The 72,089-nt window shown below is 35.3% G+C and overlaps 2 protein-coding genes across 2 annotated transcripts; both read right to left on the bottom strand.

Annotated features, from left to right (window-relative positions):
* Positions 1-25,951: 25,951 nt before the first annotated feature.
* On the bottom strand, positions 25,952-26,920 carry LOC145112899 (uncharacterized). The gene is made up of 2 exons (XM_079049015.1): positions 26,468-26,920; positions 25,952-26,161 (listed from the first exon to the last, which is right to left on the bottom strand). Exons 1-2 carry the CDS (start codon positions 26,918-26,920, stop codon positions 25,952-25,954), a joined length of 663 nt encoding a protein of 220 aa, XP_078905141.1.
* A 17,398-nt stretch (positions 26,921-44,318) lies between these two features.
* LOC145115459 (axial regulator YABBY 5-like) lies at positions 44,319-48,816 on the bottom strand. Its single transcript, XM_079051754.1, has 7 exons — positions 48,473-48,816; positions 47,325-47,486; positions 45,554-45,674; positions 45,298-45,346; positions 45,074-45,149; positions 44,758-44,829; positions 44,319-44,570 (listed from the first exon to the last, which is right to left on the bottom strand). The coding sequence occupies exons 1-7, from the start codon at positions 48,557-48,559 to the stop codon at positions 44,508-44,510; spliced, it is 630 nt and encodes a 209-aa protein (XP_078907880.1). The 5' UTR covers positions 48,560-48,816; the 3' UTR covers positions 44,319-44,507.
* Between the last annotated feature and the right edge of the window lie 23,273 nt (positions 48,817-72,089).

Below are 72,089 nucleotides of genomic sequence, written 5' to 3'. Positions count from 1 at the left end.
AATCAACATTTAAAGCACAAATTGTTAAATAAACACATAGATGCATGCAAATATATCCAAAGTTTAAACAAAACGTGACTTGTATCCCCCCCCCCCCCAAAGGATGAAAAACACGAAAATAGTGGGGGTATGAAGCTCGCCTTGAAGATTTCGAGTGGTAGAAGAAGAAGAAGAAGAAGAAGTTTTTGGACCTAGCTTTGTGTAGTTTTGAAGACCACTCGAAAATGGATGGAGTTCTAAGAGTCATACACACGAAAATGGTGGGTGAATGGAATGATCTTCAGCACAAATATGTAACAAAACTCTTTGAATTTCATAAAGAACTTACCAAGTTTGTGAGTTTTGAAGAAGAATCCTTGAAGATAGCATACACAGACACACGAATTTTTGAGATAAAATGAAGGAGACTTGAGAGCAAATGGAGTGAAATATGATTCTTGGTAAGGGTATGGGGGAGGGGTGGTCGGCCGATGTATAAGAGGGAGATAGAGAGAGAGAGAGAGAGAGAGAGAGAGAGAGATATAAAGGGAAAGGAAAAGTTTGACTTTTCTAGAGTTTGATGGGATATGCATGTATACATGGGGTCAAAAGGCCTTGTTGCATGGGAGGCAAACATGAGGTGGCACACCCTTTTTTTTCCATTCCCTTTTCCTTTTTTTTAACACATGCTCTAGCCGAAACCCTTTAGGGTTTTCGGCCTTAAGGGCTCCTCAAATGGTTTTCGGGTTTCATTTGCTCCATTAGAAAGGTTTTCGGCCCAATGGAAGGCCCAAAAGGAGTTTTCAGTTTTGACTTGGCCCATTAAGGGGGTTTTCGGTCCATTAAAGCCCAAAGGTAGGAGTTTTCGGCCCAATAAGGCCTAAGGAAGGGTTTTCGACCCAATGAAGGAGTTATCGGCCCAATAAGGCCTAAAGAAGGAGTTTTTGGTCCAATAGGGTGTTGGGCCAAGAATTCTTAGGCTAAGGCCCAAAATTGATTGGAATTAGCTATTGGATCGAGTTTTTGGGCTTGTGTGAGGCTTGATTCACAATGTATGCACGTATGAATTTAAATAACATTGTAGTTTGAATTTCACTAATTGGGTGTTGCAAGGTTACATGGAGGAAATTGTTTCGTACAAGAATCAAAATCTCAACCCTAATCAAAATCTCCTGATTGGGCTATGTCTCCACTTTCATTTGAATCATATGCACTTGTTACATCTGAGTGGATTGATGGGGTTCTTTTGGGTGATCCAGGGGGATCGAACATCATTTAGAGTCTTTTGAGATACTTTAGTGTCTATTTTGGTTTGCTTTTTGGTCATGTAGGCTGGGATTTTCAGTTTTATTGTCTTGAAAATATTTTGAGATCCAGACTCTTTGGGTGCCTCGGTACCCTTTTTCACAATCTTCTTGGCGGTGGACATCTTCTTCGCAACAATCTTAATTCTTTTGGACTTGTTTTTAGTGATAAGCTTGTTTCTCTATGCAATGGGACTTGGTGGGGGTAGAATGATATGGTGTTATATCGTCTGTATCCTTAATATGTTCTCTAACATCATGATCAAATACGCCTATCTTTGCTAAAATGTAATTGGGATGTTTCCTGATTGGTCCAAAGATACTTTGCTCTTTAGGAAGAGAATGCCTTTTAAGATCTCTGGTTACGAAGAGGCTGATGTCATTGTAACACTAACTCTAGCCTCATTGTGAAGATCTCTGATGCATAAAGACCAAAACCTCACAAAGGTTACTTCGATGATGCATTCTCGTGGAGTCTTCCTCCCATTGTACTGAGTAAATTCATCCCATGGTATAGTTCCAAAATCATCTGATTCTCTTGTGGAGAAGCTCCATAGAATGTCGAAATATTTCTTGCTCATTTGATTTGCGCCCTCGCTTCTTCTTAAGAGACACCTGATGATGTAGTGGCAGAGGAATTTCCACACATCTAGAAGTTTTCCCATTTTAAAATATGTAATTCCTTCTAGTTTAGACTGGTAACCCATCTTGGAAAGAACCCTACAAATTTCTTCATTGGAGGGGTTCTTGAATACCGTGTTTGTCGGGCTTCTCATATTAATGGCGTTGAAGAACTTGTTCTTGGTGAGAATTGCAGTTGAATCGTTCGCCAATGGAAAGCTAACTTGTTCTGGATCTTCTTTAGGTCGTAAGGCGGAGAAGGCACATTTGAAAAGAACATTGAATGAAATAACTTCTGTTGATGCATCAAAAGAACCATACAATGGATGTTTTGGTACAAATCGAAGCATAATCTTTTTTGCAGCATCATATTTGTCACAATCATTGAAGATTGCACGATATTTCTTGACGTGGTTGTTGGACACATGTGTTTTGCATTGGAAGTGGAACCATAAACCTTTGTTTGTTTCTTTAAAAGACATGGTTTCGCCATTTTTGCCGAAAAAGAATTTACAGAACGTACTCAGAAAGAGTTTTTTCAAAGAAAGTAAATAGTGATGAAGAGAAAGTGGAAAAACGATGGTGAGCATGTGACAGAGATTTATAGAATGTTGAAGTCAATTGAAATGGATCTAACGATAACGAAAGCTATCATGAAAGTACACACTTTGAACGGAAGGCTTCAATGGGCGACAACCAAGGGCCATCAAACCACATAGTGAATGTGACTATGGAGGAATGGTAATTTAGAAATATCATATGATATTATGATTTTAGTTAATTTTTTCAATACTAAATTCATTTAATCTTAACGAATACATAAGTTTCGATATACGAGTAAATTTTTATAGTTTTAGACAAATGTATATATAGTTTTAAAATTAATAAGGATATTGATGTAATATTGAATTTTTTTTTATGAATTAAAGGTTCTTTTATATATATATATATATATATATATATATATATATATATATATATATATATATATATATATATATATATATATATATATATATCAACCCAAAAATTGGTAGGAACCACAATGACTATTCTCCACCAATCATTTCGTCAAGGCACAAACGTTAAACCCATTTACTTGGTCGTGACGCGTTCGCACGCGACACACGTCCATGGAACGTAATACAGTCTCGAGGGAATAATCATGTGCAACTAACGTCCATAGAACGTCATTTAAATGAGTTTTTATTTATTTATTTTTTTTCAGTTTTTGTCTTTTTTTATTTTTTAAAATTAAAAAAAAAAACTTTTTAGGTAATAGTATATTTTGTTTTTAAGCTGTTTTTTCCTTCTTTTATTTTATTTTATTTTTTTATTTTTTTTAATTAAATGTTATTAAAAAAAACCTTTTTTGATCAAAATATACTCGGTTTTTCAGTTTTTCTTTTATTTTTCGTTTTTTTTTTTTTGAATTAAATATCGGTTCGAGTTTGTGATGTTTAACTATTATAAAAAGTTTCGAATCATAGCGAAATTATGCGTCATACATTTTTTGATCATATTAATTTTGGATCTTAAAAATTTGGATCATATCATTTTGAATCATAAACTTTTGGATGATATCATTTTAAATCATAATAATTTGGATTATATCATTTACGAATAATATGATTTTGGATCATAATATATTGAATTAAATAAAGTTTTTGTCCAATACAACATTTGGATCAATATATTTTTTTGAATCTTTTAATTTTGAATCATAAAATATATAATAATTAGGAATCATAAAATATTTTAATCAATATATTTTTAGATCATAACAAGTTAATGATCATAAACATGTTGAATAATATATTTGAATCATAAATACTTTGAATTATCTCTATTTGAATCATATTATGTTCAACAATATTTTCAAAGATTTTTAATATTTTAAAATCAAGTTTGGTATATAAAACACCTTATTTTTAAAAAAAATCCTTTTTACAGAGTCATTAGAATAGTGGGTAGAAATATTCCTTAAATTTTTATAATTTTTGGACTAATTTTTTTCTGAGTTTTCTTATAAATATAAAAAATTTAAAAACTAATTTTCTTTCAAAATTTTAAAATTTCGGTGACATTACTTATTTTGTAGAGAATTAAATTTTAGAAACTTTAGTGTTATCATAATTTTTTTATATAAAAAAAAATTATGGTCGAAAAACTAACTAAGTAGAAATAATAAATAACTATCCAAGAGAGAGAAAGCTTTTGGCCTATGCGTTTCTCTTTTTACATTTGTAACCCTTAATTTTTTTCCCTTTGACAGAAAATCTGATTTTTAGTACATTATTTCAAATATTGTCATTTCTGAAATTAGTATAAAATAGAAAAATTAGATTAATCGTAAGCACTCAATTTTGCAAGTTAAAGGTCCATATTTGTTCTCGTGGTTCCTATAAACTTTTGGGTTCCTACATGATCATATATATATATATATATATATATATATATATATATATATAGAGAGAGAGAGAGAGAGAGAGAGAGAGAGAGATATGAGGCTTCAACTGAGAAAAAAAATGTTGATAATGGGAGAATCATTCTCAGTCAATCATTTAATTAACATCTAAGCATAAAAGACACGGTGACAAACTTGTAAATATGATGTAAGATTAAATCTTCAATGGCAGATACTGTGTCATATTTATATTTGAATATACTATGTAATATTAATGAATGAATATAATGTGCAATGTTCAAATGTCAGTATAATATGTAATATTCACACGTGAATCTACCATATAATATTCATATGTGAATATACCATGAAATATTCACATGCGAATATACCATTTAATATCACATATGAATATATCATGTAATATTTACATGTGAATATACCATGTATTATCACATGTAAATATACTATGTGTATCACATATGAATGTACATTATAACCAATATATATTATACAATATTCACATATAATTATACCTTCATGTGTGAATATACCATGTATTAACTAACATGTGATAAAATCGCTATTATTATGAACTAACAATATATGTTTATTAACATTTTTTATGTGTATTCACATGTTTGTCATGAATGATTATAACTCAACAAATGAATAACATTTCAATCAATGGATGATTCACAATGATTGATGATTGATTGGTGTAAATAAGAAGATATCATTGATGAAGACAATATATTTTTATATTCATGTGTAAATGTTATACAATTTAATATATTTGTCATTTTGATCGTGATAAATTTAAATGCGAATGGTATTCATTGACCAATACAATGTTGTTTGTCTTAGTATAATGTTGAATTTACATGTAAAATAATATAGTTACAATATACAAAAAAATTATTCACAAACCAATTGTTAGAGTGTATTATTTATTTTTATATATAAAAGTTGTATTCACAAATGAATAAATCAAATGTATAGTTTATTCACATAAATAAAAATAACAGATTATAATGATGTTTTTACTAGTAGGATTGAAGTTAGTAACATCATAAGTAAATATTTCGTAATGATTTCTAAACTTTATTTTTATATGAATAAAATAACATGCCATGATGGTGTGATCACTAGTAGGAATGAAAATTTAGTGACATCATCAAAAAGTTATGTTGCAATGAAGTTTAGTGTCAGAATTGGACGAAATTCGAATGGTTGATGTAAAGTTGTGCGATTTACAAAACTCATCGCTTTGCCTTGATGTACGGTGTTTTTCGGCCATTCATGATTGTTCAAGGCCTAAAAAAATGATGCTTTTCTATTTTTATAATTTTCCAAAAAAAAATATCATCATTTATTCACAAATGAATATAACATTAATAAAAAAAATACTCTTATATGATTATTTTATTAACCATAAAAAGCTTAGTTGATGTGATTAAATATACATTCTTATCAAATATTTTTTTATATTTAATTTTATATGATTCATACTTCTCGGTTTTATTGACAGTTTTATTCATTTGTGAATAATGCATATATATTCACATTTGATTATTATATATATTCATTTGTGAATATTACAAATATTTACATGTGCATGTAATTCTTATATGTTATTCATATATTAATTACAAACTTGATTAGGATCTCAAAACGACGTATTTTTATTTTTTTGATTTTCCCAAAAATACGTTATCATTTATGAATATTAGTTGTATTCATTTGTGAATATTACGTACATTCACATGTAAATATAGTTTTTATAAATTATTCAAACATGAATTACATACTTGCGATGTGTTTTTAAAATACATACATTGATTCTCGTGTAAATGCATATTCATTTGTGAATATTACGTGATATACTTATTTATACATTTCATCGAACATTTGGCGTGCAAACTACTACAAAATTGCTTAAATAACCCGGTTAAATGCACCATATAACCCGGTTTTCAACTGGGACTCATCTTAGGCGAGTCTTATGTGGAAATTCAAAAAGAACCCGGTTATAAACCGGGTCCTATAAGGAAAAATAAAACACGATTTATATTAAAAGAACCGGTCATATTACATTTAAACAAGAAGCCAAAATCATTTTCATAGATAAATAGAGCCTGGTTTCTAGATAAGCAACCGGGTCTTTTTATATTATTTTACCTTTTTAATATTATTGTATTATTAAATACTAAATAGCTTACAATTGTTACATTGGCAGTTTCGAATTTAAACCACATACAAAGCCTCAATTCCACATGTTAGCACCTAAGCTAGCATATCCAACTTCTTGAGTTATTTGCTGCAGTTGACCGAACTACTGATGTAGATACTAGATAGTGACCTGCTCTTGCCTTTCTGTCTCTCATTCCAAGTGAGCCAAATGTGTATATATGTTCAATAGCCCTCATATGTCTTCATTTTTTAGGTGTTAAAAATAAACACAAACCATTAAAGTTTCTATGATAATGCTTCATTCAGCTCACTCTCACTGCTACTTTTGATCTTTTTGGCTTCAGCTAGCTAAACATTGTTGACTGTACAACCTCATTCTTTCTCCAAAAAAGCACCTGAGAACAATTCGTTAATGTTAAGGATAAAGATAGTGATACATACTAAATCACCTACTTATTATCAACAATGTCCACAGATTCTTAATCAAAATGATCATTGAGTAGCTACGCTTAAAAACATGAAATCCCCAATCCATTTTCCCACTAATTTCAGAAACTTTGTTCATTAATCTTTTTTATTTTTAAAGTGCATGCCACAACCATTGAACATAGTCTACAACTTTACATTCACACACTCTGTAGCAATAGTTTTCGTAAAACAAATTAACATACCTTTGTCATCAAAAGGGCAAAACAATAAAGGTAAAAAGGAAAACAACTATTAAGGAACCTACGAACCAAAGTGAAGCCCATGTTTCTGATAGCCTCATCCACCGCCTCACAAAACCTGAAAATCAAAGCACCAAAATGCAAATCACTACAGATTTTTGTACATCATTTTGCAAAATATAACTATAATGACTTGAAGATGTACAAATTGTGATAGCTGAGAACTACCAAATGTAACAAGCATTAGTTTAATCTAAAAACCTTCACATATAAAAAAGAGGAACATGAAAAGATCTGTAAAGTTCTAACCTGGGAAAATTCAACTTCGTCATTAAACATAACAGATCAATAAGCATTCACATATTTCAAACCTGGGAAATTAGATTAATGAACATTAGCATATTTTGCACCCACAAAATAAAAAAAACAAAATAAATTTACATTAAATCATAAGTTAAAAATGATGAAAGATGTTTACAGAAATATTGAATTAGCTCAACTACCACCTTCACACGCCGGTCATGTCACCCATCTGAAGGAAGCAAACTTATCAATGGTCTTCTTATTTGCTTCAATCAGATTCGTCAGACACAAAATCCATCGATGTTCCCTCTCTTCCTCATGGAGTTTCATTAAGATACAACTTAATAATCCCCATTAAAATAACATGGCAGGGATTTTCATTGCCGCCATGAGATCCTACCAATCAGACCACAGTGCCTCCATAAACATTGATGACCCTGCAAAGTCCACCCAAAATCAAGCTTTAATACATGAAATTGAACTTGATTTACACTTACAAGAACAAAATCTAGGATGGTAGTAGGCCCACCACAAATTCCACTATAACAACTCTTCATCAGATTGAAATAAAAAAAACAATTAATTTACAAAATACTAACAATAACCCTACCCCAACTGACACTTGATGGAAAAACACTACAAGCAACTGAATTCGGAAAAAACTTAAGTAGGGCTGGGGAAACATCTCATTGTCCAAGTGATTGTAAAAATATTGAAGTAAAACATGTTAAAAATCAAACTTAAAAAAATACGCACCAAGGACAAATTACACCTAAAATCTAAAAATCCAAGAACAAACAGTGTAGAAATAGACCTCAGAGCATGTAATAAGTGTTTTCCGTGGGCACTAGGTAGTGGTGTAGAGAGGTTGAAGAAGAGCAATAGTGTAGCATGAAGCTGTAGAGTATGTGAGAGAAAGAGAGGAGATGAGAAGAGCAGCAAACTTTGTGTTTCAGTTCAAAAGATACATCCAAGTAGGGTTGCAATTTAGGAGATCGAGCGGTAATGAAAATTTTGGTTGAGCGGGAATAAAATTTTGGGTGAGCGAGAATGAAATTTTGGGCGAGTGTGCAGCGGCAATGAAATTAAAAATTCAAATGAAATTTACGAATTTAGAGCAACATAGATCCCAGTTCACTTATAAAAACGTGTTTTATAAAGAAAAAATCAAATAGGATTCGGTTTACATTAAATAGAACCCGAATTTCTTTAAAACCGGGTTATATATAATGGGTCCTATTATGTATTTTGTAGTAGTGAAATAAATTAACTTATATAATTATGGTAAAAAAAATTAACAATTGAAGCCAATAATTACTACACGAATCAAATCCTATAAAATCGATCAATAATCAATAGGTTAAGATAAAAAATTATGTAAAAAATGTATGAAAAACGAAGTTTTTCAAACCTGAAAAACGATTTTTTTAAAATTCTTCAAATATATGGTTATATTGATGAACTTTCAATTGGTATCTGTTTTTTGATATTGGTGAATGTTTGATTGATGAAGTTTTGATGACTTGTGATCGCTAAATGATGTGAGATCGACAAATATTGATTATTTTTTAGGATTTTGTTTGATGTCGACGAAACTGGAAAAAAATTGAATCACGATTTACACTTAAAAGTATGAATAAATGTTTTTGATGATGAATCATGATATTTTGATGAATAAACGGAGATTTTTGAAGAAGAATTGATCTTTTCATGAAGCGTCGATGTTTTTTTTCTTATAGAGAACAACCGACATTGATGAAGAACAAGTAGTAGAACAGATGATGTCGATGAAGAACAAGATGATGTTGATGAAGAAAAGAGGAACAATCTAGATGAATGAATAATAGATGATGTGGAAAATTACAGCTTACCTTTAATGACTTAATCAAAATTTGTTTTACATATATAAAAATGATTGATTGAGAATAATTCTTTTCTTCTCAACCTTTTATTTTTTCTCAATCAAACTTACATCAATATATATATATATATATATATATATATATATATATATATATATATATATATATATATATATATATATATATATATATATGAAAAAAGTGAATATCATTACAGCCTCACCTAAGATTAGGTACTAAACCTCATTAAACTACGTCGTTTTATTAGCAAAAGATTTTCATAAACAAAAAAAATGTACTACTTGATTTCCTAAGAAATAATATCCTTCCTAAAACACTACTTCATTTCATGGAAATAATTTTTTTTTCCAAAAGATTTTCTTCTCATTATTCATTGTTGGATACAAAGTGAATTAATAAACGATAATGAAGGAAAGAAAACGGAAATGGTTAAACGATAATTGAAGAAAGAAATATCATGTGGGATGATATATTTACCAAGTAAAACCGAACCGAGTATATTTACTAAGTTAAAACGACATAGTTTAGAGGTTTAAGGCTGTATGTGTGTGTGTGTATATATATATATATATATATATATATATATATATATATATAGAGAGAGAGAGAGAGAGAGAGATAGGTTCAGGTGTTTAAAGTAATTATTGTGTTATTGTATGTATAAATGTGGGCCAATCAAAATTTAAAAAATAAATAAATAATCAAACAAATAAATAAGGGTAATTTAGTAATTTGATAAATAATTTCTACAAATACACTCCTATAATTATGGTAATTACTTTGACCTACCTTTATCCCTTTTTAAAACAATCAACAATATCCCATTCGATCCTCCCTAACCCTAGCTCCAAAACAGAAGAGACGCTACCCGCACGATGAGCTTCAACAAGATTTTCGCATTCAACAAGAATCGATGGGTACAGGTTTCTTCCTTCGTCTGATCGAAGAGCGGGACACACGAACAAGAATTAGGGAGATTGGTGGGTCGATGGTGATTGATTAACCACAAGGGTGAGGGGATCCATCGACACCAGCGACCCTTTGTGGGGTTGCCCTTCATCGTCTTCTTCATAGATTGGGAGAGGGAAGAATCGAGTGATCAAGCATCGAACAAAGGTGGTCTTGGAGGTGGTAATCGATCGAACTAAGTGACCATCTCCAGTTTTTTGGCCGAACCAAAAGAAGGAAGGCACGAGGTAGCGAGATTTCGCTCTTTCTCTGTAACGCCCGTGTTTTAGGGCTAAGCATTAATAGATGATGTAATAGTCTAGGTCAACTATTGTAACTCTTTTTGAAGTAATAAAGATGAATTATTTGAGTATTATTATGTGAATTATGTGAAATTATGTGTTTTATACTTAATTATAAAGATATAATTAATAAAGAATAAAAAGCGTCAAAATTAAAATATGAGATAAGCCCGATATCTTTACCTAAAGTTGTAGTGGTTGAAACAAGGATTTCAGATATATAAAGAACGTCGAAATCCGAGTTGTAACGAAGAAGTTATGACCCGTCGAAGTTTCGCGGCAATACCGGCATGGCACCGGGAAACGTAAAATAGTGAATTTATGATAGAAGACTTTTTGGCCTTAGTAATCTAAACAAAATTCATGGAATACGTTAAACCGAGAACATACAAAAAAAGAACGCCCAAATCTGACTTTGTATGAGGAAGTTATGAATTTTCTAAGATTTGGCATAGCAGTGCACGACCCGAAACTCAAATTTTAGTTCGAGCAGTTTTTGGCTTACAGGACCTAAATGACAGTTGAAGATCTCATTAATAGGAACTCAACGGTAAAAAGACAGACGAAAACGGAGTCAATATGAACGAGTTACGAATTTTTCGCGGCTATTTAACAGTCTAATCTCCTCCTACTGTTAAATTTAAGATCGGTCGAGAATTAGCCGACATAGTCTAAATGAAAGTTGTAGATCTTGTTTTTACCTACGCATGGAAAAAAGAATGCCGAAAACGGAGCTTGTATGCGAAAGTTATGAATTTTTGAAAATCAACTGATTTCCACCCTGTATGCGATGCCACGTGTCAGCACTAGGGGAAACCTTGGAGCCTAAGCAACACCACGACGTGGAGAAAGTCACCACGACGTGGTGTCGCTCTAGGAGCACTATAAATAGAGGCTCGGGGCTGCCTCATTCCTCACACCTTTCCCCACTTCTTTCTCTCTCTAAACTCTCTCTCTAACCCCCCAAACCCCTCCCCCCCCCCCAAAAAAAAAAGCCTAGGGAACCCCCTAGCATGAGGCGGAAGCCTCAGAGCGCTTGACGGCTCCGAGAAGAAGAGCCTTTCGGCTCGGAAACGCTGCTCCAAGTGAAGCCCGGTTTTCTATAAAACCCGCTGTAAGTGAGCTACGCCTACGCTATTTTTAATATAGCTTCTAATTAATTATAGTAACAATATTAGGACCTTAAAATAATTAATTAGGCTATTATAATGAGTTATATAAGAGTGTTGTTTAACGCTTCTATAATAGTAATAATAGCTAGACTATTAATTAGTCTCGGTGAATATTAGACTAAACTCTAGTGTTAATGATACTAGGTTTTGTCGAACGAAGCTGTTTTAAGTAAACGAAGCGTTGTCCGAGTACCGAGTCACCACCTTATCAGGTGAGTGCATAGTCACTTTCATCTTATACATAGATATGAAGTATTTAATATAAACTACGTGTTATGTGTGCATATTGTCTGAATACTTGCTGTCTATGCTGATGAAAGATTTTTATACATGTTTCAAATGATTTAAACTGTATATGTATTTTATATCTACAGAAATAGACGATGTGTGATAAAATGACGAGAGACCTCGATGTTGTTGTTGTTTCTGTCATCTAGCAGAGTATGGATGACGACCACAGACTCTTCTAGACGGTCCAGTGGAACGCTAGCAGGCTCGCAACCTGTAGGTGTTTGTGAACGATGTGTTCACCGGTGTACTCCATCCCCCTCATGGTTGCCTTAAGGACATTTATTGCTAAGGAATCCCCTTAGCAGTAGTGTCCATCCCGATGATGATCCTTAGGCTAGGTCTCTTATGATAGGTGTTTAGGGACGTAAAGTGAGGATAACGGGAACGGGTAATCGGGTTATTGTTGGTTGATGAAATTAAATAACTTATTTATTGTGGGTTGAAAACCCTATGTGCTCACCAGGCTCCCAAGCCTGACCCACTCAGTTTCATGTATTACAGGTAGTGGCGCTCGAGCATCGATGTGATGTTTTGGATGAGGGATTACGGATATATGCCTGTAGATATGAAATAATGTAGTAAGGCTTATATTGTACTGTTTATGCTTTTGATCTGTATCGAACATGATATCCCGAGTCTATTTAATGAAATACATTTCTACGGAAATGCTTTGATAAATCTTTATCATATTTTTATTTTGGGAACAAATTCCGCAAAACTTTTACGTAAAATGTTACTCTGATTTTCAAACAAGCATAAACAAAATCGGTCTTTTCTGGGCGTGAAAATGGGGATGTCACAGTTGGTATCAGAGCATTAGTTTAAGCGAACTAGGAATTTGTAGGATTTCTAGACTTAAACTTAGAATGCTAAGTGATGAATGTGAGGTGTGAGCACTAGCTTATTTTAGGAATTATGCCTAAAATGATTTTATATGCTAAATGCTTTATGCCTTATGTACTGTTAATTGTTCGGATCTTTGGTCTGTTGCCGACCGGATCTAGAAACCTTATGTGTTTAGGATTCTAAACGTACGACTACGATATTAGAACGAGCATGTAAAAGTTTCGGAGAGATAAGGATGATTTAAACGTCTATCCTAAATAAAGATCTAGATTCACCTTATTCGGTGTATAGATCAAAATGGCAAGAACCCGCAATGGAGCTGGGAATGCAAATGGGAATAGGAATCAACCCCCAGTGATTCAGCAAATACCTGTAGCAGATGCTCCTGAGCCAATCACGATGGTCGGAGTACAAGCGATGATCCAGATGATGTTGGATCGTCAGATGGAGGAGACCAGACGTTTACTTCAACAGAATCGAGAGGAAGCTACAATATTGGTCGAACAGCCCGAACTGAATGATGGGCCGTCAGAAGGAGGAAACTACAGTGGGACTGTTGGTCAAGCCAACCCACCAATAGTTAGACGAAACAACCAGGATGGAGGAAATGACGGACGTGGATGAAAGTACAAGGATTTCATGGCATCCAAACCACCGTGTCTATCTTGAAACCCGACACCGGTGGAAGTCATGAATTGGATCTCCGAGATGGAGACAATGTTTGAGAGTTGCGAGTGCAGCAACAGGCAGAAGACCGCTCTTGCGGTTCCTCTGTTGAAATATGGAGTACTAAGTTGGTGGAAGCTACTAGCTGATTCGATGCCTAAGGGGGAAGCTAGTAAGATGTCTTAGGAGGATTTTCTGGTGCAGCTGAAGATGCAATACTGCTCTGAGCAGGATCTGCTGGAAATCAACAATGAGTCCCAGAATCTGAAGAAAGGGAGAATGAGCGTTACTGAATACGCTGCAAGTTTTACAAAGAAAATGAAGCTTGTTCCTCACCTAGTCCCAACCGAACTCTCCAAGGTTAACAAGTTTGCCCTCAGATTACCAGCGGACTTCGGTCCAATGGTCAAGCAAACAACCACTCTGAAAGCCGCCATCTGGGCTGCTAAGAATGTAGAGACCCAGATTCGAGAGAAGGGCCTGGAGAGAGCAGAGGTGGGAGAGGAAAGGAAATTTGATGGATCCTCGAGGTCCAGCAAGAAGAGCAAGTTCTCGAAGTCTGGTTCGAGAGGCGGAGGAGCCAAAGCGAAATGGTGCAACAAATGCAAGAAGAAGCACCCAGGAAAATGTGACGGAGGGGTTACCTGTTTCAAGTGTGGAAAGCCCGGGCACTATGCCAACGAGTGCACATTCACTAAGAAGGTATGTTATGAGTGCAACGAGGAAGGGCACATTTCGAGGGACTGCCCGAAGAAGAAGGAGGAAGGAAGACCCAACATTCCACCAAAGCCGAAGGAAAGAGCCTTCCAGATGACGCTCGAGGCCGCAAAGGAGGCAGCATATGTCGCTTCAGGTACCTTTCTTGTAAATGGTTTGCCTGCCAATATATTGTTTGATTCCGGAGCAAACTACTCCTTTGTGTCACATAAGTTTGGTGGGAAACTAGCATTGCCCGTAGAAAAACTTGATAATGCCATGATTGTAGAAGTTGCCAGTGGCAAGTTCGTACCTGTTAGTGATCGTATTAAGAACATAGTCATCGACTTAAACGGAAACGAATTCCACGAGGACATGTTACCCATAGAGTTGAATGGTTTCGATATCGTTTTGGGAATGGATTGGCTTAGCGCCAACGACGTCGAGATCCTATGCAGAAAGAAGATAGTAAGGGTGAACCCACCCGGGAAAAAGTCATTTATGGTGTACGGGGACAAACGCAGAGTGAATTCTGGAATCATGTCCCTGATGAAAGCCATAAAATGTTTGTCTAAAGGATGCACATCATACTTGGCGTTTGTGATTGATGCCAAGAAGGAGGTGCAGAATATACCAGTGGTGTGTGATTATCCGGAGGTATTTCCCGAAGATCTTCCTGGATTACCGCCTGATAGACAGGTGGAGTTCAGAATAGACTTGTTACCAGGAACGACATCGATAGCAAAAGCACCATACCGATTAGCACCAACGGAGATGAAGAAGCTCATGACGCAACTTCAGGAGTTGTTGGACAACGGTTTCATTCGACCTAGTTCATCTCCTTAGGGAGCTCAAGTGTTATTCGTGAAAAAGAAGGACAGAAGCATGAGAATGTGTATAGACTACCGAGAGCTGAACAAGGCAACGGTGAAGAACAAGTATCCATTGCCAAGGATTGATGACCTATTCGATCAGCTGCAAGGTTCGAGCTATTTCTCAAAGATCGATCTTAGGTCAGGATATCATCAGCTGAAGGTAGGAGAGCAGGATATTGAGAAAACTAGGTTCAGAACGAGATATAGACACTACGAGTTCTTGGTTATGTCGTTTGGACTGACCAATGCTTCGACAACATTCATGGATTTGATGAACAGGGTTTGTAAACCATTCCTCGATAAATCCGTGATAGTGTTCATAGATGACATTCTGATTTACTCAAAGAGCCAGGAGGAGCATGGCAAGCATCTGCGAGAAGTCCTAGAAGTCTTGAAGAAGAAGAAGCTGTATGCAAAGTTCTCCAAATGTGATTTTTGGATCCGAGAAGTCCAATTCTTGGGTCATGTGGTTAACCAGGAGGGAATAATGGTTGACCCAACAAAAATCGAAGTTGTGATGAAGTGGGAACGTCCGAAGAGTCCCATAGAGATTCGAAGCTTTCTGGGATTAGATGGATATTACCGACGATTTATCCAAGGATTTTCTTCGATAGCTGCTCCATTAACAGCCTTGACCCATAAAGGAGCTACTTATACATGGAGCGAGAAGCACGAAGAAGCATTCGAGAAGCTAAAGAAGAAATTATGTGAAGCACCGATTCTTTCTCTACCCGATGGAGTTGAAGACTTCGCGGTATATAGCGGTGCGTCGGGAGTCGGGTTGGGTTGTGTTCTGACCCAAAGAGAAAAGGTGATAGCATACGCGTCTCGACAATTGAAGGAGCATGAAAAGAACTACCCCACTCACGATTTGGAGTTGGCAGCGGTAGTTTTTGCTCTAAAGATATGGAGGCATTACCTCTATGGAACGAAGTGCAAACTTTTCACTGATCATAAGAGTCTCCAGTATCTCTTTAATCAAAAAGAATTGAACATGAGACAACGATGCTGGCTAGAGTTACTCAAGGACTACGACTATGAGATACTTTACCACCCCGGTAAAGCAAATATTGTCGCTAATGCTCTCAGTCGAAAAGTCAACCTTGAGAGAAAAAGGCCAAGAGCGTTGAGAATAGAAGTTGTCTCAACGATTGCGTAAAGTATGAGGAAAGCTCAAGAAGAAGCTTCAGAGAAGAATGACCGAAAGGAAGAACGTTTGGGCAAAACATTAGTGTTCGGTACAAACAGTCAAGGACTGAAGGTATTCCAAGATCGGATTTGGGTACCTAAGACAAGAGGAGTAAGAGAACTTCTGATGGAAGAAGCGCACAAGACCATGTACTCAATTCATCCTGACAGCACAAAAATGTATAGGGACCTAAAACCCTACTACTGGTGGCCGACGATGAAACTCGATGTTGCGAAGTATGTGTCCGAGTGTATGACATGTGCAAGAGTTAAGGCACAACATCAGAAACCGTGTGGGAGTTTAGAACCTTTACTCGTACCTATGGGTAAATGGGAAGACATCATCATGGATTTTGTGACTAAACTGCCCAGGACGAAGAACGGTCACGACATGATTTGGGTGGTCGTGGATTGTTTCACTAAGAGTGCACACTTCATAGCAGCCAACAAGAGGTGTTCTATGGATAAGCTTGCAAATGCTTACGTGAAGGAAGTGGTAAGACTTCATGGTGTTCCTCTAACGATTGTATTGGATCGTGATAGTCGTTTCACGTCGAGGTTTTGGCGAAGTCTACAAGAGGAATTGCGTACGAAGTTGTGTTTGAGTACAGCTTACCATCCGCAGACTGATGGTCAGAGCGACAGAACGATACAAACGCTTGAAGATATGTTGAGAGCATGTACCCTCGAGTTCCAACGTAACTGGGATGGGAACTTACCTTTGGTAGAATTTTCCTACAACAACAGTTTCCATTCGAGCATCAAGATGGCACCTTATCAAGCTTTATATGGACAAAAGTGTCGTACGTCGTCTTGTTGGCTTGAAGCTGGAGAAAAGCATTTTATGGGCCCCGAGATAGTCCATGAGACTGCTGAGAAGCTGAAGGTGATTAGGGAAAGAATGTTAGCAGCTCAGGATCGTCAGAAGAGTTATGCTGACAAGAAAAGACGACCGATGACGTTTGAAGTTGGGGATTCGGTTTTGCTTAAAGTCTCACCGTGGAAGGGACTTATAATATTCGGGAAACGAGGAAAGCTAAGTCCAAGGTTTATTGGACCATTTAAAGTTCTTCAGAAGATTGGGAACCAAGCTTACAAGCTCGAATTACCCGAAGAACTGGATGGAATTCATAACACCTTCCATATGTGTTATTTGAGGAAGTTCACGGGAGAAGTTCCCGACATAATTCCAATCTCAGAGTTAAGGATGGATGAAAATAAGAGGCTGATCGAAGAGCCCGAGGCAATTGTTGACCGTAAGACTAACAAGTTACGACGCAAGATGGCCGACTTAGTGCTAGTCCGATGGAAACATTCGAATGGGCCGAATATCACTTGGGAAACAGAAAGTGACATGATAAGTCGCTATCCGCATCTGTTTGCTGATGCATGATTCCGGGACGGAATCATCCTAAGGGGGAGGGAATTGTAACGCCCGTGTTTCAGGGCTAAGCATTAATAGATGATGTAATAGTCTAGGTCAACTATTGTAACTCTTTTTGAAGTAATAAAGATGAATTATTTGAGTATTATGTGAATTATGTGAAATTATGTGTTTTATACTTAATTATAAAGATATAATTAATAAAGAATAAAAATAAGCGTCAAAATTAAAGTGTGAGATAAGACCGATATCTTTACCTAAAGTTGTAGTGGTCGAAACAAGGATTCCGGATATATAAAGAACGCCGAAATCCGAGTTGTAACGATAAAGATATGACCCGTCGAAGTTTCGCGACAATACCGACATGGCACCAGGAAAAGTAAAATAGTGGATTCCGGATATATAAAGAACGCCCAAATCTGACTTCGTATGAGGAAGTTATGAATTTTCTAAGATTTGGCATAGCAGTGCACGACCCGAAACTCGAATTTTAGTTCGAGCGGTTTTTGGCTTACGCGACCTAAATGAAAGTTGAAGATCTCATTAATATGAACTCAACGGTAAAAATACAGACGAAAACGGAGTTCATATGAAAAAGTTACGAATTTTTCGCGGCTATTTAACAGTTTAATCTCCTCCTACTGTTAAATTTAAGATCGGTCGAGAATTAGCCGATGGAGTCTAAACGAAAGTTGTAGATCTTGTTTTTACATACGCGTGGAAAAAAAGAACGCCGAAAACGGAGCTCGTATGCGAAAGTTATGAATTTTTGAAAATCGGCTGATTTCCACCCTATATGCGATGCCACGTGTCAGCATCAGGGGAAACCTTGGAGCCTACGCAACACCACGACGTGGAGAAAGTCACCACGACGTGGTGTCGCTCCAGGAGCACTATAAATAGAGGCTCGGGGCTGCCTCATATTCCTCACACCTTTCCCCACTTCTTTCTCTCTCTAACCCGCCACCCCCCCCCCCAAAAAAAAGCCTAGGGAACCCCTAGCACGAGGCGGAAGCCCCGGAGCGCCTGACGGCTCCGAGAAGAAGAGCCTTTCGGCTCGGAAACGCTGCTCCAAGCGAAGCCCGGTTTTCTATAAAACCCGCTGTAAGTGAGCTACGCCTACGCTATTTTTAATATAGCTTCTAATTAATTATAGTAACAATATTAGGACCTTAAAATAATTATTTAGGCTATTATTATGAGTTATATAAGAGTGTTGTTTAACTCTTCTATAATAGTAATAATAGCTAGACTATTAATTAGTCTCGGTGAATGTTAGACTAAACCCTAGTGGTAATGATACTAGGTTTTGTCGAACGAAGCTGTTTTAAGTAAACGAAGCGTTGTCCGAGTACCGAGTCACCACCTTATCAGGTGAGTGCATAGTCACTTTCATCTTACACATAGATATGAAGTATTTAATATAAACTACGTGCTATGTATGCATATTGTCTGAATATTTGCTGTCTATGCTGATGAAAGATTTTTATACATGCTTCAAATGATTTAAACTATATATGTATTTTATATCTACAGAAATAGACGATGTGTGATAAAATGATGAGAGGCCTCGATGTTGTTGTTTCTGTCATCTAGCGGAGTATGGATGACGACCACAGACTCTTCTAGACAGTCCAGTGGAACGCTAGCATGCTCGCAACCTGTAGGTGTTTGTGAACGATGTGTTCACCGATGTACTCCATCCCCCTCATGGTTGCCTTAAGGAAATTTATTGGTAAGGAATCCCCTTAGCAGTAGTGTCCATCCCGATGATGATCCTTAGTCTAGGTCCCTTATGATAGGTGTTTAGGGACGTAAAGTGAGGATAACGGGAACGGGTAATTGGGTTATTGTTGGTTGATGAAATTAAATAACTTATTTATTGTGGTTTGAAAACCCTATGTGCTCACCAGGCTCGCAAGCCTGACCCACTCAGTTTCATGTATTACATGTAGTGGCGCTCGAGCATAGATGTGATGTTTTGGATGAGGGATTACAGATATAGGCCTGTAGATATGAAATAATGTAGTAAGGCTTATATTGTACTGTTTATGCTTTTGATCTGTATCGAACATGACATCCCGAGTCTTTTTAATGAAATACATTTCTACGGAAATGCTTCGATAAATATTTATCATATTTTTATTTTGGGAACAAATTCCGCAAAACTTTTACGTAAAATGTTACTCTGATTTTCAAACAAGCATAAACAAAATCGGTCTTTTCTGGCCGTGAAAATGGAGATGTCACATTCTCCTCCGAATCAGAGGTACGAATATAGGAGGAGCGATTTCAATCGGCGACAAAGGAGGTCGTCTCCATGGTTTGACGAAGTTGAAGGGACGAAGGAAAGTGGTGGGGTGTCGCGATCAGCAGAAGTGAAGAAGTCGGGGCCCTCGATGGGTTTGCTCGACGAAAGAAGAAGAGGGGTTGTGAGGGTGTTGCGCCGATCAGTAACAGGTTCTCTTCCGTTTTCTTTTTGTTTGACTGTTAGATAGAAATCATTGGGGTGTTTGGGTTTGTTTCATTTGATAGAAACCAATGGGTGTTTGGATTGGGTGTTTGACAGGGAAGGAAAGGAAACACAAACGCGTTCTTGTTTGCAGGTGTACTTTAGATTGATTTACTGTAAACCAATGAAGTTTAATCTTCAAATTGGTTTTTTTTAATTTGATTTGATTTCAATATGTAGAATGAATGTTTTGGGTTGATTGTTTGACAGAAATCAAAGAAATTTTGGATGTGTTTAGGTTTATAGTCTAATTCTTTCAAGGTGTAATATTTTTGGTGAATTGGGAATTTGTTCTGATTATCTAATTTTTACAAGAAATTGAAAGTTGTTTTGATGCACACCAAGCGCTCGCTAAAATGCTTCAACTGAATGTTATTTCTTCGTTTATAGTATTCTATCAGAAAAAAATGTTTTTTATGATAATCATGAACATATTCTGTTAGAATTCCCCGAATTAATATAATTATTGGTAAATGAATTCCAATTCTATCAGAATGGAATCACGAATTACAATTATGTTGGAATGGAATATGGATATTTTCTCATAGTGATAAATCATTTATTCATTGGATTTGTTTCCACAGAAGCTGATGCTTGAAGAACGAACCACGAAATTTGAACGACGCCTCTTAGCAACATTATTCTTTTAGAATGTATTAGTGTATTTGTTAGATTTTGATGTTTTTTTTTTCAGATTTGAAAGTTTTTTTAGTTTTATTCTTTAACAATAAATGTAATTCTTAGCAATTGTTACATGTATTCTATAAGAATTAATGTAATTTTTGTTTAAATTCTTCAATTGATGGTTCGAGAATTTTGTTATTCTACAAGAAATTTTTAAAGTCATGATCAAGAAATATGTTCAAGAATATTTTTATTATTTTATGGTTCAAGAATATTTTTATTTTTGAACATACTCAAACATATTCTGTCAGAATGTCCGAATTAAAAACCTTATAATTCGTAAAATCGGATTTTTAAAATTAATAGAATCTACGATCCCTTAGAATAAACAAATTTCCTTTATTAAATATATATTAATTGACTAAAATACCCTTCTAGTTAAATTAGATGGTATTTTTCAATTATATTTAATTCAATAATATGTATTAATCACTTTCTTAAAATAAGTAAAATGATTGGCCCACATTTATGCATACAATAACACAATAATTACTTTGAATATAATAACCTAAGCCTATATATATATATATATATATATATATATATATATATATGTGTGTGTGTGTGTGTGTGTTTGTGTGTGTGTGTATGTGAGAGAGAGAAGTAAACCTAAACTTACAAAATCTTTTAAATCCTTTTAAATTTAATTGTTTTTTTTTAAATGACAAATACAAATATATAATCTACTCTTAAACTCTCATCTAATTCCATCTATGTCCAACATGAGACTTGAACCCTCGACATCAAAGAGGAAGGAATAGAAAACCATAAAATATTTAAAGGTTAATCCAAGGCTTATCGAGTCTTAGCTCCAAAAATTACATGTTTTGAATGACAACCACAAGATCATGGATGAATGGCTCTGGCCTCACTTACTAAATATAGAAAGGGCATTTATCATGAATCGATGGAGAAAGTACTATTATGAAGATGCGAGAAGAAGGTGACAAATATATTTTAATATAATTATTAATTGTTAAATCTTTTATATATATATATATATATATATATTATATATATATATATATATATATATATATATATATATATATATATATATATATATATATATATATTAAGAAACTTGTAGAAAAATATTATTATTTTGAAAAAAACTAATGATTAAATGTCAAAATTTTGTTTTTTGAATAGAAAAATACAAAGAAACCAACTAACTTATTAACTTTAGTCTATTTTGACACTTTTAGCGGGTGATGAGACTAAATCAATAAATTTTCTAAAATAATGTGACTTCTCTACAAATTTCCTCAAGATTTTTATATAGATAAACGTAATTTTTACGTATTTTTACTTTTCAAGTATTTTTCTATATTTTTTTTATATATTTATATATTTTTTTAGTTTTTTTATCTTGTTTTTACGTTTTTTTATGTATTTTGAATTTATCAACGTATTTTTTAATGTTTTTAAATGATTTTTTATGTATTTATATGTATTTTGGTATATATTTTTTTTAAGTATTTATGTATTTTTTTTAAAGTTTTATATATAGTTTTTTTATATATTTTTATGTATTTTAAATTTATAAATGTATTTTGTACTTATTTACATGTATTTTTTAAGTATTTTTTTTTATTTATTTTGGCTTTTTGTTTTACATATACATGTATTTTTTGTTACTTCAAGTTTCATTGTAATCTAACTATTAGACCTCGTAAATGAAGAAATAAAACACTAAATTAATTGAAAACAAACATTTTTAAAAAACGATCCTTAGGAATCAAAACAATTTTTGCAGGAAAGTTCTTCAATTTTTTATTGAATTCAGTTTGTAGATGAATAAACAATTTTGGTTTCTCGTAAAATCTTTAATTATAATTAGTAAATGTCATAACAAAATTTTGTTCTATTTTACATTTTGTATGATTTTGCTATGTGAATTGTGATTTTTACATAAAGTTGTCATCTTTTTTGTCAATATAACTTATGTGTAGTTGGCAACAAACTTATAAAGTTGTTACTAAACTTGTTCTTTACAACCACGAATGATAATCCAACCGATCCTCCAAGGTTCTAATGAACCACCAAAGACATAAAAGTTGAAGCTAACTTGAAAGCACATGCTTGAAGTTATTAAAAACTATTTATTTTTTACTATTCTTTTAAGTTTTTTTCAGGTATATGAGTTTTCTAACTATTATATGTGTTTGTTAGAGGAAACTACACAAAAATGTTTTTAGTTAATGGACTTAATTGTTGAAAAGGATTAAACCGGTTAAGAAGCTAATAGTTAGCTTACATCGAAATTCGAAGTAAAAAAATACATAAATACCTAAAATACATAAAAATAATTAAAAAAACATATAAATAAATAAATAATATGTTTATACATTTAAAATACATAAAAATATGTAAAAACTATATAAAATTTTGAAAATATACATAAATACCTAAAAAAATATATAAAAATACATAAAAATACCTACAAAAATACATATAAAATTGTAAAAATACGTTTATACATTATAAACAATGTTTGAGAAAAAATTGTATAAAAGTCTCATAATTTTGAAAAAATTAACGATTATGTCTTACTACCTGCTGAATAGGTCTAAATGGATTAAAGTGAATAAATTAGTCGGCTGCTTGGAGCTTTTCTATTCAAAAATTTTTTTGGAACGTAATCGTTAATTTTCTTAAAATAAGACTCTCTCTCTCTCTCTCTCTCTCTATATATATATATATATATATATATATATATATATATATATATATATATATATATATGTGTGTGTGTGTGTGTGTGTGTGTGTGTGTGTTACCACGTTCAAATAAAACCTTTAAAAATGAGAACGTGAGAAAACTAATTTTTATGTTATTATTCTACAATGAAATTTGTATAAGTATAAGATTATAATCAATTTTAATTTGCATTATTAATGTGTGTTTATTTATATACCAAATGCGCAAAAATGACATAAATTATATATATAAAATTCAAAACTTAATAATAAAATAAAAGTAATGTTCTTAACTTCTCATTTTATTTAGTGTTTTTGTTTTAAGAATCCTGATTATATATATATATATATATATATATATATATATATATATATATATATATATATATATATATATATATATAACTTCTCATTTTATTTAGTGTTTTTGTTTTCATTATGTATATACATGTAAATTTACATGTATTAATAGAAAAAAACTACAAAATATTTTCACCTTTTATTAATAGAAAAAAAACTACATAATATATTAATATAAAAAAAACACATTCACCTTTTATTTTCAATACATCTATGAAAAATATACGAGCATATAAAAAAATACAAATTTTCTTCAGTCTACTTATATATAAACATATCATACACATTTTCATATCTACAACTTTCCAAATACACATTTTCATATCTACAACTTTCCAAATATATAAAAAATAAAGTTGTTTTTTTTAAAAGCTACTTTTGTTTTATATTTATCTTAATCGTTAGTTACGAAAAAAAAAATTGTTGACTTTTTAAAATTATTTTGATGAAAAAAATCTCAGTCTAAAGGTATTTTTTTCTACTTATTTGTAGTAACTAAGTTTATATACGAAACTTTAATCCAACGAACTTTTGTTTTTGTTTTTTTTGTTTTTGTTTTTTTTTAATATAAAAGTAAACATTTACTTTAACAACCAACATTAAGTTTCTTTGCTTTTTAATGTTTACTTTGGCTGTGAAGAAACATTATTGTATTGGTGCAGTAATTAATGTTTTAAAAACCGGTTTGGACCGACCGATCGAATCGGTTAGATCCGGAATCGTGAAAATAAGTGTTTCACTTATTACCAGTTTTATGCCTTTTTTTGAACCGGAACGAACGAATCGATTTTTACAAAACCCGGTTGAACCGGTTAAATTGAATAAAAACATATGAAAATGAATAATTTTGTATAATAAACTTTGATGATATTTTTTCATATCTATTTAGCTTTCTCGAAGTAAAAACATATGGTAAATGTGATGAAGTTTTTTGATTTTTTTGTATTTATCTAAAACTATATTTTGTTTCGGTATTATAATTATATTTTCTTTTTGATGTACGTGGATTGATGTAAGACTCATGATTATGTGTTTGTTTTAATGTATTTAGATTAACCTACTACTTGTTTTTATATATTCTTTTAATGTTTTAACTTATGTACGTCAAATTCTTGATTTATGTATGTATATCTGCGTAGGGAAAAAGGTTAAGGGATGAAAATTGTAGAAACTAGTTAACCAACGGTCGAATCGGGAACCGGTCACCATACTGATTCAACTAAAAACCCGTTTTTTAAAACATTGGTAGTAATTATCGTAGTGAAGAATGTTTAAATTTCACGTTGTAACACTTTTCGCATCTCATTAGATTTTTTTTTTCTTTTTAATAAATTGACGACGTTAAAAAAAATAATAACTATTTATACAACTTTCAAGAATTTAGGACATCAATAGTTAAAGTCATCCGTTATACCTGTCACTTGTCACTAAACACTACGTTGGTCGGTGTCACATCATCACCGCTAACTATCACTAAACTTATGAGATACCCATCACTACCACTCCACTCCACATCATTTTTTTTTATTTTTTTTAATTCAAAAATACCATAAAAATACAACTTTAAAATTTAAAAAAAAACATAGAATTTTTTTAACTAGTTTTTCATTCAATAATAAAAAAAACATTACATTAATATCAAAAACTACATTACTTAAATAATCTAGAATAAAAAAACAAACATAAAAAAACTAATTTCCGTTCATGTTAAGTTGTTACAAATGTTCCGCGACATATTCTTCAAGATTGAAACTCGTTTCACCGTTATGAATTTCAACAACTCGTGCTAAAAATACAGTCATTCCAGGAACGAAATCTTCAATCGGGATGACAACGTTGTCCAGATCATACGTGCAAATCGCTCGATCTTCATCTTCAATAATCATATTATGCATTATAATACATGCTTCGACCATTTGTTTAAGTCTATCTTTATCTCAGAGTCGTGCAACATATTTCACTACATGTCATGTTTGCTTGAGGACTCCAAATGCCCTCTCGATATCCTTTGTCACCGATTCCTGCCTTTTTGTGAACAACTTTGCATTTTCACTTCGAGGAACCGAGTATGCCTTCATAAATGTAGAATAATCAGGGTATATCCCATCACAAATGTTGTAATCGTATTCGTATGAATGTTCGTTCACCGTGAACGATATATTAGGTGCTTTGTCGGTCTAAATATCGTTGAAAAGAGGAGATTGACCAAGAACATTAATGTCATTGTTAAACCGCGTAACTCCAAAAAACGAATGTCATATCCACAAATCCTGAGATGCAACAACTTCTTGGATTATATTTGGTTCACCTATATCTCCTCAAGTGATTCATTGCACCATGTAGTTCGACATTTTTTCTCAAGCCGCATGCGTACAATCCAGACTACCAAGCATACCTGGAAATCCATGTCTCTCTTCACGATCCAAATATAATCTCTCAATATCACGTGAAATAGGTTTATGCAAATATTATTTGTTAAAAACCTCATACACACATGCACAAAACCAATCTACACAATCAATTGCGGTCCTCTCTGATACTTTCAAGTACTTGTCGGCTGCATCAAATGCTATACCGTATCTCGAATACATAAGTGTAGCCGCATATTTTTGTATACTACTAAAACTCATTCTTCCTCTAGCATTGGGTTTTTGTTTGAAGAAATCATAACGGGCATCTATAGCATTACCAATACGTAAAAGTATAGCCTTATTTAAATGAAAACGACGTTTGAACGAGTCATCATTGTAAAGATAATTATTAACAAAGTAATCACGTACCAACAAGTTGTGTGCGGCTTGACGATCCCGATTGAAGACCTCCCTTGAACGCGCAACATTTGAACTTTCTTCATCGTAAATGTGTTGCACAATGTTGAAGAAGTTCGAGATGAATTCACCGCCGTCATCCCAGTCAAAATTCTTAAAGAAATCCATGTTTTTTTTTTTGTTTTAGAGAATGAGAGTATAAAATTTGATGAAAGGTGAGAGTTATGTATTGTGTTTATATAGGTAATGAGTTTGAAAAAAAAAAAAAACTTCACAAAGACGACCGTTGAATGGTCGAATCGGCAGCCTCAATCCCATTGGCCGTGCACTATCGTTGTAGCAATCACGAATTGCCATGGCCACGACTCATGACGACACACTGGGACAGTGTGCACGATTGTGGTTCATGGCCACGTATACCACAAAACGATCTCATGCAACATATACCGTTTGGTCTAATAAAAATATAAATAGTTCAAGGGATTGCCACATCATTGTCACATCAATATTCCAATGACTATTCAACTTACTCTCTAATAATATCCATAATTCATTTAACCTTTTAAAGTTTAATGAATTTTTACATTATCACCATTATTATTTTAAACATTTCTATAAATTTAAAAATAAAAGATACAAAACTTAATAATATATTAATTAAAAATTACGAAACCAAAAACATACAATGCAGCACCTATTACAAAAATAATGTGTATAATGTCGTCAAAATTAGTTTGTAATAGATTTGAAACTAATATATTCCGTTTTTATAGGGTTTCATTTTTAAATCTTTCACTAGATTTATTAATTTATTACTGATTTGAAAAGACACGACATCAAAAATATATGATACATTATATATTAAATACCTGAAAATATTTTAAGTTTAATTTGTGGTTTAAATAAAAAAATTATCAAATACAAAAATAATATACAAATATTATTACATGATATTTGGTTTGGAATTTAATTAAAAAAATATTTAATTCCGTTGGACCAATCAATCATCATACAATTTTTTTCATTCATCCATGTTATCAACCATACTTCATTCAACTCTTATTCAATCGTAATTACCATCTACGTAACTTCTAGTAAACCCTATTATAGATGTCCACAGTATCAAATTTTATTTTATGGCATCATTTATGTAGAAATATAATTTATGTAATAGTATTAAGTTTAATTATAAGGTAAATGTCTAAAAATAAAATTTTATTTTTTAAAAATTATTTTATGTTATAATTTATGTAAAAGTATTAAATTTTATTTTTTGAACAGAAAAATCTTGATTACCAAATATTTTCCTCAAATTAAGGGAAAAGTCTTTAGGTTTTTTTGGGAGAAAGTGGTAGATGTGAAACCCAATAACCGGTAAAAGTTAAAATATTTTTCATAAATTAGGCCAAATTAATAATACTTTTCTGAAAAAAAAAACTATTTTTTTGAAAAAAAAAGTAGATATTTACATTTGTTGTACTATGAATATGATCGAACGAATAATCATAAACAGGAAAACATAATTTTTGAGTGAAAATACTGTAACACCTGAACCCATAGGTATGATTTTCCTTGGATTATTTTTGGCATTAAGTGTATTTTTAAGTCCTACGCGAGGGGTAGGACGGCCTCCTACACTCGGTGTAGGAGAAAGACTTCATACGGGCATTTAAGGACTTACGTTGGGTGTAAGTCTAGCTACGCAACACGTAGTACGCAGGATCAAAAACCTTAATTTTCGGTGTTGTGCGCCTATTTGAAGGCTCTAACCCTCTTGAGGGCCTCTTCATACCCAACCTCCATCCTCCCATCCAATCCCTTCGAAATCCTAACTATTTTTGTTAGGACCTTGAGGTTTCAAAGTGTTCTTGTATACACCCTTGAAGGAGAAGACCTTTGGAGAAGCATCTAGGATATCCAAGCCTTGTACATCCAGATCATTCATCTTGTTTTCACCTCCAGATGGTATAAAGTTCCCATCTTGGCAATCTCTCATGCTAGATCTAGTTAGTTATGCATTTGTATGCATTTTGTCCCATCACTTTGGTTCTTTTGAGTATGATCTACTCCAAACCATTTAAAGACCATTTCTTGCTGTTTTTGGGGTTGTTGAATCATAAATTTGAGAGCTTGATTACTCCTATCTACCCCATGCACGACATCTTGAGAATTAGTGCACTTCATGGACTTAGGGTTTGGTTTATGGCTCATTTATGGCATGCAAATGGATAAAGTCAAAGACTTTATCCATTAAGTCGTCCATTTGGTTCATGTCTGGAAGTTTGAGGAGCTAACTTTTTGTATTAAGAGCATATTGGAACTTTTGGCATTTAGACCAGTACGTTGGGTATAATTCTTGCTATGCTAGGCGTAGCTTGGTTTTGGCCCGTAGCCACCTAAGTTTTACGCCATGTGTATAGTAGCTTGTACGTAGGGCATAGTAGGGTTGGCCGTTAACTTTGACTATTGTTGACATTGGGGTCAAACTAGGATTTTAAGGGTATAGACTGAGATGGTATTCTTTACTAGCTGTTAGATGTCTTGTTGCTCCTGTCTACCTTGTGTGTGTGTGAGAGCTATTGTATTTCTAGTTGCTATTTGCAAGGTGAGTCTTCTTACTACATTTGCATGTGTTGTATTTATGTATGTGACTAGTAATCTCTAGGGTTGTTAATCCACAGGGCATGCCGTTAGCCCACCGGGATTACTAATAGTCTCTAGGGTTGTTGATAATCCATATTCATTTATTATGTTTTGTTGTATGGATATTTTGGGAAGGACTCACTAAGCTTTATGCTTACAGTTGTGGATTAAATGTGTTTTAGGTACTTTAGATGATTGCGGGAAGGTGAAGTCTTGACTGTACACTCTGGCTTGCAGATTTTATGATTATCATATTTTGATACTCTGATTTGGGATGAATGAATTGATACACCTCAAATTCTTATTGATTTGGTTTTATGATACTTGAGGTTTTTTCTAAAATAAAAATGATTTTTTTTTTTGGAAAAATTAGTCTGTTACAAGTTGGTCTCAGAGCCTTGGTTTGAGAGAGTTGGATGAACACTCGTCGGATTCCAGACTCAAACTAAGGATTTAAAAGTTTAAGAAAAACATTTTCATAAAAAGAATGAAATTTAAGGAAAAGACCGAGGAAAGTGAGTATAACAGTAAGCCGGAGCTCAAGGAATTGATCTCCCAAAATATCCATATCTATGTTATATGTTGTATTGTAGTTCTTGTTAATTGAGTTGAATGGAATGTATGCTAGTGATAGACTAAGGATCCCTCAGGAGTTTCAGGATAGGGTCACCTGACTTTGTGATGCCTTATAGCCTAGGAGATTACATGTGGATGTTTTGCTAGGGTTGAAGCTAAGATTGCTAATTGCTTTGTGTAAATTACATGGTTGTACATAGGTAGGATTTTATAGACTTAGAATGATTGGTTTAGCCTTACTTCATGTTCCTTGTTTGGTTGTGGATTTAGGGTTGAATCTTTTATTCGAATGTCTATTAAGTCTGGCTTAAGTACAATTGGTTTACACGGAGCCATTTACGGGATTAGTATAAACTTCTTGCAGAGTAGAGCTGTAGCTGATTGGGAATCTAAGATGTGTATCTAGGGGTTTAGATGCGTTCCTTTGAGCACCTAGGTGTATGCATGCTGCTTCCTTGGAAGCAGTGTGTTTGTGACTCAGGACCTTGAGAGGGAATCTAAATCACGGATAGGTGTGGAAGGTAGTATGGGCCCATACTACTGAAACCATAGGATCAACATGTGAGTTAGGAGGAGTCTCGAGGGTACTTAGGAGTTGATTGGTTTATATGCTTGCTTGTACTTTTAATATGGTTTTGGCATTTTTCCTTGTATATTTCAATATGGTGCTTACTTGAGGTTCAGGCTCTAGTGGCCTAGAGAGGCAGGGTATCAATGATGATGAGATATGTAGGATCATTGCCGTTGAGGTGGCCGTGACAGTCGGGGAGGCTATCCCGTAGGAATTTGGGTTTATCAAGACTGCGATGATTGAGATGTTTGACGAGTGCTACACTGCTGTCACCGAGGCTGTTGTTACCACAGCCACCACAGTTGTCACCGCCACGAGATCCCACGGGGGCGATTTGATACAGTCTCAGAAGTTCAACAGCAAAAAGCCCCAAAAATTTGATGGGGTCCAGGACCCAATTGCAGCTATGAGGTGGATCATTTATGTTGAGGGGTGTTTTTATACCTGCTCCTTTCCGGATGATCTGAGGGTTCACTTTACGCTGAACCTACTTCGCTTGGGAGAGAAGGACTGGTGGATGTTCGTGATTGTTGACTTTTCACCAACGGAGAAGGCCGCAATGACATGGGATCGGTTTGTTGAGATGTTCCGCAGGAGTATGTTCCTTTGGTAGGGAGGGAATGATTAGCTTAGGAGTACTTGTCGCTCCGACGGCCGATAGAGACGGTGACTAAGATCACTAGGATGCTCCATCAGAGAGCTATGTTCTTCCCAGAGTACGGGTCCACTAAGCATCCATATACGACCCGATACTTGAGTATGCTCAAGAAAAATATTAGAGAGTTCGTAACGAACTCCACATATCGGACATTGGCTGAGCTGCAGTCCAATGCCAGGAGGAGGGAGATTGAGTTGCAGTTGTGAGACATCCTCTAATTTTTAGAACCAATTAAAAGTTTTCTTTACGCTTTTAAAATCATTTATTTATATTTGCGGAAAATCCCAATACAAAAGTCATTTTGAAATACAATTGTTCGTTTCCAAAATGTTAAAACCCTAAGGATGTCATAATCGATATAGATACATAAGTTACAAGGTAAAGACCTGATGATCCTAAACACTATTGCAGACTGTCTCTTAATCACCCAACATCCTAATCAAGTTCTAGTAGCTTTAGTCTTTATATACATGTGATGCATATAAACTTAGTGGGTCAGGTTGGGAAACCTAGTGAGATGCATATGGATTCCAGTCCCATAATATTTATATGATAATATTCCTAATTATCAAACCTTCAAAACCAACCGTTTCCACACAGTATCCATGTAGGCTTACATTCCTACATATCCATTCCTACCGATCCTCACATATCCTATTGCATGATTACTATAGGAGAAATTATCTCACCTGATGAACCGTTAAAAGGTTTGAATACTCAGCTAGGGGCTTCCTAGGCCGATGTAGTCATAAAGGAATATAGGCCATCAGAGTATTTGATGAATATGGTATCCAATTTCATCTATGTTTGTGAGTAATGAGCTCACACCTAACAAAATGGATGGGATAAAAGATTCTATAGCCTGAGAATGTTTGGTTTGGCCTTATTTCCTGTTCTTGTCTGATGAATGGCTTAGGGTAGGATCATATATTCGACTGTCTATAGGGTCCAATGTTATGTATGATTAGCATACATGAGTGCTGCAGGGATGGTGGAAGTTTCATGGATGTGTTGTGTGGGGTTAGTCGGCTAGTTTTGTAATGTTTAGTCTTCCTCTAGGGAGTGAGGATTGAGTGTATGTGTACGCCAGTGTGTATTGTTAGGGTTGTTGTGATGATCCTCTGAGACAAATACGGGTAGGTGTGGAAGTATTATGGGCTCATACTACTAAAAGCATAGGACCTATACGCATAACAGGGAAGTCACAACCCCTAGGGCTTTGTTGGGATTTAGTTCCCCTGTTATGATATGCGTGTTTTCTGATATCTCCTTGGTTTATTTTCAATATGGTTATGATGAGACGATTTGAGGCAGGATCCGGATCGGGATCGGAGCTGAAAGTCAGGGTGGGCCATTTGTGTCCGAGGAAAGGATTAGGGAGATTCTTCAGGAGGAGGTTGTTGCTCACTTTCGAGCACAGTTGCAAGAGATGTTCGGGTCTATTAAGACCACCATGGTGGAGTACTTGGATGAGCATTATGAATGCTTCTTTGTCTAGAGCTGCTGCTACTGCAGCCACCACAACCCTTTCCTGTGCTGGGGTTGGTGCTTGGAGAGTCTTCCAGTGTCGGGACTTTGACAATACGAAGCCCCCGACATTTGATGGATTTCAGGACCCGATCATAGCCATGAGGTGGCTGTGTGACATTGAGGGGTGTTTTTTCACTTGCTCTTGCCCAGCTGACCAGAAGTTTAGGTGTGCTCTGAACCTTTTGAGGTCCGCAGCGAAGGATTGGTGGAGACTTGTTACCATCTATTATTCTCCTGAGCAGAGGACTGCAGTGACTTGGGAGCAGTACTCGGAGATGTTCCGTTCTAGATATGTTCTGTTGGTGGAGCCTGTGAGGTTGACCCAGGAGTACTTGGATTTGAGGAAGGGGACTAATTCGGTGATGGAGATCACCAAGATGTTCACATAGAGGGCTATGTTTTGTCCTGAGTTTTCTGCATCTGAGTAGGCTCAGATGACCCGTTACTTGAGCATGCTCAAGACGGATATCAGGAAGTTTGTATCCACTCAACGTTATGGTTCATTGTTGGAGTTGCAGGAGGCCGCCATTCGGTTTGAGATTGAGATGGAGCTCCAGACGAGGGAGCAGAGACCAGCCCCGACGCAGTCACAGCGTGTGTCGAAGCGGTTCAAGGCCGCTGATATCAGATTTGGGGGTCGGAAGGGCTGCACTTGTGGGAAGTGCGGCAAGGTTCATGAGGGTGCTTGCCAATCATCTTCTAGGTGCCACAATTATGGGCGACAAGGCCATATGGCGAGGGATTGCCGCCAGCAGGCCCCATCACTCACCTCCAAGATTTGTTACCATTGCGACCAGGTTGGCCATGTGAAGGCCAACTGCCCATCGTTTGCTGCTAGATCGGCGCATGCTCCAGCGCCGACTACCTTGAGGATCACAGATGGGAGTCAGGGCAGGGCGGAGCCCCCGAGTGCTCGAGGTCGTACTTTTCAGTTCATTACCGAGGAGGCCAGAGTAGCTCCAGATCTTGTGACTGGTATGTTTCTATTAATTATTCTGTTGATTATGTTTTGTGTTATGCTTATCTATATCTATATATATATATATATATATATATATATATATATATATATATATATATATATATATATATATATATATATATATATATATATATATATATATGCTCCTGATAGGTACGTTCCTAGTGAACTCTTTGCTTGCTCTTGTGTTGTTTGACTCGAGTGCAGGTCGATCTTTTGTATCTTGATCATTCAGTAGGGAGCTTGATATGCCTATTGGGGAGCTAGAGTGTCCGTTGCGGGTTTCTATCGCCAACGAACATGGGATTTCTGCATCTGCGGTATATCAGGGTTCTGTGCTAGAGATCTTCGGGGTGCTCTATCCGATTGATCTGGTCCCTATTCCTATGGGGGATGTGTGCGTGATAATGGGTATGGACTGGCTGAGCAGGTTTGGTGCCATGATCGATTGTGAGGGCCAGCGAGTGGTAGTTCGAACCCCAAGTGGGGGAGAACTGATTATTTATGGAGAGGGAACCACAGTCGGTTCATGGTTTTGTTCGGCAGCCAAGGCTCGCCAGTATATTCAACACGGGTGTGCAGGTTATTTGGCTTATATGGTTGACACGCGAGTTGGGGATCAAATTTTAGTTTTCGAGGTTCCAGTAGTCAGGGAGTTTGCTGATGTATTCCCGGAGGAGTTACCCGGTGTGCCTCCCGAGGGGCATATCGAGTTCAGGATTGACCTTGTGTCAGGTGCGACCCCGATTGCCAAGGCGTCGTACCTCTTGGCACCGCCTGATATGCAGGAGTTGTCATCTCAGCTGCAGGATCTTCTAGGCAAGCAATTCGTCAGACCGAGCAGTTTTCCTTGGGAAGCGCCGATACTATTCGTCAAGAAGAAGGATGGTTCGCACCAGATGTACATTGATTACTGGGAGTTGAACAAATTAACAAAGAAAAACCGTTATTCCCTTCCACGGATTGATGACCTCTTTGATCAGTTGCAGGGTGCATCTTGGTTCTCCAAGATAGATCTAAGATCTGGGTATCATCAGGTGAGAGTGAGAGAGGAGGACATGGAGTAGACCACGTTCTGGACTCTTTATGGGCATTCGAGTTCGTGGTGATGCCATTTGGGCTCACCAATGCGCCTACTGTGTTTATGGATTTGATGAATCGGGTATGCAAACAGATGTTTGACCATTCCATCATTGTGTTTATTGATGATATCTTGGTGTATTCCAAGACCAAAGAGTAGCATTAGGAGCGCATTCGGGAGCTTTTGGGGGTTTTGAGGTGAGAACGACTTTATGCCAACTTCTCGAAGTACGAGTTTTGGTTGCGAGAGGTCCAGTTCCTGGGGCACCTCGTTAACCATGATAGGATTTTGGTCAATCCGGCCAAGATCGAGGCTATGATGCAGTGGAAGGTTCTGAAATCTCCCTCAGAGATCATATAACGCCCGTAGATTCGGGCTAGTCAATTTAGAGACAATGAGCGTCAAAAATGACATTTTTATAAAAGATTATTTAGAAGGAGTAATCTTAACTATGTTATACTATATGTCACAAGGGTTTCGTACATATAAAGAACGCTGAAATTCGAGTTATAACGAAGAAGTTATGACCTGTCGAAGTTTTTCGGCAAAACCGGAACAACACCGGGAATCGTAAAAAGTGGGTTTGTGATAAAATACATTTTAGCTTTAGCGATCTAAAATAAAGTCATATTATACGTTAAACCGAGAGCGTGCATAAAAAGAACGTCCAAATCTGACTTCGTATGAGGAAGTTATGATTTTCTAAGATTTGACATAGCAGTATACAACCCGAAATTCGAATTTTAGATCGACCGATTTTTAGCCGACACAACCTAAACAAGAATTGAAGATCTCGTTAATAGGAGCTCAACGATAAAAAAAATACGAAAACAGACGTCGTATGACAAAGTTATAAATTTTTAATGGACTTTGCCTGTCCAGGCCTGTTAAAATATAACTTTAAAAATAAAGTCAAAATTAGCCGACAGAGTCTAAACGAAAGTTGTAGAGTACGTCTCCACCTACGCGTGAATATAAAGAACGTTGAAAACGGAGCTCATATGCAAAATTTTAATGTTGGAAGTGTTGGATGCGAGGGTGAGTACGCCCCGCGTAGGAAACGGGTACCTCCCGCGGTCTCACATTTGGCTCCGAAGTCTCCACGTCGCCCCATCAGATATCTGAAGCCTGCCCCCTCGTACGCGTAACGTACGCTTATACCCCCTGCGTACATGCGAGGAACGCCCCTCGTAACCGAAGTTCAGCCCCAATAAATAACATGCGAGGGCTGCGACTTCATCTCACACCATAACCCTTCTCTCTCTATAACCTGTCTCTAAAACACTCCCAAAGACCTAGTAACTTCTAAGTGCTAGAGTAAAGCCCCAGAACTCCAGAAGGCTCCGAGAAGAAGAGCTTTTCGGCTCAGAAGTTCTGCCCACGCAGAGCCCGGTTCCTAGCCAAATCCCCGGTAAGTGAGATATGCTTACCCTACTCTAAGTATAACTTATGTTTAAGTTTATTATTGTTATTATGAACTTATAAACAATATATATATATATATATATATATATATATATATATATATATATATATATATATATTATAAAATATAATATAAAAAAGTGTTATTATAATATCTTTTATTCGCGATACGGGGATTCTGGTTTGAAGGGCCGCATAGGGTTGTTGGATTTCAGAAGTGATATAATGCCAAAATGGTCCTGCCCTCCGGTGTTTCATGTCTGGCCCATGTCTGTACATAGTGGTTGAAAAGTATTGTTTAACACTTATAAAACAATGTCGCTCTTAAATAGTCACTATAAACATTAGACTAAAATGAAGTGGTAATAATACTATGTTTCAACGAAGGAAAAGACGATTGTTAGAAGCGAAACGCTATCCGAATTTCGAGTCATCACTTTAACAAGTGAGTGCATAGTTACTTTCATCTTACACATATATATCAAGTATTTAATATAAATTACGTGTTATGTGTGCATATTATCTGTGTTCTTTATATCTATGCTGGATGAACAAAATATACATGTTTTATTTGATTTAAACTGTATATGTATTTTATACCTATAAAATTATTGGGTGAAGATGGGTAGATGAATAATGAAAGAAAAAGATGATATAGATAAACATTGGCAACTATGGACTTAGTGCCCTATAGATGAACCTTGGCAGCTGCGCCACAACCTGTAGATGTTTTTGAACTATAATGTACTCTAAAGATCCTAGCAACTGCGCCTAAAGGATAATATCGGTAGCTGCGCCTAGTAGAGAAAATCATAACCATGGCAGCTGTGCCCAAAAGATAATATTGGCAGCTGCGCAGAGAACATCATAATCCTGGCAGCTGCGCCTAAAGGATAATATTGGCAGCTGTGCGTAATAGATAACATTGGCAGCTGTGTCATTGGCAACGATGGACTTCGTGCCTATTCCTTAGGACAATCCTTAGGAATAAATAAATGAAGAATAGATGATTCTTAGGGTAGATCCTTGAGAATAAAGAAGATATTGGGGATGTGTAATTGGGATACTTGTTTGATGATGAAACATAATAAATTTATTATTGTGGGATGAAAACCATATGTACTAACCAGGTTTCCCAACCTGACCCACTCAGTTTATTTGTATCACAGGTATCGATACGAAGCTACATTACACTGAGAGATTAAAGGAGATGTAAATCACTAGTGTAAATGAATGTAAGGTCTGTTTATGCTTATGTTTCTGTACTCACGATGACATCCCAAAGTTTTTATATAAACAAAATACATTTCTTTGGAAATGCTTTGATAATATATTTATTATGTTTTTCTAGGAACAAATTCTGCAATATTATTCTTTAAAATGAATACTCTGAGTATGTGAACAAATTCCGCAATATTTTTCTGGGAACAAATTCCGCAATATTTTTCTTAAATAATCTTGAGAATGGCAAGAAAATTTGATTTGGAATTCTCCCAACCTTTCATATTATTTTTCATGATGAAATGGCAACATGATTTAGGCAAACTATGAAAGATCTAAGTATGCCTAAGAATCATGTTAAAGTGACATTGCTAATTAACATATGATAATAATAGAAATTATTTATTTCTTGGAAATAATAATTTTCATTAGCAAATAACATATTATTTCATAATGTATGAATTGATAAGTCATTTATAACATTTTGGAGTAGGTAAGCCTTTTGTCTTTTAGTAAAAGAGAAAGTTTATATATTATAAACTTTGAGTTTATAACATATAAACTTCTTCTTCTCTTTTTCTCCACGATGCCTGAAAATGAGAGAGACATAAAGAGCAATGCCATTCTTCTTAGTTTAATCAAAAGAAATAAAGCATGGTGCATGCATGAGGACAAGCTTGTCTAAAGTGCTTATTGGATAAAGACCTTTAGATTAAGTTTATGCTTTAAATAACTAGTTTCTTGCACTCTTTGTGGCGCTTCTTTCCTCCCATGGCCGAAAATATTTCTCTCCCTCTCATTCTCTATTAATTAGTTAAGAACACTTGAAGATTACTTGCATCTTATGCTCTCTTGAAGTTCATATTGGTCATGAACTTCAAGCTTATAAGTTAAGAGTTTATGGACTAGCATCTACATCAAGTTGAGTCATTGTTGGTGTCTCAAAGGTTTCAAATTCTTCATCAACTTCCAAGCCTCCCAAGAGGACCCAAAGAACAACAAATGTTGTTATTTCTTCATCATTTCTTTGGTTGGTTTTTTAATTTTTCTATAACTTGCAAGATGATCCTTGGTGGGTATAAAATGTTAATGTTATTTCGAAAAATTAAATCTTCTGTTTGCCATACTTTGTAGTTTTGAAACTATTTTTAAACTAAAACCCAACAATTGATATCAAGAGGCACCTTGCAAGTTTGGTTTGATTTTTTGATTTTTGGAAATCTTTGTTTTTGGAGAATATGAATGACTTGTTTTGTATAAAAATAAGTTCATACTTATTTTCTATGACAACTTATAATTGTTATTTTATGTGACAAAAGTTTTCATGCATCTTTTTTCATTTTAAAGTTGTCTTAGAAAAACAAAGGTTGTTTTATATGTATGTTGATTTGTATGATGTGCATAAACTAGCCAAGAACCATTATGATTGTTGTGTTGTTGTGTTTGTTGTTTTTGTTATAAAAATGATTGTAATAATTTATTTATTCATATGATATGTAATAATTAAATAGATTAGTTTTCTTGGTTATTTTTGTAAAGTAATAGATTAGTTTTTAGAAATAATTTATTTGTAACAAGAAATGAAGTTGGAGCCATTTTTTGAAGACAAATAGACAATTTTCCTGTCTACATAAGTGTTGGGTAGAAAGATGACATTTTCTGAAAAGTCACTACAAGAAATACTGGTATTAGCGGCGACAGACGTCGCCGCAAAAGAGTAGGTTTGTCGCCGCTAAAAGTATTAGCGGCGACACGTCGCCGCAAATACGTCGCCGCTAATGCCCTTCTTGTCGCCGCTAAAAATGCGTCGCTGCTAATATTTATATGTCGCTGCTAAAAACCCGTCGCTGCTAATACTTTTATGTCGCTGCTAAAAGCGTCGCTGCAAAAGACTCTTTTCATTTTTTTTTTACAATTTTATGAAATATAAATCTACAATTTTATAAAATCAGTTATATTTAACACATACACAACCAAAAACTATATAACAATGATAAAATATTAACCCACAATCAAAAATATTAGTCTATACAACCTAATTATAGTATTATTCTAAACAAACATTTCATAAAATCCTAAAATTCCTACTCCTCGCCATCACTCTCATCATTTCGTTCATTATTTGGTGGTGACAATGAACGAAACCACTCTTCTAATGCCGCAGAACATGCCGGGTCCTTCAGTATCATTTGCAGCATTTCCATCTACAAAGAAATCAAAATATATTACCAATATATCATAATAGTATTATACTTTTCAAAAACTACCAACATATCATTATAGCATTATAGCATTATACTTTTCAACTTAAACAAATAATTACCTGTGATTGTGGTGGTTCTTGTGTCATCGGTTGTTCTTGATCGTACATAGACACAACGGTAGGGGGTTTACGCCTAATGCCTCTAATATGTCCGCGTCGAACACCCAATATTTTTTCAAAACATTTTCTTGTATCACTTGGCGTTAGACCGCTTGCTGAAGAAGAAGCTTGAGTTTGTTGATTGATCTCCTGAAGTAAAGCATTCTGTATTTTCAAAAACTGATAAACATCATAAAAATAGATTACTAAATACCCTTGACGATATAAACACTTATATGAAAATACAAATTAACCACTTACGTATTGTTGCTCGACTGCATGACTATAAAACACCCCTTGGCGATTGGAATTAGCCTTACAGAATGCTTCGATTCAAGTGATATCCTATTTAACAAAAAAAAAAATAGATTAATTATACTTTAAATAAACATTTAAATATATCATAACTTACTTCTTTGAAGCATGCATTACTGTACGAGCTCGACCCCCCTCTGTTTATAACTAGTTGTTTTGCACGGACTTCTTTGTTTGACGCCGAACGACTTAAAAATTCGGGCGATTGAAAATGTTCGATTGCCTTCGCCCAATTTTCTGGTGACATACCATTGGGGGGGGGGGGGGGTTGTTTAGTGCCATTGGGATATCTGCAGGCCCCCCGATATCCTTAAAATAAGAATGGCTTTACTTTTTCGGCCTCTGTAAACTTTTGCAAGACTCGAATCAATGCTCCGCAACAATTGTGCACGCTCCGGATCCAAGTTAACCTTATCCAAATCAAACTTATTCTACAAATACAAAAAAGTTAGTTAATTAAATAACAATCACAAGGAAACTTAAAATATTATTCAAGTTACCTTTAGATGCACAACTGTCGCATTCCTTAACGCGGGGGAAACATTGTCCTAACCAGATACGTTTAAAGGGACGTTGTTCCACAAATACCTCCCAATTCATGTGTGAACCAATTGGCAGGCTTCCCGACAGGGGAATATGTGATCTCCATGTCAAAATTCAAATCCATAGTCTTTCCCTTGTTTGCCCTTATCCACTTTCCTAGCTCTATATTCTTTGACAAGCCCCTTCTTTTCTTTGGAAGCTCGACTGAAAAAATACAATTAAAATATTAGTCACGATAACTTATAATAAATTAATTAAAATAGCAAATAAATATATCATAATAAACCTTACCATCCTGTTCATGTTGCCCGCGACCAAAGCCTCCTGGAGATGGTGGATCCCCAGCTTCATCACCTCCGTGACCAAGGCCCATAATATCAGCCATCATAACAAAGAATATCGTCCACGTAAACCTCATTTGTAGCCTGTAAAATTAAAAGATGTACAATATAGAAATACAATATGAATAAAAGTTAGTTACAAAACAATTTATGATTATGAATAACTATATTTCTTATAACTATATTTAATATCTAAATTAATAATAGAAAATTTAATTTAATAGTTTTACAAAACAATTTATGATTATGAATAATTTTAAAACTAAAATACCACATAAATATTAAATTTGATTTGAAAATTACTCTTTGTAATATACACACTTTGTTTTTCACACATTACATACATAAATACACACACTATACATACAAATACATATAAACATTTTCCTACACATATTCATTATAGTATCATACTTATTTTTCTATTATAGCAACCTAATTCCAAATAATAACCATACAAATAACACACAAAAACATACAAATAACACACAAACACAATTCCGGCGACAATTCATTCCAAATTCCAAATAATAACCATACAAATAACATACAAAAACATACAAATCAAATATATAATTTCAAAAGTCATGAAAAGGAACCTGTGCTAATGTAATTTAGCGATTTTCCGGTAAAAAATCCAATTTTCCGGCAACAATTCTGGCAACAGATTCGGCAGAAGTAGATTTTCCGACAAGGGTTCAAAAAACATTAAATTAAACACTTAAAAACCAGTAAAGAAAACTCCAAAACAGAAGTTGAATAGAAAATAGGAAAGAAATCGGACCTTAAATCGAATTTTTGTCGCCGGAAATGAGTGTGGTCGCCGGTAATAATGGAGCTCCACTGGTGGCCGGCGGTAATGGCTGCCGGAGACGAGTCCTGTGGCGCAAACGAGGTCGTCGTCGGAGGTGCAGTCGTCGGTAATCGTTGGAGGAGTGAAAGGAAGCAGAACGAACAGAAAAGTGACGCAGTGGGGGGGTTATCTGCGACGAGTATTAGCGGCGACGCGTTTTAGCGGCGACGCTAGGGTTTTAGCGACGACACTAGGTTATTAGCGGCGACACCCCTGGAGGGAAAACACAGCGCCCTTTTTCCTCATTTCCCACCGTTGGATGAAAAGCAGATCGAACGGACATGGTTGATTTGACGCGGATCGACACTGTAGCATCATTAGCGGCGACACCTTTAGCGGCGACACCAACTATTAGCGGCGACATGTAACGCGTCAATTACATGTCGCCGCTAATAGCCGGTGTCGCCGCTAAAGGGGTCGCCGCTAATACCGATATTTCTTGTAGTGAGTGTCATGAATGCTGTCAACAGTAGCCTTTTGTTTAAAGGGTTGCTGACCTAATGCAACACTTTCTGCAACATTTTTCGGAAAAGTGTTGCATGTGGCTGAACTTTTCCTTTAAAGAAGATTTTTCAATCTTTTGCAAGCAATGAGTGTTTACTCAATTTGGAGCTTCTACAACAACATTACAAGAATATTTTTGGTCCCCTTAAATGTCCCTTTAGGAATGGACTTGACATCTTTTATGTTGGCTCACAAATATGTCATTAGTTGATTATGTTTATGCACATATTTTTTTCTTTCTTTTTATGCATGATTGTGTTGTTTATTTTATGTGGTTGATAAATTAGTTTTTCACATGATAAAATAATTTTGGACAAAATAAACATCACATGGAGTTTGATTTTCAAAATTGGACATAAGATGTAACAAGTTATTGTTTTAAAATAAAAACCGGCTTTATAAAAAGCGTTAATAACGGCAAATTTTGAAATACTCAATTATAAGTTTTAAAATGGTGATTTTTTGTAACTTATACAAAATCCAAATATATAAGTAATAAAATGAAGTATTATTAAAGATATAAAAGGTTCATATGCACTCGATCAAACCTAATACCGATTATTAAAATTGAATCGCGTCAAATTATATAAAAACTAACTTTTTATATAGAACCTAAAAAGTGATTTTCTTTTTTTGAAAATTGGTACCATGGTTTATTATATGCATGTAATAAATGTGATATCATATGTTTTTAGAACTAGAATTATAAAACATATAAAGACCATTTTTTTACAAACCTGAAATCTATGTAATCCTTTTGAAGAACACTCACACATCTCTTATATGCACTAGTGGGATAAAAGATACCTAACCGCTTAGTGTTATCTTTTGATGGGCGACGTGTCTTCGCGATTTCTGTAACTAAGTTATAGGCCGATTACACATGTTTTTCAAATTGGACGATTTGATCGGAAATCTTTTGTGATAAAGGATACCTAAGCAAGAGAGTTATGAGGCAAAGATGTAATTAAACATGTCTACTAAATTTTGTTATTAGTGATCCCATAAATCTAGGAATTATATAGTAAGATATAATTGATAATCGATATTTACCGGGTTGAATTCAAATCGATGAGATAAATGATAATTAAATTATGAACCTTTAGAATAATAACATTATTCATGAGTAGATCTAGTTGTTAATGAACTCAACGTTAGATAAATTACTCGTGATCCGTTCGACGGAAAGTTCGTTTATTTAAAAAATAAATTTACATGAACATAATTTTTTGCTCGTTTAGTTAAACGAACAAACATGAACATTGGTGTTGCTTGTTCAGTTAAATTCGTGAATGTTCTTTTATGTTCATTCATTTACGTCCATTTATGTTCGTTTATTTACATTCGTTTATATTTGTTTGTGTACGTCCATTTATGGTCGTTTGTCTAGGAGAGAGTGTGTCTCTCTCTCTCTCTCTCTCTCTCTCTATATATATATATATATATATATATATATATATATATATATATATATATATAATATACTTATCGTTAAGCATCGAAGTAATAATACTTTAGTTTTGACTTAGAACTACATAGTTTTTATCTTAGGATTTGCTATAATGCATGTATTTAAGTATGTTTCTTTGTTTGGATGTTAATGGTCGTTTATCTTTATTTATATCTAATTATATTCATTTAGGTTTTTTATGTTGGTTCACTTCCATTCATTTACGTTCGTTTGTATTTGCACTTTTATGTTCGTTCATTTACATTCTATCATTTTCATTTAACATCTTAATAAATGAACATAAACGAACATGATCAAAGTAAGTTTTTAAGCAAACGAACTTGAACAAGGAAATTCGTTTGTTTATGCGTTCGTTTTTGTTCATTTGTTCAATTAACCTTAAACGAACAAACATTAACTAGCCTCGTTCGTATTCGTTTCGGTTCGTTTACAACCATATTTAGAAGTGAGAAAAACTCCTTGAAATGTTTTGGGGCGGGGGGATTAGATGTTCACCAAAAATAGCTTATTTCTTGATAAAAATGAAAATACACATATAACATCACTCATATGACTGTAAAATAGAATTTAAAAATACCCAAACATTAATATATGTCCTTATACCAAATTAAGGCCACCATTTTCTTGAACTCAAAATATAAATATATAAGAGGCTTTGCTTTGATGTTCTTAAAATCAATCATTTCTTAAACAATGCAGTCCTGGATCTTAGTCGCTTCTCAGATCCTTGGACACAACTCAGCTGCATACAAATTGATAACATCAGTATATATATATATATATATATATATATATATATATATATATATATATATATATATATATATATATATATATATATATATATAGAGGTGTGTGTGTTGAGTTTTTTGAATTTTTTGAGAACGGGGTGGGGGGTGGGGGATGCTATTGAGGTTGAATTAACTTACCTCGTCAAGTTTTGCTTGGTGATTATTGGCTTCCAACATCAACCCAAAATGAATGTGAGGGAAATGTGCCCACTATTTCACAGAGAATTTACATTGTCAAATTAATAAAGACAAAAACACAAACACCTAGAAATATACATCTCTCTATATCTCTCTCTCTCTCTCTCTCTCTCTCTATATATATATATATATATATATATATATATATATATATATATATATATAGACGCACGTACAAGTACTTGTCATTAAGAAAGCCACCGAACAAAGAAAAAGAAAGTAGAGTATGCAGAAAATAGCTATAATGCGCACTTACATTTTTTGCAGCAGTACTAAAGGCTTCCCTATGGCTGATATCTGGATTATTTGCCTTGATCCTTTGGATCTCCTCCCTACATATCCATACGTTATGTTTAATTAGCAAAAGAAAGATGAAACACCAATGTATGTTGAGGGTATTTCAAAGCCAAAACAGATGTTAATTAATGAGGTGATTAGGTATCAACAAAAATTAAGAGAAGGATGGAGTAGTCTTGTTACTTTATGAACTGGTTATAAGCAGAAGGAACTCGCTGCCTCTTCTCCGGAGCTGAAAAAAAGCAAATTTTTGGTATTTTAAGTCCAAGCTGTGTAGAATGAAGATTTTGTTATGAATTTAAATGGTTAATGAATGTTGCATGAAAGATCTTTAAAACCACTTACTTGGTAGAGTAGTGTTGTTACTTTATTAAATGATTTTTTGGTTTGTATAATGATAATTATGAATATTTGAAAAGGGAAGAGTCTATAAACTCACGACGATTGATCTTTGGGTCATTGGTAATGGAAGTCGGAGATGGCCTCATTGGCATCCTGCTGTTGTACTTTGAAGCAGATCCCAAATCCACCCTATAATTTGGAGGTGTGTGGTTGGGAGCCTGTTGAAATTATCAATAATCAAACTGTGAACTAATCTTAAGACAACAAAAAATAAGCAGAAATCTTGTCAAGTTTCCTTTAAGACTATTGACAGTATAAGAATTTCAACCATTATAGAAAAACAATCATTTCGTTAATTAAGGTGCAAAAAGAACTACCAAAAGTGCCAAATCTTACTATTTTGTATCTTGTCAACTTTTGTTATGAAAACGCATAAGAATTATGGCACTTTGTTTTATCTTTCATTTTAATAAATATCATTATTTAATGATAAAATAATCCAACTCACTAAACCTAGATGATTACAACATGGCCCTAAACCCTTATAAACCTCTTGACATTTCTAACTATTTATCACCCTTCCTTGAAAGTTAAAAAATTATTTATCGTGTTTAGAAGTTCTTGAAACATGCTAACGATTGATCTATGTACAGTCTTTGACTTCTTTTGATTACTCATTTGCGGCAAGCCAATTTGTTAGCTTAATTTTATTATTATTATTATTTTAAATTTATCTATGGTAGTCCATAATATGTATATATATAAAACGTTCTATACTTTTTGATTGAACTTTTTTTTACGTGATGTATGTTCTTCAATGAAAAAAGAAACTGAACTAAAAACGTAGCAGTGACTTGACTGAATCAGTTGGGATGTAAAAGTAAAAGTGAAAAACACAGCAGATTTAAATGACACTTGCTGTCCAAGTTGTGCCAACATATATATCTACCTCTCTTTAATCTATTGAGAAAGAGAGGGCTGCAGAAGAAAACGACAAAACCTTGATGCAAAGAAAATATATTTATTTATATATAAGAAGAAACCTTAAATAAAGAATCTTAAAATTACCTGGGTTTTTTAAATCAAATTAGGGAACACATATACAAGAAAAAGGGTTTCCAGATTATTAATTAAAATAAACAAAGAAAGAGAGAATCACTGACGCATTTATACAGATGTTGGCCGCAAAAATGTAGCCTATAGAAAAACGGCTGTTAGGGTTCTTAGATCTATGATGTAACAGCAAAAAAAGAGGGGGGAAAGAAAGAAAAACACAGACTGATTTATGTGGTCTTTAGATTATCCTATGTATGACCTAGAGTAAGTAGATCCCTATCTGTAACCCTACTGATCATTTCCTCAAAAGTATAAAAATTTACTGATAAAAATTCTAATAAATATTTCAAACCTACAAACCTAGTTAGATTAACATTTGAATCTAGCGATCTGCATTTGAGTTTTTGACTTTTAAAAGTCATAAGTCAAAGAGTAACTGTTCCAATTTGTATTTTGTCAGCAACATTAAAAAAAAAAAAAAAAATAGATTACATTGAAGAAAAGTTGCTTTTACGACCATAGTATTAGATTAATCTACTTATGTACAAACTACATTTTGTATAACGATTCATTAAAAGAAATATCTTGATGAAAAAATGTTCGTACTTGCATTAATTTGTTGAACTTAAACTGATTTGCTTTTGCAAGATCAAGACAACGGTTGTTCAAAATTAATTAATCGCTTGTTTCAGAAGGGTATTTATGATCTGAATTACTAACATTGTTTTTTAGGTTGAAATTAACATTCTTGAAAAAGAAATTTGAGCATCAAGAAGTGGATCTAAGCTATATTTAAAGAAAATAATGGTCACCTGGCCATGTTGATGAGAAGTACAATCTTGGGAGGAGGAATTGGAATTTGAGAAAGACTGGTGAAAGGCAGCAGCCATGCCCATATTCACAGACCACAGATTGGTGCAGTGTCCACATCTTACTGTCACTATGTCAAACAAGCTGCTGCATGGTACACTTACCTGCATTATCACCATACATCAATTATTACCTCAAAATCAAGATTACCCATTTCAGAAACTTAAACAAGAACACAAATTGATCATTCGGTTTTGTCTATAAGTATAAAATAAGACTTTTAGGGTTCCAAGATTACGATTTTATGATCAAGAAACCTAGAAGAATGGCATTGAAGTAACACCAAGATTGTGATGAAAAGGATAACAAAGATTGAATGTTCTCGGCTGCGCAGCCAACTATAAGACGTACGACTCTAAGAATACATAATTAATTAAATATCAAGGAACCAAATAAATAGGAACCAAGAACAAAAGATAATAGAAACACGCCATGGGAGAGAAGCTTGAATCAATGGAGGAACGATCTTTAGAAATGAGATCATAATTTGTTTCTTTAACATACAAATAATCTTTGATTATGAACCACAAAAACCTATATTTCAACGGTGCTAGTCACACATGCAATGATGTTTGGGGTATTAATAGCCCATTAAATTTGGTCAAAATCTGAATTCAATTATATTGTGGAATCTGATATTGAAAATCTCCATATGAAACGAAAAGAATCCAGTAGTTTTGTCCTTGATAGTAATGATTCAAGTACCGTCCTTAGTTCTTTGTGTGTAGGTGTGTGTGTGAGTGTGTGTGAGAGAGAGAGAGGTCATAAACTTCAGATATTTGAAGGACTTTATCTTTTGAGTGCTAGCTGAAGAAGAAACGAGAAAAGGAAAGCCTCAAACGATGGGGACTTGACTCTATATGTTTGAATGGCATCGACATCGAAAAAGAAAGCTTGATTTCAAATGGATCAATCTGGATGTTTTCAGCATGAAAACGCCAAATTAATCCGAGCACAAGCATAACCCATATGTTATTTAGCGTCTTCATCATCTAACAGCCTCAAATTATGCAAGAACTCGTCTTCTTCTTCCGAACACTCTAAAAAAACAACACAAAACAAAAAATGATCACAAGGATAGAGTGTGTACCGCAAGAACAATATTGCAAAAGTTACAAGGGATATAACACAGTTGTTCAGATGCTGCTGCTACATCTATGCAACTGCTGCTTGACATCTCTCTCTCTCTCTCTCTCTCTCTCTCTCTCTCTCTATACAGAAAGCGCTCAAGGGAGAGAGCTAATAAATCAATCGAAGAGAACTTCAAATCTTCGTGCGAGAGTGTTGAAGATGGGGTGATCACTACAGTGTTACTTCTTTCGAGTCCTTTCTATTTATAGATCAAGAAACATATATAGATATATTATGTGTATATATCCTGAGGGAGAGAGAAGGGGGAAATTAATAGAAAGGGGGAAAATGGGATAGGATCCAAAGAGCTAAGAGGCAAAGGCATTATAGCAAAAGGTAGGTTCAGATAGTGGCTGCGGGCCCTGGTCAATGCACCTAAACCGGCACAAACTCACTCGGTCTAGCCATATATTTAAACCATCACAGTATATTTCGAGTTTTATATAAGAAAATAAGACTCATCCAGTGATGAACACAAGGGGGATGCAACTCAAACTCAAATGACTTCAACAATGTACACGGGATTTGATTTGTGTTTTTAATATACTAATATGGCATTTTATTTTGTACAATTGTAAATTAAATAAAGTTTATAAACATGTTGATGTCAATATTGAGTCTTGAACTTAGTATATAGTTTAAGAACATCATAGAAGACTGTTAAGAGGCAAACACCTAACATGCGAAAGGCTTGAGAGCTCGGTGTTGTCATTCGTTATAGTAGGTCATGTCAGTTTTTCATTAGAAATACTTGAAATTTATTTAGGTATATATATGTGACAACACTCAAATGGCAAGTACACTTAATTGGCAATACATTAGTACCGTAATTATTAAATACAAAATGAAATGTAGAGTCGTGAATGGAGAAACATACCAAAGCTGACAAAGTTTGTAAAAAGACTGGGTAACGTTTGATTTATTAGAGCACACATTATATCAATAGATGTATTCTCCAAATTCCTCACATTTTCTTTTTGTGAACTTGAGCTCTAGTATGCCTCATTTTCCTCTCATTTATGAAACGGTCACTCTTCACTACCTTTTACTTTTAATGTTACAGACTCTTTTTGTTTACAACTGAAAACAACACAAAAAAGAAAGAAAAAAGTGGGAACACTACAAGAAATACACCTTATATTCAGTGGTAGACGCAGACTGTTTTAGTAGGGTGTCCCTCGTACTTCAAGCATGTGCACCTAATAGAAAAAAAAAAAATTTACACTACGTGCCGGAAATTGAGCAGTGGCCCGGGACCCTCAATGCTCCACTAAGGTCCGCCACTGCTTATATTGACGACACTTATACCGAAAATTTAAGTTGTCGGTAAAAACTAGGCTATACTGACAACGTGTCGTTGGCATAGAGTTGACTAAATTTGTTTGACCTAAATATCCTTGCCGACGACATGTCGTCGGTATAGCCTATATGTGAACAAATTAGGGTTTTATGTTTTTTTTTTTTTCTGAAAATGTTTGTGGACGATTTGTTATTGGTATATGATTATGAAAATATATTTTTTGTATATTTATAATTCATGTCTCCTAATTAGAAAACAATGTCTTTTATTGTTAACCTATACCGATGCCAACCGATGCCAGATTGTCGGTATATATATATATATATATATATATATATATATATATATATATATATATATATATATATATTATTTGCGCAAATAAGCAAAAAGATCTCGTTTGATTGAACCCTATACCGGCGACATGTTGTTGAGATAATGTTTCATCTACTAGATCAAGTGTGTGACCTTATTTGTATCGCCGCACCCCAACTTGCTCTCTCTCAAAGCCTCTGACGATTTCCTCGCTTTCGACCACTCCCTTCACCGATGACGTCGAGTAGACTCGACATTATGCGGGAGTTTTAGTAACCTACTCGACGAGTTGGGGGACCGACTCGACGAGTAGAAGCTGTCTGGACAAACCCTAATGTTCAGGGTTTGCACCCTATTTAAACAACTTTTCTTGCCTCAGCCCAGCCTCCATCGTTTTGGGTTTTTGAGCATTCTAACACTCCTAAGTGTACATGCAACCCTAGAAAACCTTGGATCTATGTTTGTCTAAAATACATGAAAAATACTTTTTCCAAGGTTCATAATCCTATCTAGCATACATGGGGAACATTAAACATAAAAGATGGCTAGAATTACATACCGTGTAGTTGATTTGATTCCTTGAAAACCTTGAGAGCCTAGCACCCCAAGTGTGATGCCTCAAATGTCTTACACAACACCAAATGCACTTGGAATAAACTTTGAGAGAGAATGTCACACTTAGAAATCGGCTTGCCCTCAATCTTGCTTCTAGTGCCGATTTTGGTGAGCTTCATATCCTTTATATAGTGTGTTACAATTAGGGTTACACCATGTAAACCCTAATGTAACATGGCTCTTCATTTCCATGACCCATGGGTTTGTAACTCCCATGGAGCATCCATGGAGCATCCTATGGACCTTAGCCCAACTTGATAATCCATGGAGCCTTTAGCCCACTATATAAGTTATGGATGATTTACATAATCAACCAATATATTTAATTAGTCATTTTTTGATCACTTAATTAATCCTAGATTAATTCTTAATCAATACTAATTAAATAATATTATTAATATATTAGAACTTATATTAATAAACCATAAGTGTTATTTCTCTCATTTTAGTTTATCCAAATGCATGATGCCATGCAACCCAAATGGACCATGCCGGCTCGGGTCAAGTACAACCCAGAAATAGTTATGAACTTAGACACCTAATCCAACAGTCTCCCACTTGGATAAGTCTAATAACTATATCTGCAAGTATAACTTCAGGAACCGATCAGCAATCGTAGCTCTTTTCAAGGTCTCGCGGAACTGAGATGATGATGATACTCCATTTAAGATAAGTGATCATATAATCCTCTGTTCTAGATATCAGCCAGACAAATACATGGAACAATGTCTTGCTTATTGTCCAACAGTTTGTTTCCCGATTTCCGATTTGTTTGACATAGAACTTAAGTGAACATATCAACTTAGTTCTGACCGGGCCCGATACATAGGTCAAAACAAAATCATCGAGGGGCCCAGATATCGCTTCTAATCCAAGAAGGAACAGATAAACTTCGACTCATATGCTTGTTCTACTACTTGTTGAATCATACACAAAGACACGTTTTATAACATCGAGTTACCAATGCGTTTTCGTATGATCAATATATAACCAATTCATAGGCAACAAGTCATATCTCTAGGTTTGAAGACTTATATGATATTACCGTCTCACGATCACTCGAGATAAAATTCCATGAAGTGATACCAGTGAGCGTGGGTTGAATCCAATACTCAGAACTTATGAGCACTCATGAGTGTTGTAGCACCACTTTGTCCAACATCTTAGACCTCTACAATCCAACCCATGACAGTCTTGATTCATATCTACTTCCAACATATGACCGACTGTGGATGGTTTGAATAACTTAGTCATTCAGGAAGAGCGACTTAGTTATTCTGGAAGTCAAAACATGCAAAGTGAAACACAAGAATAATCGAATCAACTATGGTATTAGAACTTATGAATATAAATAAAAACACCTCTTATTTATCACCATATTGATTGCACATTATTCATTGTATACTGTTTCAAACTATCAACTTTATTCTTGAATTAAAACAATAGCTGTCCCATGCTCCGAGCATGTACACTATGTTTTTCTAAACACTAGTCATGCCATACATCAAGTATGCACACTATGTTTGTCTAAATATTAGTTATGAAATACATCAAGTATGCACACTAAGTTTGTCTATGATCTTTACTCTGTGAAATAGATCGATTGAACATACTTCCAATGATTCTCATTTCACAATCCCAAATCCATACTGCAAATGCACGAATCCCAGATTCCTGGCATTTACTTTAATCTGTTAGATTCTAAACTTATATGCAGTGGTCCTCTTGTAATGATTATGCACAAAGTCACAAAGACTTGTCAACAGACATTACAGAGTATTCCAATGGAGATCAATTCCATGGAAACGAAGTCTATATTCAAAGTTCATTGCTTTGAACATTCTTCTTGAATTAAGTTTCCTAATATTACACAGATTTAATGAATAGCTTCCACCTATGGGAACATTTCCATATTCCCTTTTGACTATTACTCTTGAACAAGAGTTGCGTCTTATCAGAATATGTCAATATGGTCCTTCCACAATTAACACTATACTTCCAACTGTCCCTGAGCAACCAATCTTTGGTAAACCTTAGATTGTCCTCAACAATTGCTTAATCAAATTAGTCATATCTAGTTCTAGTACTTTTCCCTTCTTAATGCTCTGGGCATTTGGAAAAATTTAGAACAGATGAATATTATAGCACATGCAATCGATCCTATATCCGAAGCATATGGGACACGATTCATAAAGACATGATACTAGACCAGTCTTTTGCTATAATACTTCTATTTCTATTTGCCAAGTTCTCATAATTCCGATTATGAAGAGGGATGTCGTAATCATAATTGAATTTTAGAACGCAAGTAATGGACCCATATATAGAATTTCCTTATGTCGAGCCATTCCAACATGAAACTCATATATATATCCTTGACTAAATATGATTAAAACCTCAATCTAAGCTTTTAGAATTGAAGTGAACTATAATTTTCTCTCCCTTAATTATAGCAAAACAACTTTTCCCAATTGACACCTTTTTGTTTTCTATAATTAACATTGCTAACTTGCAACACTTATCATAATTATCATGCTCCCACTTGCATGATGATTATTAGCATAATACTTATGCTCCCACTAGCTTCGATATGTACTCAGAAATCAGCTGGACTTCTAGAAATCAATACTTTATTGACCTTCTTACCAAAGTTCACATTTCTGATACGAGATGCTTTTGATAAAACTTTATCAAAATCATACACCTTTCCTTAGGTAGCACATATGTGTGTCTAAACACTTTCAAAACTATGAAAAGGGATTCCGTAATCATAGTCTTAATTGTTTAGACCTTTGCCATTTCTCACAAGTCCATGTTAGTGTGCCGGTTAACCACACACGCTCCACTAACGACTTTGAGAATGCAAATATCACAACTGTTATCTACTTAAAATCTACTTAGTGAAAGTGTTTCCTCACCATCATTTTTCATGAATCGGAGAGAAACCTTATGACACTTAGATTTTATGGTGTATGTGTTCTTATCCATGCAAATTTGTCAAAACCATAATCACAAGACCAGGTTAGTGACAAATCCAAACTTTTATGGATTGAACTTGTGCAGTCTTAACTTCTTGCTACCTGGCAGCTCAAGGGCCTGCCATTGCTTCCAAGCTGTTATGCATCAATTGAGAACTCTCAGAATTCATATGCAAAGCCAACTTCTCCTGGAATGGGCACATAAGTAGGAATATGTCAACACGATAGGTTATAAACCTCAAGTCGTGTGCTAGTGATAAACTATAGGTTTTTCTTCTTGATTAGATCTAAAGGCTTTTCCAAGACCTTTAAGACTCCCACTGTCTTCTTGACATATAAGACTCACTTGCCAAATATTCAAGAGACAGTGCGGATTCTTTATCAAGAGAAACACTTCGCACAATTGGCCTTAGTTGGTCTTTGTTTTATCCAAAACATCACAACTTACCAATTTCAAATGTACAAGAGTAGGACACTTTTACTCTTACATTTGACAAGTGCTATAGACGTTTCTTTAAGATATGTCACTCAACTTACAGTCTTGGAGTATGACTCTAAGACTTGTTTTGGAACGAAGTATGACTCATCTTCTTGATTCAACCATTTCAGCAATTCTTGATTCCTCTTCTTAGCCATAGGAATGCACTAAGATGTCCTTAGAGGATCAATTGTGACATGATTTCTTAATCATTAAGATGATCACAAAACATGATACTAAAGTACTCTCCCATCTTTCCAGATTTGAGAAACTTTTTTTATCCTTCTGCCTAATTTGATTCTTCTCATTCGTTCTGTCATACATCGAAGTTTTTCCAATGTTTCAGAATTATACTTAACTTGTAAGTATAACCATATTTACTAAACCTTTGTAAATCATGACGAATAGTCTTATCAATCTTTTGTGGTGGACTTGACTAGTGCACAAGAATGTGTACTCAATCCCTTAGTCCTTCACTTGAATCACATATACATGTGAACAAGGAATTAGTCTTAATTTTCCAAAGCTGAAAGTTCTCACTCATCATACTATATGACTTGCATGATTCCAAGTTTCGGTCCAATTGAAACTTGGTTGATGAGAATCTTTCCTTATTTGGTAAATTTAGACACTACCACAAATGAAATAATCAAATTCATATTTCCATTATTGCTAGAACCATACAAAGATCAATTTTCCATAAATGCCATTGCAAGGAGATATAAAATAAAGTAAAACAAAATTTTATTTATTAAATAAATGCAGAAAACTTATCCTTACAAAGCAACTTTAAATGAAAATTATGCTATTACATATTTTTCTAGCAATCTATCATAACTCTTAAGTAGTAGCTCAAGAATCCGATCTTCAAACCATGCGATTGAAATCCATCTTCGCGATCAGATTCAGCATACCTTTCCTTTAAGTTTCCTTCCCTTTGCTTGATCCTGCCAAACACAAAAAAAATGTAACCGAGTCACATTTTGTATTAAGAATCATCAATAAGGAACTTAATAGAGTTAGATAGTGGACTTACCTGAAGTAGAGTCAAATCTTCTTGATTTTTTCTTCTCTCTTAGATCTTTCAGGTAGTTAGGGCAGTTTCGCAACCAATGCCCCTTCTCTTGACAATGAAAACATATGGACTCTTTGGGGATGGTACATGGGACTATCACAAACTTAGCTTTTCCCTTTACCTTTAGGTCAACCGGGTTGACCAAGGCCGATCCCTTTCCATTGGGAAGAGAAAGCTTTTCTGGACTTCCAATGTTACCATTATCAATGTCCATAGAAGTTTGAGAAATAGACCTTCCGCCCATATTTGCTTGACTTTTGCGCCAAATCATTGCTGACTCAGCAGCAAAAAGCAAATAAGAAAGATCTATTAGGGTCATGTTGTGATCTGTCATATAGTAGTCTTTAATAAACTCACTATACGACTCAGGAAGTGACTGAAGATCCCAATCAATAGCAAACTTCCTTGAAATAGAGCACCCAACATTCTCAACCTGTCAATGTGGGACTTCATTCTTAAGACATGAGTGCACACAGGTCTTCCATCTTTATGTTTCATTTCTAGTAGAGCTTGAGTGACCTTAAACCTTTCAAGTCTTCGGGCTTGTGGGTCAGGGAGAATAAATGGAGGAGGTGGAGGTAGAGAAATATGATTTCCATGAGATTTGGGAAGATCACAATTGTCTAACCCAGACATCTGCAATGGGAGATATTCAAGTTAGTTGTTTTTAAGTCGTTAATATAACACCCAATATGAAATATTAAGGCTAGGACCCAACACAATATTTTATAACTTGGAAGAGGGATGCCGTAATCCAAGCTATAAAATATTTGAAGGTAGGTGAATGACGATTCACCAATTTCCACCATGAAAAACGAAATTAATTATTAGGTTTTAATTGGATTTGAAACACCTAGATCTTTTGAGATTCACTGAACTTTCAATGGCATGTTTCAATCTCGAGTGTGCCCTTCATGTTTTGTGACTGGGATACCGAGGATCACAAAACAAGGTGTGAAGTAACCATGCAAATTACTTGGTACCCTTAATGTTTTTCACTTAATCGATGTGCCGGTTAACCACACGCGCTCCACCGGCCTATGAAAAACCTTAAGTTACCCTTTTCCTACCTTGTTAAGTCCAAGTTAGTGTGCCGATTAACCACACGCGCTCCACTAACCGAATTAAGCAAAGTACAAAGTGTAATTTCATGGGTTAGCACCTTATTCACATCTTTCCTAAAGTAACTAAGAATGAGAATTTATAAAAACATTTAGTTACTTTATATTTATCATTAATACTTTTAATGAAGGTTTTAAGTCCTTGTCTTACCCGTTTGGCTAACGACCCTCCACCAGTCAAGGAAGCGGTGGGTGAGAGTGGACACCCATTAAGCTGCCATTTTATAGGCAACAACCTTATACCCCCTTATAGACCGGCTTCGTGAATGAGGCCTACTAACGGTAAAACGACTTTGATCTTATACATATATATATATATATATATATATATATATATATATATATATATTATTAACTTATAATATTATAAAGTATAGGGGTTGAATTTTAACTTTTAAAATTCTAGGGGTTGGAACTAAAGTTTTTTAATGTGACTTTACATGTTCCAAAACTTGAGGGAAAGTTTTGTAACTTTCAAAACTTTTCATCTTTCATAACTTATGAGTTAATGGTTTAATAAAATGAGTGACTTTTTATTTTTTTGTAACCTATGTGCTTCTTTAATGGACTTTAAAATAATGACTTTTGGTAATCCATAACTTGAGGACAAGTTATGGACTCCATTAAAACACATAAAGATCATGAATTAAGCATTAAACAGTAATTCTTATGATCTATCAAGAACTCATAAGAACAAGAATAGTCATCAAAATTTCAAGAACATATGAACACATATAATCATGTAATTTTGATATTAGCCATTGTAAATGGATTAGAACAACCATTACACCATCAAAAACAAGTTTTAAAACACCAAAACAGTTTAGGGTAATGTTTCTAGTCCATTTCCAGCAGCAAAAGTCGAAAATCTACACCCTGGGGCTCCTACTCGTTGAGTGCAAGAACCTACTCGACGAGTAGGATGAGTTTATGCTTGGACTCGTCGAGTCCCCCCATGGACTCGGCGAGTTCCCTATGCAGACAGCAAGAAATTCGACTTTTTTCACTATTTTGCATCAAGTATCAACAAACAAGCCTACTCTCTGATACCACTGTTGGGTTATGGAGCATTCTCACACTCCTAAGTGTACATGCAACCCTAGAAAACCTTGGATCTATGTTTGTCTAAAATACATGCAAAATACTTTTTCCAAGGTTCATAATCCTATCTAGCATACATGGGGAACATTAAACATAAAAGATGGCTAGAATTACATACCGTGTAGTTGATTTGATTCCTTGAAAACCTTGAGAGCCTAGCACCGCAAGTGTGATGCCTCAAATGTCTCACACAACACCAAATGCACTTGGAATAAACTTTGAGAGAGAATATCACACTTAGAAATCGGCTTGCCCTCAATCTTGCTTCTAGTGCCGATTTTGGTGAGCTTCATATCCTTTATATAGTGTGTTACAATTAGGGTTACACCATGTAAACCCTAATGTAACATGGCTCTTCATTTCCATGACCCATGGGTTTGTAACTCCCATGGAGCATCCTATGGACCTTAGCCCAACTTGATAATCCATGGAGCCTTTAGCCCACTATATAAGTTATGGATGATTTAAATAATCAACCCATATATTTAATTAGTCATCTTTTGATCACTTAATTAATCCTACATTAATTCTTGATCAATACTAATTAAATAATATTATTAATATATTAGAACTTATATTAATAAACCATAAGTGTTATTTCTCTCATTTTAGTTTATCCAAATGCATGATGCCATGCAACCCAAATGGACCATGCCGGGTCGGGTCAAGTACAACCTAGAAATAGTTATGAACTTAGACACCTAATCCAACACATCGTTCCTCCCAACCCAGAGAAACCCTAACTCGAAACCCTAAGCCATTATTGAGTGTTCTTGAGATTTTTGGTGCCTTTTGTGTGTATTTGAAGTTAAAGAAGAAGAAGGAAGCTTGGAAGTTCAAGTGGAAGTTAGTAGATCCAGAGGTTGTGCCCCAATTCCAGCTCACTTGAGGTATAAAGCTGAAACCTTGACTATTATTTGCTTAGATCTTGATTTGGGGATATTTTCTACCTTTTCCTAAGCCTCAGTGAAGCTATAGTCGGAATTGTATGCATAAGTGGGTTTGTACTTCAGATCTGGAACCATTGAGGGTTCCCATGGCATAAAGGTGCCAATTTTATGGCTTTTTGAGCCAAAAACCCCATGCATGGATGTCAAGATTGGAACTTTACGTATGAAATGGACCCTAGGAGGCCAGATCTATGGTTTTGATGTATTGAGACCCATTTGTAATCGACTGTATAGTTTTGGACAAAGAGGGACTCGGCGAGTCACTTGGGTGACTCGGCGAGTCGGGATGCTTTTTCCCCCAAAACGTCTTCTAGAAATGGTTTAGATTGAGTGGAAGGAACACTCAGCCTGCTAGGGGTTTGTCTTGGACCTGGAAATCATAGGACTCGGCGAGTGTACGAACAGACTCGGCGAGTCCAAGGCAATCTCCCAACTCATGAAGATGGACTCGACGAGTTGTTCATACAACTCGACGAGTCATAGACTGAACAAGTTCGTAATAGGGAGATGAAATCGACGAGTTCCAGGATGAACTCGGCGAGTCGGTTGAAGATGGTCCCGATGTTATGGGTGAAGAAGGACCCGTCGAGTTGTTGCTAGACTCGGCAAGTAGAATCAGGGTTTTAACATTTTATGGAAAAGGGGACTCGACGAGTTGGTGGACCAACTCGGCGAGTCGAGTCAACTGGATGTTGACTTTGAGCAGGGTTTGACCTTGACTGTTGACCTGGACTTGGGTTGACTCTTGTAAGAGGTTTATGATTATGAATTAGTAATCGAGAAGGGTTGTTGTGTAGGGATTGAAGAGTTGAGACTAGCTGATTTCCATGCCGAGGATCGTGCTGACACTACACGACATCGAGGTGAGTCTCCTCACTGTTTTTATGGGTCTATGGCCACAATGCCGGCCCATTTAGTTTATGTATGGTAGGAAGACCCGCGGGTTAGCCCTAGGCATTATACATGAAAGACCAGGAGGGGGCTCCTGGAACAAAGTATGTTATTATGTATGGTAGGATGACCCGAGGGTTAGCCCTAGGCAACATGTATGAAAGATCAGGAGGTGGCTCCTGGCACACTTTATGCTATTATGAATGAAAGACCAAGAAGTGGCTCCTAGCACACTGTATGCTGAGTAGCCTAGTAGGGTAGTATGTATAGTTGTCTTTGTGATGCTTGCATGGAAGACCAGGGGTGGCCCTTGGCACTTGTCTGTAAGCCCCAGGCAGTGGCCGAAGGCTTGACAAGAAAGACTACGTGCGGCCCGTGGCATAACAGCAAGACTATGTTTGGCACATAACACCTTACTTGATTATGGATATGTTTGTTATGTATGACTCATGGTTACGTATGACATGTATGGATCAGTTGATATATATGGTATGTGGTATCTGGGGAACTCACTAAGCTTCGTGCTTACGGCTTTCAGCTATTTGTTTCAGGTACTAATGTTTTTTCCAAGGAAGGAGCTCGGGGCAATCGTAGCACATCACACCATGTTTTCCGCACTAGATGATCTTTGGGATTTAAAACTCTGATAATTGTTTTATTAAGAATGCTATTAAATGATTGAGAAAAATTTATTAAGCGGTTTTTAATTAATCAAAACGAAATTTTTGGTCTTGAATTTTGGGATGTTACAATTTGTTTTGTAATTGAATGCTTAATGAACAGTTGCTATTCGTTTGTCTTGTAATAATTGTTAAATTTTCAAATGTTGTTTATAAGTTTTGTTGTTTATAAAAAGCCAATGTCGCAAGGGGACATGGAGGAGTTGCTTGGGACATACCTCCATACGGGGGCGCACACAGTTTACCACCGGGTTGCAAATCTTGTAAGTTACACAAAATTTTAGAGTATTGAATATGTTTTTAAACTTCTAAATTTCTAAATTTTCAATTCTATATGTGAATGTAGCAAATCCGAAGAATATATATGGCCTAGGAAGGGACTTAAATGTCTTTGAAGCATATGACGATAACTGTAAGCAACCTTTAGTTGTCCAACTTGATACCTCTGGCGAGACCTGTCGGTTCATAGGGGATAACAAGCAACTGTTTGTTAGATTGATCACAAATAAGGTGGGAGGAAATGTATCGTCGCATTATCCATCTTAGCGACGTGTTCGTATCAAGTACAAAGATGCTATATATCGTCGCTATAGCTCACCTTGGAAAAACTATCACAAACATTTTCCGATAACTTGACGTCGCTATAGGGCCCATCTATCTAGAAAATATGTCGTCGGTATATATTTGGCTTATTTCGACGACATGTCGTCGGTAAAAGTAATTAATAATTTTTTTTTCAAAAATAATTCCCGACGGAACTTATGCTGACGACATGTCGTCAGTATGGTGGGTACCTGTCCCGATGACACCTATCTCGACGACAATTTACACCTATGACGACAAGGCTATGCCGACTATAACATCCGTTTCCTGAACGGATCATTAGATGATATAAAGGAGTCTAAGGCATGGTTTTTGAGGAAAACCATATGCCACAACATGGCATATACGATGAAGAACACATGTTTTGGGTAAGCGCCACGACGTGGCAAAAGAATGGCTATGACGTGGCGAGCGCTGCAGCCCAAGCCCGTAGATTTTAGGGTTTCTCCCATATTTAAGCATCTTAACTCCCACTATAGGGTATCCTCTTAAACCTCCATCTTCACAAAATGAAACCATAGCCCTTCTTCCATGTTTATGAGCTTGGTGGCTTGATTTTGAAGTGGTTCCTCTTGTCTTACTGAATCTTGTGAAGAACGGAACTTCGTCTTGGTGTAAGGAAGCATAAAGCAAGATTAGATAAATCATCTTCTTCAAGTTTATGAACCTTTGGAGGTAAAAAGATTGCGCCTTGACCTTGTTCTTTCAATATTCATGATTAAGGTCTTTAATGAGTGGATTTGGTCCCTTCTTGGAAGCTCTTGGAGTTTGGGGAAACTCTAGAGCTTATTACGAGACTCTTATGGTCATGAACTTATGTTAATGCAGAAAAAGGGGTCGTAGATTGAGTGTTCTAGGTCCCATGTTCACGTTTTGGTCATATTAAGAGATTAATTGACTTAGGGTTTAAGATCTTGCCTTGGAATGGAGTCTTAATGGATAAATTTGAAACTTTATCCATTAAGCCTTTGAGAATAAGTATATCTGGAAGTATGAACCTTTATTTATAAGGATTAAGCTCTTAATAAGAGAAAGTGCAATCTGCAGTGGCCACAACGTGACCAATGGATAGCCACGACTTGGTGAGGTTTAGAACCATGAGTGGTTTATCCTTGAATTGCCACGATGCACCCAAGGAGGACCCACGACAGGGCAATGTCCTGGAAGTTGATTGTTTGTCTTGACATTTCCACGACGTGGCCATGGAGGGTCCACACCATGGCGTTGACTTTGGTTGGATTGACCGTTGACTTTGACCAGTTTGACTTAGTGTCGAACTTGGAGGATTTGAGTTTCTAATTGAGGGCTTATTTGTCTTGGGGTTAGCCGATTCGAGGGTTTTCTTAGTGTAAGGAATTAGTGTGTTGCTGTGCTTTTCCGCTTCTGCGATTCAGGTGAGTTTCTAACTATGCTACATATACCATTATATATCCTTTTCATGTTAGGATAGAGGTACTATTAGAGTATAAGTATGCTAGTGGCTATGACAACTCCTTGTTATGCATGTGTAATTTAGGACACTTGGTGTCTTGGTATGCTAGACTGGTAGGGTCTTGCCCGTTGATTGTATGATGTTGTTAGGAGTTATGTTTGGTTAGGGTAACTGGGTAGACCAGTTATCATGATTATGTATGACTGACCATCAAAGGACTGAATTGAGAAGTGGTCCATGACATGGAACTAGGGAAGGCTAGTTGCTAAGGGTATGGACATGCTAGTATTTGCTATGTGTTTATGTTACATGATTATGTGATAGTGATGGCTTTGGGGTTCTATGTAGTTTAAGTTGGATAGCCTAAGAACTCTGGTCTAATACCTGATTGTGATGTTCTTGTTTTGATTGTTCGCTCTCGGGTAGGTCATTTGTTCGGCCATCAATCTATCTAATCCCTGACTACATATGCCTTTATAGTTTGTATTAAAGACTATGGTTGGATCACAACATTATTATGAAAAACCGTGGTTAGATCATAACAGTGGTATGAAAGACTATGGTTGGATAGAGGTATTGTTAGAGTATAAGTATGCTAGTGGCTAGGAGAAATCCTTGTTATGCATGTGCAATTTAGGACACTTGGTGTCTTGGTATGCTAGACTAGTAGGGTCTTGCCTGTTGATCGTATGGTGTTAATAGGAGTTATGTTTGGTTAGGGTAACTGGGATAGACTAGTTATCAAGATTATATATGATTGACCAACAAAACACTTAATTGAGAAGTGGTCAATGACATGGAACTTAGGTAGGCTAGTTGCTAAGGGTATGGACATGCTGGTATTTTATAGGTGTTTATGTTACATGATTATGTGATAATGATGGATTGGGTTGTATGTAGTTTAAGTTGGATAGCCTAAGAACTCTTGGTCTAATACATGGTTGTGATGTTCTTGTCTGATTGTTTGCTCTCGGGTGAGTCATCTGTTAGACTGTCTATCTGATCCCTGACTACATATGACTTTATGATTTGTATGAAAGACCGTGGTTGGATCTGAACATTGATATGAAAGACTGTGGTTGTATCACAACATTAATATGAAGGTTGTAGTTGGATCACAACACTGATATGAAATATTATGGTTGGATCACAACATTGATATGAAAGACTGTGGTTGGATTACAAAACTGATAAGAAAGAGTGTGGTTAGATCACATCAATTGTATGTAAGACTAAGGTTCATCCCCAGGCATTGGAGTCAGGGCTTGGCCTGTATACTCCCTAGGGTTGGGCCTGTTACTCATGATATATGTATGTGGATAAGAGTTTTGATTGATCGGTGCTAGAGCTGAGATCTTGTGTGGATGCATTGTATGCAGAATGGAATATATAAAATACTGGGAACTCACTAAGGTGGTGTTTGTTTTTTGTCTGCAGATCTGCGTGACCTCTTCTGTCTGCGCCGCGCAGACCACACACATACATTAGCATTCGCAGACTGTTTGTTTTTTTGAAGACTGCAGACCTAAAAATGTCTGCGCGCCCTCTTCTTGGCGCAGATGTAGACCATAGTCTTCTAACATCTTCAGACATCTTCTAGCCTAAAAAAACACATATATCTTTATTTTTTTTAAGTTTTTTTTTAATTTATATTTTTTCCAACATTATTAATGATAAAAAATTTGAAAAAAAAAATTACAAAACTTAAAAAAAAACGTTCGACGATACAAACATGATATTTTTGACGAATTTATAAATAAATATTTATTACAATAATAGTCGTTGAAGTTGTTTATATAAATATGAAAAAAAATCATAATTTATATTCTTATATTCTTTTGCCAAAGTTTGTAAAACATTATTTAATACAATATCGTCAATTTCTCGAGAAAATATTTATGGTACGTTTTTAATGGATTTAATTGAAAAAATGGAAGTTTATTTTCATCCATTTATGTATCAAATTCTTTGATCCCTAATTATAATATTTAGTTATAACTTTGCAACCAAAGTTGTTGGTTTTTTATTAAATATATACGTTAATTCATATCATTTTTATTTTTATTTTTTATACAATAATACATAAAAGTTGATCTAGATTTGTTAATTATTTATAACAAAGTCATAAAAATATTTAAAAATCACTTTGAAGTTTAAAAAAATTAGTTTATTTAGATTTCAGTTTATTTTAGTAGCCTGCAGATGTTAAAAAAACAAACAGTCTTCTTTTTTCAGACTGCAGACGTTTGGTCCACCTCTTCTACTGTAGAGGTCTACAGATGTGGTCCGCAACTGCAGACATATTGCCTCAGAAAAACAAACAGCACCAAAGATTTATGATTACAGTTGTGGATGAAAACATTTTGCAGGTCGTTCGTGAGAAGAGCTCGGTGAGACTCACTACACGAAAAGACCCTTTTACGACGCGCAAACCACGACACTCATTGATTTATGTTACGCAAAAGAGAGTGACATTAAAAAGTGTCATTTCTTCAAAAAATTTAAGGATTTAGGTCACGCATTATTGCGTGCCCTTAAATTAGTGTCTCATGTAAAAAAATTAAAAACACGGAGGGCACTTTATCTAAAATGTGCGTCCTCTGTGAATGTTGTTTTATATTTTTGTTTTAAGTAACGCGCGTCTCCTTAGAGGGAAAATGAAATCCCCAAATTTTTTAAACCCCCGCCTTCAAATCGATCCTCACACTAATGGTTCGGCGACTGCAACTCCTTTCAATTGTAGCGCCGATCGACAACTACGACTCATCAACCGTCAATCGAAGTTACCAGTTGAACAACCCCTAATCGACACCTCCACCTTCTTGTCTCTCCTTCACCACCAGGTTTCTTTTACGCCGGGAAATTTTGTAACTTATAATTTCCTTTACCGTTTTATTTTACTTTTCTGTAATTATATCACATAACAAAACCCCCACCTGTTTCCAAACCCTTCTTCTCTCTCCAACGACGGACATCACCGGCAACACACCTACGGCCATTCACCGGAGCTTTGTTTGCATCGAAAAATATATCTACTATTCCAAAATTCTTTCAATCGTGGATCCTAGTCTCAAGAATAAATGGAAACAATGGATGCACCCGTTCCGGAAGTTCGAACCGAAGGCGAACCTGCTGTTGCGGAGGAATTAGTGCAAAATGTTGATCAGATCATCATGAAGGTTGATGAGGTACGCTTTTTATTGCTGAATCTTCCGATTGTATAATTTTCCCAGTTTATAGACACTCCATCTTCTTAGGTTACATAAGAATGACGTATGGTTAATAATTGATGACGATCAGTTCCTCTTCTGATTGTCTCGAAGACCTTGTTTTAAAACAATTATAAATTAGAGAGGGCAGTGCAAGATGATGAAGGGCCTTCAAAGGCGCTTTGTTTATTACAGAGTGGTAGTAGAGACGATGGTGCTGCTGATAGCCCTAAACAATAGTCATCTTCAAAGAAATTATCAAAGAGAAAGGTATTTCGATGTTCGGTCAAGTTCTTCCTACACCCCAAAAGAATCAAATAAAGAAATAGCACCTGAGAAGGTAACACTTCATCTTCCGTTCTTTTCTGCTTCACATGTCTAGTAAACATTTTAACCTCACATGATGACAAGTCTTGAATTCAAGGTAGAAGTTGTATGGAAGGAAAACTGAAGTATATGAGAGAAAATTTGTAAAAAGTTAGGTCTTAATAGGGAAAGCTTCACTTTTCCTGACTTTCTTTATTAAGTGAAAAAGGAACAAGTCTGTAGGTCTGTAAGCTCTGTGTTGTGAATTGATTTTGTGTAGATTGTCTTGAGGCTGTAATGAGTTTTTTTAATCTTACCGCACATAAGATGTAAAATTAGAGAATTAGCTTGGTTTCAAGACTAAACTCTTAGTTGAAAATACTAAACTCTCAGTTTAACATGCAAGAAGGTTTGGAAGGTAACCCTGCTGTTGCCACAATGAAAAATGTTTCAAGGGGTTTTGCTACTCTTATAGTCCCCCTCACTGCAAGTTTCCTAAAGGCTAGTTCACGACTCTTTCTCTTTCTTAATTACTAAACTACCCCTCCCTCAAATTCAAATACCATTTTCACTTTCGTGCAGGCCCTCTTCTGTTATTGGATCACCTCCAGCTTGTTCTCCCTAGTATATGGATTAAGTAAGTTGATAAAAGTTATTAACTGACTTAGATCATGTTGTTTGAATTAACATATGAATTTTTATGCTATTCTTGTTTCAGTAATAAATAAACCCTCAGTGAAGAAGTTTCTCAACATACCCATAATCATACCTCCACCACCATCTCCCGGTAGTCAATCAAAGCCAACTTTCTCCTTCTTTGAGGGTTTGAAAAAGTATGCAGTTACTCAAGCAATGCAATGTCATTCAATCATATGATAATTTTCATTGCTAAAATTGGTGGATGTTATTTAGTATGTCAAAAAAGAAAAGTAGAATTTTGTAAACTGATTGATAACTACAGCACCGTACTCAGGTTTGTTTGCTCTCAATTTTTTTCATTTTAAAAGGAGGATGGCACATGCACGCATTAGATCTTAAAACTTACTCAGAGAGTGTTTGGTTGCTGTGCAAAGCAGAATTGACAAGCTTTTTTTTAGAGTAAATTACAAATTTGGTGGGAAAATCACAAGTTTGGTAAAGCACAGGGACCAAATGTGTGATTTACTTTTGTAATTATGACTTTTTCATAGCCTGGATTCAGTCTGATTTGCTGTCCAATGGCCTTTCAGTTAATCACCATTCCCGGAAAAGCATCATGCACTCTACTAGGCTAGACTTACCTTCTCCAAGGACGCCTGATTTTTTTCTTATTGGAATGTGAAGTGTGTTTGTCATTAAAATGTGATTCATGTCTTCCTTGATCTTCTTGTTACATGTGCTTTGTTTTATTATTAAAGTGTTTATTTTTTCTGATTTATGATGTAGAAAGCAATGGCTACACAAGCTGCCACGCTACAGGAGCTACAGGAAACACCTCATGTGGATCCTAAACTTGAGGTTGGTTCTGATTGTTACAACAAAATAGATGGAGGAAGAGGACGGTTGTAATGATGATGTCACAGTGAGAACCCAAATCCAATCAGAAGCCATGCAGTTTGGGCTTGCAATGCAACATTTAGGTGCTCTTTTGCTAGAGGAAGGTTGTATGTCTTTTTTCTTTTTATTTGCACTACAATAGTTATATATATATATATATATATATATATATATATATATATATATATATATATATATATATATGTATTGTCATTTGGTCATGTACAATTAAACTGATTAAGGTCAACATTTCAGGATGAATCTTCTATAAACGTTGGGCCAGCTGTTTATATATCTCCATCAGGTCCTAATCCTATAATGGTTCAGGTTTGTGGTCAACTCTCACTATATACACACACTTGTAAAATTTTAAAAAGAAGCTTTTTAAAGAGGTTAAGTGGAGAAGGTAACAATATGTCTGTTTCTTTAATGAATAATGAATCCACAATCACCTTGCAGCCCTTTCCTCTACAAACCAATTCTCTTTTTGATAGTCATGCAAATGCAAATCCTGGGGCATATAGTCCTATTGGAATTGGAAGTATCCCAAGGCACATTAACATACATATTCATGCTGGTAAGTTAACTCAATTTGGCTTCACATAAGCTATATATATATATATATATATATATATATATATATATATATATATATATATATATATATATATATTCTCATATGTATCTTTAACAGGAATAGGTCCAATGGAAAATAATGTTGAATCATCAAATCAAGCAAATGTTGATCTTGTAATGTTGTTTGACATGTAGTGGGTGCTCCAAATGCAGGGAAAAGCATGTTTTTAAGTGTTATTAGTGTTGACATGTAGTGTTGTTTGACATGTAATGTTAGGTAACTTGTTTGACATGTGATATTCTTTTGAAATGAATTATCGTTCTTATGTATGGGATTTTATTTTGTATTATGATAATTTCAATCTGTTGTTTAATTTGAAAATTAGTAATTCTATAAAAAATATATATATATATTTAAAAAATTTAAAATTATGACACGCAAATACGTGTCATCTTCATTTATGACAGGGGCTTTAATGATACACAATGCATGTCCTAAACGCGCGTCGTAAGGTTATGACACGCAAATGCGTGTCGTCTTCCTTTATGACAAGGCCTTCATTGATACGCATTGCGTGTCGTAACTGCGCGTCGTAAACGCATGTCGTAAATGCGCGTAGTAAATAGACGATGTGCAAAACCGTGTCGTCTCTCGTTATGACTGGGCCTTCCTTGACACATATTTGCGCGTCGTCTGAGTGTTTTACGACACGCATTGCGCGTCGTAAAAGGCTGTTTTTCTAGTAGGGACTGTACACATGTAGAAGAAACTTGTTTCCGTGGTTTTGCAAACTTAACTATGATATTGCATGGTTTTAATCAAATGAATGTTACTTAATGGTTTTTGAGACAAAGGTTTTAACCGGTTAATTTATTCTGAAAAGGAAAAATCTTTTTGTAATTTTTGGGACTTTAAAAGTTGTTATAAGAGCCTTGGTTTGAGGGATTTGAGCACCTTACGGTGTGTCTGAAGTCAAACTGAGGACCAAAAGATTTTCTTAACACGTTTTTGAAAAGAAAATGATTTTATTCAAGAAAATGATTTTCTAAAAAATTTCATAACAAATGGAGGATGCGAAGCGTACTGTTGTCCGGAGCTCAGGAAGTAAGTAATTCCCAATATACTCATATGATATTGTATTTGTGCTAAGAATTGTTATGCATGCAAGAATGTTGGTTGTATACCCGCTAAGGAATTGCATGATAGAATTGCCTGACATCTATGATGACTTATTCTACATAATTATTTGTTATGTGCTTCTTGAAGTTCATATTGATAATGTTATTTCCTAGGTGTATGTTTTAGAGTTCTATATGATTAGGATTGCATAGCCTTAGAATGGCTAGTTTAGAATTATTCGTGGTTTTTTTTGTTGTGGGTTTAAGGTAGAGTCACTCATTAGACATTATATTTGTTGAAACATGAAAGTGAACCTCTAGCAATCCTAAGTCCTTATTCCGAAGCGTGTACATTCCGAAATGAAGAGTGGTCCGGAACCTGTCCGGACCAAGTAAGAAGGAAGTCAAGACTGAAGACATTTCGGGACCGACCCTCACGTCCGGAATGATGCTGATCCGGAATAAAGCTGTTTTGTCTTTTGTGCATTTATTATATTTGTACTTGTTATTGATGTAACGTTTCATAGGACTTAGTCTATAGTTGTATTTGGACAATCAGAATGTCAGAATCATCTCTTTTGTCCAGTCCTATGTAAACACTTGAGTTAATTCGCTGTACATTCACTCCTATTTATAGGAGCTTTCAATACAAGTCAACTATGGATCTTTCACTCACTTTTGTTATTCTCTTTGAGTTTACTTAAAACATTCCTCTTGTTCTTCATTTATTAGCTTTACTCTGATCAGTTCTTCTCGTTACTTATTAAATGTCTTGATCATTTGTTGAAAACATTATCTAAGACTTGACTGGTCTTTCCAGACTTGACTTGAACATTTATTAGTAAGCAGACATTGATCTTAAGCATTCACTCAAGTTTTGAGTTCTCAAACCTTGTCCCTGCGCATAAGTAAGATCTTGCTTTCACAAATGGTATCAGAGCTTGAGTGGTTGTCCTTTGAATCCATAAACATCTGATTATAGTTGGTTTGAAATTACCTTCGTGTTTCAACCATTTCTGTGTCAAGGATAAAAGTTCTTCTATATACCATGTTAGCTTGAAGATATCTTAACTTCAATGGCTGCTTCTAATTCTCAACAAATGATTTCAATGCAAATCGCAAACAGTGTGGGTGGCCCTACACGTGCCCCGTTACTGGTTGTGGAAGAATATGATCACTGGAGAGTTAGAATGGAAAGATTTCTAATTGCCAAAGAAAAAGGTGAAGAAATATGGAGATCCATCACTGAAGGTCCACATCCTCCTATAAGAACAACTGTAAGAGATGCAGCTGCTCAGCTCATGAGAGAAGATGAAACTCGCCCCGCTCCTCTTACTACAGATGATATCGAAAAGCTTCATGCTGACCAAATTGCTTTCAATGAAATGGTGTTTGGTGTTCCTCCTTCAATCATTGAGCACATCAAGTTGTGGAAATCTGCCAAAGAAATTTAGGACACTCTTTAAGACCTAATTAAAGGTTCCGAAAACATGAAGGACAAGCGCCTCACCTCAGTTGTCAACGACTTCGACACCTTCACTACCACTCCAGGTGAATCTATGGCCTCAGCCTCCAGCCGCTACCGAATCGTTGTCAACAACATGACTGCTTATGGGATTGTCCTAACTCCTTTGGAGTACAATCTCAAATTTATAAACAGTCTCGGCAAAGGATGGGGAAATGTGAAATATTGTCTTCAAACCAATGGGTCCTTGAAAAAGTTGAAGCTCTATCAAATTTTTGATGAACTTCAAGGACATGAGTCAAATGTTGCTCATAACATGAGGGAACTCTCCGGAGGTCCTCTTGCCCTTGTCAGTTCCTTTGAACCAACCATCCAAAACTCATCTACTTCAGATCCCTTCACAACCATTGTTCCATTGGTTCAAACATCTGCACCTACCTTACCCACACAAAATTGTTCTATTGATGAGTTCGAAGCCATGAACGCTGAACTCCGTTTTCAACAGGAGTTCGCTCTACTCTCAATGAAGTATAAACGTCCGTTAAATTCCTCTTACAAACCATACCAAAACCGATTCAATGCTCCTCACCATAACAATCCTCAACCTCACTCAGCTCCGTCACCAAAACCAACTTCCGAAAATCCTCCAGCATACAAACCAAACATCAACAAACCAAACACTACTCCTGAACCTTCTCAGACTTCCAAATCGGACAAACCAAAAATTGTGTGTCATAAGTGTGGACATGCAAATCATTTTGCCAAAGATTGCCTGGCTGAAGCTCAGCAGAAACCAAAAATCAAGGATTCTGCTTACTACGTCCGAAAAGCTCAAGAGATGGCTGAAAGCGAAAAAGCCTTTGTAACAACAGTTTCAAGAGATGTTGAAGGTTATTGGTCATCTGGAGATGATGATGACATGGTAACTGGAAGAAACATGTGTCTGATGGCAAGACAAATGGTTGAATGTGATGAAGGATATTGGTCTTCTGGGTCCGAAGATGAAGATGATGCTGCTGAACCTCACCACTGCTACATGGCTACCAATGATCCACCAGGTCGAAGCATTGTTCAGCAGGTAAAATCTATGATCTCTGATAATAATTTTGATTTATCACTTTGTGAACCTTATCTGACCCAAATCCAAACAGATATGAGCACCATTTATAAAGCCTATGAGTCTGCCATAGAAGCCAGTGAGAAGAAGAACTGTGAACTGAATCGTCTTAGGTTATGTTTTAAGGATAAGAAATTGAAAATCGAGTTTTTAGAGCATGAGCTTGTAATGTCAAACGATGAATGTATCATTTTGAAAGATAAATGTGAAATCACCTATTCTGAACGAAATGTTTTAATTGCTGATAACAAACGTCTCAATGCAAAAATAGATGCTTTGCATAATTCTGTAGATATGCTTGAAGCGGACATTCGGATGACTCATAATTTTCGTCATCCATGGTCTAAAGCACCTGGTCTCGGAAGCGAGTTTCCGAAACTAATTGTTAGTCCCTTGAAGGAATTGAAAAATTTGACATTCATGGGAGAGGTTCCGAATATCAAACATTCGGACACCCCTGTTTCTCCCTTGTCTCCACTTCGTGAGACTACAGGCCGTTTTGAGTCCCTTATTCCTGAGTTCAAACCAATAGTTGTCAAGTGTCCTGATTCCACACCTCTTCCGCCTCTGACAAACCTGGACCTGAATCGGACCACATACTTTCATCACAATCTTACAAATTGTATAGATCATGTTCCGAAAAGTAGTCATGTGAACAATTGTGTGATTGAAGAAATCATTCCGAAGAAAACTGAATCTATTGCCTCTA

This window comes from Lactuca virosa, chromosome 5 (genome assembly GCF_052849685.1).
Source record: "Lactuca virosa cultivar CGN04683 chromosome 5, Lactuca_virosa_CGN04683_v6, whole genome shotgun sequence".
NCBI classification, from domain to species: Eukaryota; Viridiplantae; Streptophyta; class Magnoliopsida; order Asterales; family Asteraceae; genus Lactuca; species Lactuca virosa.
The sequence above is the reverse complement of the archived record's forward strand: the minus strand, read 5'-3'. Positions and strand labels throughout refer to the sequence as shown.

Excerpts from the sequence above, each read along its gene's own strand:
- LOC145112899 (XM_079049015.1), bottom strand. The coding sequence starts at position 26,920 with ATGGATTTCTTTAAGAATTTTGACTGGGATGACGGCGGTGAATTCATC. Across the intron at positions 26,162-26,467 it reads TTTGTGCATGTGTGTATGAG|ACCGACAAAGCACCTAATAT; the intron begins GTTTTTAACAAA and ends AACGATATTTAG.
- LOC145115459 (XM_079051754.1), bottom strand. The coding sequence starts at position 48,559 with ATGTCAAGCAGCAGTTGCATAGATGTAGCAGCAGCATCTGAACAACTG. Across the intron at positions 45,675-47,324 it reads CTTCTCATCAACATGGCCAG|GCTCCCAACCACACACCTCC; the intron begins GTGACCATTATT and ends TAATTTCAACAG. Across the intron at positions 44,830-45,073 it reads TTAGTACTGCTGCAAAAAAT|TGGGCACATTTCCCTCACAT; the intron begins GTAAGTGCGCAT and ends TCTGTGAAATAG.